Source organism: Emys orbicularis, chromosome 1, assembly GCF_028017835.1.
Source record: "Emys orbicularis isolate rEmyOrb1 chromosome 1, rEmyOrb1.hap1, whole genome shotgun sequence".
Taxonomy (NCBI): Eukaryota; Metazoa; Chordata; order Testudines; family Emydidae; genus Emys; species Emys orbicularis.
In genome coordinates, this window is record NC_088683.1 from 212308690 (window position 1) to 212380778 (window position 72089).

Sequence of the window (72089 nt, forward strand, 5' to 3'; positions counted from 1 at the left end):
CAGAAAATAGCATGTGGGGAAGACTTGCTCTGAAAAAGGAGGTGACCTATTGTTTAAAATGTAAGAAATGGTCAAAAATTCCTAGGAATATTTCAACTATTTATATTCATTATTTTATTATATTCTTTATTATTTATTAATATGTATTTATTTATTTTTATTATGGCTGTGTTTAGAGGGTCCTACTGATATCAGGGCTGTATTTTGCACGTGGTAAGAGAGATTTCTTGCCCCCAAATGCTTACAGTATAAATAGACAAGACACACAAGGGGCTCAGGAGAAAGCGAGGCACAGAGAGGTGAAATGACTTGCACAAGGTCACACAGAGCAGGTCGGTGGCAAAGCTGGAGAAGGTCTCATGAGTCTCCATCATGTTGGATTTACCAGACTATGATTAACGGACCAAATTATTTTCTTCTCTTACATAGTCAGAAGCAATGGAGCTGCCTGGGTACGAGTGAAGGCAGAATGGGGTCAGAAGGAACATTTGTTTCACGTAAATACAACCTATTAACATTTGAGTTGTTATAAAGCTGCGTATGGAAATGCACCACATGGATACAATACTGGTTTTACATACATAACATTCAGTAGTTCAGTGTTTCATATAGTTTGAAAAGAAACACATGTGCCATGAATGCGGATGATATGCTCAACCAGGGCCGGCCCACAACATTTTGGCACCTGAGGCGGGGAGCTCAAATGATGCCTCCATGCCCCCTCACTTGGGCCAAAACTTTGAAAGGTCTCAATTTTGCCTTCTTCCTGTTCTACTCCTCTCATGGTACTGCTCTGCTACCTACCCCAATAAAGGAGAACTAACAACTTAAAATGCCTTGTTCAAAAATTTTAAGTAACACTTAACTTTCAAACTCCTGAACAGCAAATGTAACTTTTCTTGTCTGCATAGTAAACACTGGCATTTTTATCTGTTTGAATAATCAAAGTGGTGCTTTCAGTGCCTTCTCGGTTGCAAAGATTTGAACTGCTTCCTGAAGGTCCACAGTCTGGGCCAGCTCATGCTCTATTGAGATGATTGCAAGGCCGACAGCCTCTCCTGTGTCATTGTGGAGTGTAGATGTGTTTTTATTAACTTCAGCTTGAAGAAGCTGTGTTCTCCACTGGCAACTGTTACAGGAAGTGTTAGAAGTATGCGCAGAGCAACAAAAGCATTTGGAAAGAGGGTGGTCATCTTATTTGTGCACATATATTCCAGAACAGCCTTTGGAGCTGATCCTGCTGAAATGTATCTGGAAAGGGCTTTCAGTTCATAACCTAAATCACTCACATCAATATCACGCATGTCATCATGTGTCAACACTGACTCTAGTGCCCTGCACTGCTGGTGTAGGTCTTCTTCAGGTATAGTGAGGAGTTTTGGAATATCATACAACATCCCAAATATACTGCTGTATTCCTTGAGCTGCATGAAACGTTCTTCAGCTGACTGTATTGCACAATCTAGCACCTGGTTAAAGAATTCAACTTTGAATTGTTGTTTGGGGTCTCTTGTGGGATTATCCCGTGCCTCGTAATCAAAATGTCGTCTTCTTCGGTGACTCTTGTATTCTTGAATGGGTGGGAAAATAGCTTCAGTGTGAAGTTCCTCCACCAACTTCTGTGCACTCTTCAGAACGTTTTGAAATCCCTCATCTGACCGGTAAGACTGTAGGTATGACTTTGCTTTGTCCAGTTATTCCATTGCTCCAGATATATCAAGGTGAACGCCTTGGAGTCTCTTGCTTACAAAATTTATTTCAAACAGTGTGTCATGCCACAACACTAAGCCACACAGAAATGTGAAGTTATGTATGTTTCTGGTGATTCCATTTCCCTCTGCCACTGTTCTCCCACGAACAGTTCCTGTCATAGCATTATCCTCCATAATAGCAACTATGGCATCATCTATCTTCCCAATTTGGTGTTTGATAGGCTTTATCACCTCCACTCAACTTTCCCATCGTGTGGCATTCACTGGTTTCAGTGTCAGAGAGGATGTTCCCAGATGTTGCTTCAAAATTTGCCATTGATGAGTTGATGCAGAGAAAAATACATAGATGTTTTGAATTACATTAAAAAATTCAGCAGCCTCACTAGAAGCTGATGCTGCATCACTGACCACCAAGTTCAATGAATGAGAACTGTATGGGACAAAAAAAGCTCGAGGGTTTAACTCTTGGATCCGTGTCTGCACTTCTCTGTTCTTTCCTCTCATGTTGGCAGCATTATTGTAGCCCTGACCTCACATGTCAGCTATCGCAATTCCCGTATCTTCCAGCTTTTTAAGAAGCACATTTGTCATACCAGCTCCTGTAGTATCATCAATGTCAATAAATTCTAGAAAATGCTCTCTGACAGTCACCATTGCAGGGACATTTTCACTAGGTTCTGTTGTTGTTACAAAACACACCATTAAAGTCATTTGTTCCATATGGCTGATGTCAGGTGTGCAGTCCAGAATAACAGAGTAATATCTTGCTAACTTCAGATCTGCCACAATCTTCTGTTTGACTTTTGTTGCCTGTAACTATATGATCTCATTTTGAATTGTTTTTCCAAGGTAGTGATGTGTGTACATTTATTGGGTGGTGACTCTTTTTAGATGCTCCTGGAGTACAGCATCAAACTCAGCCATCAGCTCCACAGTTTTAAGGAAGTTTCCATTGTTTGGCACATACAGCTGATCTGAAGTGCCACACAGTGCTAGGTTTTGGGTAGCAAGCATTCTCACAATGGCAATGAGCCTTTTCAGAACATTTTGCTAGTAAAGAGACTCTGATGCAATCTTCTCTTGATGCTGATCATCTATGGTGGCCTTTAACCTTAGTCTCATCTCAAGCTCTTTCCACCTAAGGAATGCTCTCTGGTGATTTGCTGCCTTCTCATGGCATGCCAGATTTCTAGCCAGATTTTTCCAGTCCTTTGTTCCTGGAGAACCCAATGTGGCTGGAACATTAGGAAGAGTTTGCAACAAAAACAGTATGCAGCATTCTGGGTTTTTGAGTACATAAGCCATGGCCTCTCCACTTTGTCACCATTGGGGATTTCACGCCAGTAATGTGTTGGATGGAAACTTCTATTTTCATTGTCTTTGGGGAACATGAAGTTTTTCACTTGCTGTGGCCCATGCAGTACAAGGAAGTCCCTCAGGCTACTGCTCAAGTGGGTCCACAGTCCTGGATCATCTAGACTTAAGGAACTAAACTCAGCAGCAGCTATTTCTTGCGCCTCCACCACACTCTTCTCTGATCTACACTTTTCTTCAGGAATGTGCATGGTTACATCCATTTGAGATGGAGATATGGATGCTGCAGTAGCTGCTGGGTCACCTGCACTCTGACTAACTGGAAGATCAGGCATCTCCTCACCACTCACATTGTCACTGGAGCCGGAAGGCTCACCGTGAACATTTGCGTCTATGTAGCTCAGGAGAGCTCCTTCCTGCTTAGATAGAAAAGCTTCCTTTGCTTTCTTTCTTTTTCTGAATGCTGCCCCAGAGGGGCGTTTTCTTCTTTCACTCATGACTGCTGTTCTGTGCCAGCTATAGTGGCTCGCAACACTCAATTGAAGGGGACAAATAAGCAGGCTGGTAGCAGGGCCTGAATGAGGGAAGATGTCAGCGTCTTAAGGGCCTAATTGGCTCCTACTACTTCAGTTGACTGCCTGTTCTCCTCAAGTGGGTTCAGGGAAGCAGCAGGAAACAGGAAGCTCCCTGAGAAGTTGGTGTTAATCAGTCCTGGCTCCTGGGGTGCTAGAGAGGTATATAAGAGGCTCCTCCTCCTCTCTCTCCCTGCAGCTCCTGCTGCTTTCTGTTATTCCCTCTCACTTTTTCTCCTACCTCTGTTATGTCTCTTGTGCCCTCCTTCCTCCAGCACAGCACTCCACCATCTCTGGGCATCTAGAGCACAGAGAATACATATGCACCAGCAGCAGACACAATTTTCTAAACTCTGGGTCCTAGTGCCCCCCCCCCCAGTCTGGCACCTGAGGCGGCTGCCTCAGTTCGCCTCATGGTAAGGCCAGCCCTGTGCTCAACTGAGCCAATGAATGCCATAAAAATGTATGTCCATCAAGAACAGACCTGAGATCATCAACACATTTCACACAGGCCCCCAAATAGTTAAGAAATGGTTATGACTTTCAAGCATTATACCCTTGGGTTGGATTACAGCCAGCTCTTTAACCCAGTATCAAACCCCAGAGGCAGCCTGTCCCGCTACCAAAGTGTTACTTAAATATTTCATTTTTATTTAAACATCAACATGTAAGTCAAGGAGACACTGTCAGTGGGCATGTCACTGAATAGTCTTCATTGTTTTCATCAGCTCTTTCCATTGAAGTGTAGGAAAAATTGCCCTAGATGCTATAATACAGTAGAATAGAGGCCTGCACGGGACTATTTTGTTAATCGCGCTTCCAACCTGCCCCGCAATTCCCACCCACTCCCACATTGTTTCTTGCATTTTTATCCCGCTCCCACACACAAAACCTTAGATCTTGCAAATCCCGCAAGAGAGACAGATGCCTCCATGTTACTTAAAAAAAAAAAAACCCAGTCAGTAAGTATATATATATATATATATATATATATATATATATATATATATATATATATGAATGAATTCAGACACAATTTTTACCACTTAAAGAATAAAACAAATCTTGCTTTAGCCATGTAAAAATACATTAACTCATCATAATAGACATCAGTTCTCTTTCTATCCCCTGCTTAAATTTAAGTATTAAAAACTTTATTTATAAAAAAAGAAACATTTGCTTTATCTTGCTGAAATTCTATTTAAGAGAAACTGACGAGAGCTTTAGTGTTTTCCCGCAAATTATTACAGTCTGGTGTTTTTTGCCCTATCCCACCTGCAACAAAATACATTTTACCAGCTCTCGCGCTCATGGCAGTGGGTCCTGCAGGTTCCCCGGGATCCCAGTCCTGCTGCAGGGCTGTACAGGAGAACTCTGTTTTGTATCGCATCAGTAGAAGGATAACTAATTAATAACAATCCATTCCTGAGAAACCAATTAACGAGCCTTCTCAAGGTTGAGGGGAAGCTGGAACATCTCTGCATGTTTTGTAAATTATGCTAGTAAAGACACCTGTAAACCTATCCGGAGAGTGAGAATGAAGGCCATTCTCCACCTTGTTGGTCATAATTATCCCAAGCTGCCAAAGTTACATCTTTAAAACAAATTCCTAAAACATGCAGAGGGCTGATTCTGTTCTTAGGATTAATTCCCCTGAAGCAAGTGGAGTTAGACCAGTATAAAAGCTGGGTAAATGAGAAGAGAAACTGGCCCATAGTTTTAGAGAAAGCAGAGTAAACCAAACATTGGCCAGAGACAGAACAAAGGCATAAGTAAAAGTCCACTGAAGTCAATGGATGACTTTCCGTGCATTTCAATTGCCTTTGAATCAACCACTTAGAGAGAGAGCCTGTAAGAACCTGGCACCCAATCCTAGAAACCCTTATTCGTCTGCTTAATGTTAATTATATGAGAAGTCCAGTTTCGAACTGGGACAAGGAGGAGAACTAGGCTCCTGTGGACCACTAACAAGTACTCAGCAGACCTTGGTTTGTGAATAGTTGATTTAAGGTGGCAGTGGCTTATTTTAAATTTATGATTTTTTACTTGATAGTGGCCCTTTAAAAAAATACCTCCAAATGCTTCTATAAGTGCCACAAAATTAATAGTAGAATAATTCCAATAATTGACCTTTCAGTTGTGTTATGTAGTGTGCCGTCAGTGAGGATATGCTGGTGTTGTACAGTGTACCTTCTCTGATGGAAGACATTTCTGTGCTATACATAGGGCCCTACCAAATTCACGGTCCATTTTGGTCAATTTCATGGTCATAGGATTTTAAAAATCATAACTTTCATGATTTCAGCTATTTAAATATGAAATTTCAGTGTTGTAATTATAGGAGTTGTGGGGGGGGGTCGCAAGGTTATTGTAGGGGAGGTTGCGGTACTGCTACCCTTACTTCTGCGCTGCTGCTGGTGGTGATGCTGCCTTCAGAGCTGGGCAGCTGGAGAGCGGTGGCTACTGATCCGGAGCCCAGTTCTGAAGGCAGAACCACTGCCAGCAGCACAGAAGTAAGGATGGCATGGTATGGTATTGCCACCCTTACTTCTGCACTGTTGCCTGCAGAGCTAGGTCATTAGTCAGCAGCCGCCACTGTCCAGCAGCCCAGCTCTGAAGGCAGCAGCACAGAAGTAAGGGTGGCATGGTATGGTATTGCCACCCTTACTTCTGCGCTGCTGCTGGCTGGGCACCCGGCCAACAGCCGCCACTCTCCGGCTGCCCAGCTCTGAAGGCAGCGCAGAAGTAAGGGTGACAATACCGCAACCCTCCCTAAAATAAATTTGCGACACCCCTGCAACTCCCTTTTAGGTCAGGACCCCCACTTTGAGAAATGCTGGTATCCCCCCATGAAATCAGGGTAAAAGCACACAAAAGACCAGATTTCACAGGGCGGGGGGGGGAGACCAGATTTTACGGTCCGTGACATGTTTTTTTTATGGCCATGAATTTGGTAGGGCCCTAGCTATATAGTGTACCTGCTCTGTGGGAGGATATCTCTGGACTATATAGCATATCTGCTCTGTGGGAGGGCATGTCAGTGCTATATAGAATATTTGCTCTGACGGAGGATATGTCTATGCTGCATCGCACACCTGTAGGCGGCAGTGTCTGTGCTATTTAGTACACCTGCTGTGAGGATATGTAGCTGTCTCTGAGCCCTTCAGTCTCCAGAGCTGTCATGCTGGAAGCTTTAGCCACTCTTAAAATCTTTCATTCTTTCTTTCATTATTTTGTAAAGACCCTGGGAAGATTTTTACACACTGTGTTTTATTAACTTCTTGTCCTCAAATATTTTAATAATAACAACTGGGATTTTCAAAGGGACCTGAGGAAGATAGCTACCCAATTCCCATTGAATTTCACTGAGATTTAGGCTCTAAATCCCTTTGGTCATCAATGTCATTTCATTTTAGATGAGTAGACCCTTGTTTTTACAAAGAGTGACGCATTTGTCTGACCTATGCCAAGAAAGAGTTTGAGTGAATAAATGTCAACTTCATTTGCTTAGAAACTTTATTTCATTGAACTTTAATATTAACTCTGTGTGTGGGCTGGTAAACACAATTTCCACACAGCAAATGAAAAGCTGTTAAAGAAATAATGGAGCCAGGGAGTGGCTATGCAGCAGAATACACAACTTTCAGGTGATTAGGTTTGTCAAGTGGATCTGCAAGTCCTGTGTTCTGATACCATTAGTCGCTGCACCTTGGATGTAGTTTAATGGTAAGGGGGGGGGGGGGGGGAAATCTAAGCATATTCATAATGCACTAAGGCAGTCCTGTCAGCTGTCATGCTGTTGGCTTTCAATTTGCATGGCTCTAAGTTGTAAGAAAACACTTTTCACAGCAGTGGTGCACTTAGCAGAAATGACATTATAATTTTAGATGTGGAAGTTAACACTGCAGAGCTGAAGCATTCAAATGTCCCAATGGATTTTACAGTTGTTATTCTAAACACTTGAAATGCATGATCATGCTTAAACAAAATCAAGTGTGACAGCTATTCTTGCTTATGCTTCCCAGTTCAGTCCAGAGGATAATGAAAATATTAAACTAAAATAGAAAGCATGTTATTTCCTACACATTTCTTTAATAAGTAGCACAGAGCAGAAGCTGGGCGAATCCCAGTTTTGTAAGAGGTGGTGTACTCAAGCAGAAATGTCTTTCTGTTCCTGTAACTCAAACATGACATCAGAAGAACTCCTCCCCCACAGGAGGGTGCACTTAATACACATGAAGTGCCTGATGCTCACTTCCATTCTGGCTGTTTTACATTGCTCCAGTGGCGTAAAGCAGCTAGAAAGGTGGCTTAATTGTCTACAGGTGGATTCCTCTGATGTAAGGGGAATCCTTGAGTGGCATAGAGATGGCACAGCAGCTTTTGAGCTGCTCTAGCTTGCACCAGAGACCAGCTGGTCCCAGAACTCAAAGGTTGCAAAAGTAGTGTACAGCTACCCTTTCCCTCCTCGATTTATCCAGGCTGTACTGAGTGCACCTTGGACTAGGGTGACCAGACAGCAAATGTGAAAAACTGGGACAAGGGGTGGGGGGTAATAGGAGCCTATATAAGAAAAAGACCCAAAAATCGGGACTGTCCCTATAAAATCGGGGCATCTGGTCACCCTACCTTGGACCCAGCTCTGATTTAGGGCCTGAGATGCCAGTCTAGCTCTCCTGCTTCCAACAATTTGCTGCTTTGCACCTACAGTTTCTGTTTGTTCTAATTTTATAGGTAGATATTTTGGATACGCAGGAAGGCTGTGAGAACTAGCTCCCCAAGAGTCAGCAGGGAGGGGGGTCACTGTCCTGGTCACCTGAGCTCTCAGCCTTGCTGGGGTTTTGTGAGTGAGCTGTTGAGATGATATTGTCAATTAGCCAGGACATGGTACTTTTATTTCCGTGTTAGACTCTGCTGTGCTACGTTTTTATAAAGAAGTGGGTCTGCAAGAACTGTTTAGTCACAGCTGCTGTAGCCGTGACTAGCATACAAAGAACAGGCTCGTTTGAATTCTAGATGCTGCCTTTTATTATTCAGCTGGACAGCACAGGTTTAGTCAACATTTTTGACCAAGCTGACTATGCCTGAGCTATAATCCAAGGAAATAGGTCCCAAGATGAGGGTCTGACCGTCCAGGTCCAAGCCCTAGCCATAGCAATCATTAAATCCATTGCTTCACTTTCAATACTATTTTGAATGGAAGCCACTATAACACATGATGAGTGAATCAGCTGGGGTCACCGTCTGTATTTTAAGAAAATAAAGGACACCTGCATGAGAACTACAGGCCAAAGCTTATATTTAAGGGAGAGCATTCCACATGCTTTATGCTTGATAAAAATAATATAAAATGCAAAATTATACATCTGCGTGCCAGTGTAGTGTCATTTGCATGCTTACTGCTGGAATACTAGACAGAGTGCATCCCATAGCACCAAATAAGGGAATCCTATTAAAACAGAGGATGGGCGGTCATTTTAAGACATGGATGACTTTTTCAATGACTCAGTAAATTGCAGGTGTACCCTGCTTGAAACTACCTGTCGGTATCGTCATGTTCTCTTACTCATTAATAAAAAACTCCAGCTTTTGATGACCTTTTTCTCTTACTCTGCCTGTGTTAGATGGGGGTGGGAAAACATGAAGTAGAACAGAAACTAAAAGAGCGAAGTGCTATGAATAACAGCAGAATGGCGAATACAACCAAAGGCAGGAAAACCAAGATAAATAGTGTAAAGTTGAGGAACTGTGTGAAAAAAAAAATTACAGGGGTCACATTTATGTGCCCTTCCTATTTTCCACTAAATTGAAACTTGGCTTTTGCAGGCAGAAGACAATAATTTTTGCATCAATTATTTACAAAGCCAAAGCTAGTCATTCTGTACAGCTGAACAGAGGAGAAACGGGGGGGGGAGGGGGGGGAGAGGAATGCCACCACAAAACCAAAGTTGATTCCTGTTTCCCTCACTTGTATATTTTGGCTGCTGTTATACAGCTTTATTTACTTTGTCCTCTCCTCCAGGATCCAGGTAATGGAAAATGACAGCAGCAACAGAAATACTCCAACCCACACACACCTTATTTTTGGCATGGTTTCCTGGCTACAGAACAACACTTACATGGTAGTGGCTCGAGCATAGGAATCAGGAGCCTTGAGCTCTGGCCTTTGGTCTGCCACGAACCGGCTGGGTGATTTAGCTCAAGTCACTCCATCTCTCTCTGCCCTTTGTTTCTTCTTTCTAAATTTGGGTATGTCTACACTGCAGGCAGAGGGGTGATTGCAGCACGTGTGGCCGTATGTGAGCTAGCGGTGATCTAGCTAGCACAAGTACCAATAGCAGTGAAGCTGGAGTAGCATGGACTTCAATGTGGGATAGCCACCCGCATAAGTATCCAGGGTCATGGGTGGGTTTGTATGATCCGCACTGAAGCCCATGCTGAAGTTGCTTCTCTGCTATTGGTACTCATGCTACCTAGATTAAACCTAGTTCAGGTGTGTCTGCATGTGTTGCAATCACACCTCTGAAGTACAGACCTACCCATTGTCTGTCTTGCCTATTTGAAAGCTCTCCAGGGCAGGGACTGTTTCTCACAATGTGTTCATACAGTGCTGAGGTCAATGGGGCTCTGAAGTCAATGGGTTTATGAGAAGGATGAATTTGACCCTGTGACGTTGCACCCCTGTAGTGAGGCGGCCTGGCTACCAGCCGCCCCTGCGAGGGACGAGCCAGAACAGCCGCCAGAGTGGGCGGAGTCACCGCCGCCTGTCCCCGCCCCCCGGAAGTCAAGGGGCGGGACAGGAAGTATAAAGGCCCGGCCCCAGCGTTCAGTTGGTCGCCGGTCGCGGGAGAGGACAGACGCTGGTGCCCGAGCTCCTGCTGGGCCGAGCCTGCCCCGAGCCCGGTATCCTGAGGAGGACGGGCCGAGCCGGCCCCAAGCCCGGTATCCTGAGGAGGACGGGCCGAGCCGGCCCCGAGCCCGGTATCCTGAGGAGGACGGGCCGAGCCGGCCCCGAGCCCGGTATCCTGAGGAGGACGGGCCGAGCCTGCCCCGAGCCCAGTATCCTGAGGAGGACCGGCCGAGCCGGCCCCGAGCCCGGTATCCCGAGGAGCGGCCTGAGCTTCCCCTCACCGAGGGTCCGGAGGAGCCGCCCAACCTACCCAGCGCTCGGTGCCCTGAGGAGCCCATGGTCTGGGACACGGTGGAGGAGGCTGAGGACGTGCAGGTACCCATGGAGGGGGAGATTGGAAGTGGCCCGGGGATAGCAGACCCCGAGCCCATGTCAGTGTGTTGCGGTCAGGATCCCCACTGACCCAGCAGCAGACGGACTGCTGCTGATAGGGCCCCGGGCTGGGACACAGTGGAGTGGGTGGGCCTGTGTCCCCCCTGCCACCCCACCCTGGGTGGCAGTCTCTCCCACCCCCTAACCGTCACGCCAACGCTCAGGTGTAGGAGCCTGAGCCCTGAAGTACTGGGTGTTTGCTCAGCCCCTGTCTGAGGGCCTGAGCCCTGAGGTACTGTGGGTCTGCTCAGCCCCTGCCTGAGCCCTGAACTACTGGTTGCTTGCTGCCCCGCCCCGACCTAGGGCTTGGACTTGCGAGACTGAACTGTCTCCCAGCCTCGTGCCGTGAGGCGACTTGGCTACCAGCCGCCCCTGCGAGGGACGAGCCCCACCCCGGACGACTACAACCCCATAATGCTCTATGGAAATATTCTTATGAATGTATATATGACATAATTGGAATATGCTATATGCTACATATGCCATGTAACATATCTCTGCAAAGATTATGATCTACTGAATGTATTCATCCTATTTGTATGCATGTATCATTTTTGTATTCAAAGTTATGAATATTGGCTGTGTACTTGTTTGATTTTAAGTAGCCTTAGTAAGGCATTTGGTCAGCTTCTTACGAAAGGAATTTGCAAGTTAACTGCCCACTCAAGAAACACTTAACAGACAAGTTTCAGAGTAGCAGCCGTGTTAGTCTGTATCCGCAAAAAGAACAGGAGTGCTTGTGGCACCTTAGAGACTAACAAATTTATTAGAGCATAAGCTTTTGTGGGCTACAGCCCAACTTCTTCGGATGCATCCGAAGAAGTGGGCTGTAGCCCACGAAAGCTTATGCTCTAATAAATTTGTTAGTCTCTAAGGTGCCACAAGCACTCCTGTTCTTTTAACAGACAAGGGAACCTTGGAAGACTCCAGTCCACATAAGGAGTCTACCTGGGGATGTTCAAGGTAGCATGTGAGCAATGGCTGCCACCTGTAAAGTTCTGAGTCATGCATGGACATGTGACTTGCCCATGTGACTCCAAAACTCCATCTTGTAGCTGGGTTTCTACACAGGGGGAGGGGTGTCCACCCACAAGTGAGGAACTATATAAAGTCCTGGGCGACCCCTCCATTTTTGTCTTCAGCTGGCTCTCCACCCCCAAAGGATACCTGAAAGAAACTGGAACAAAGGACAGTGACTACGGTAGTGTGAGTGATTGCTGGACCCAGACTAGAAGGAGGCTAGTCTGTAAAAGAGGCTTATTGGAACATCTCTGTGGGTGAGATTTTATCTGTATTCAGCTTCTTATCGTATTAGGTGTAGACTTGTGTGTTTTGTTTTATTTTGGTTGGTAATTCACTTTGTTCTGTCTGTTATTACTTCGAGCCACTTAAATCCTACTTTTTGTATTAAATAAAATCACTTTTTACTTATTAATTAACCCAGAGTATGTATTAATACCTGGGGGAGGGGGCGGAAAAAGCTGTGCATATCTCTCTTTAAGTGTAAGTTTTATACAGGGTAAAATGGATTTATTTGGGGTTTGGACCCCATTGGGAACTGGGAATCTGGGTGTTGGAGACAGGAACACTCCTTAAACTGTTTTCAGTTAAGCCTGCAGCTTTTGGGGGACGTAGTTCTGATCTGGGTCTGTGTTTGTAGCAGGCAAGCATGTCTGGCTCAAACCAGGCAGGGCACTGAAGTCCCAAGCTGGCAGGGGAAACAGGCTCAGAGGTAGTCTAAGCACATCAGGTGGCAGTCCAAAAGGGGGTTTCTGTGATCCAACCCATCACAGACCCTTTGGGAAGTGACTAGGAAAGTGAAATCAGAAGTTAGAGAGCACAGCCTGGAAAACATTAATAAAGTTTAGAAAGAATAATAAATAAAAATATTTAAAGAAGTAGTTAACAAGATGCTAATAAGTAATTCAATAAGTTTGTTTATCAGTCTATAGTATTTGGGGTGAACTTGGCCATATGTCTTTATTGTGCAATGGAAATTAAACAATATAAGATGGATGTGATGATTTGTGGGATCTATGTTCAGTTTATGACTTCTGTTTGAGATTATGAATGCTCTGTATATGTCTTTATGAAGCTGCAAACTCCAATTTGATTGTAAGGCTGGTCTTTGCTTTCCTGCATCCTTTACATTCATATTGGACTAAAATGCCAAGGGTTGGTGGCACAGGGCTAACAATGGAAGGTCATTCAACTTTGATGATCATCCATTAAATGGAGTATCTTTGGACAAAAAGAGCTGGCTGCCATGCAGGGAAAAGCAACTTTTCAAGTCTCAAGTTAACTCTAGGGGTGGTGACTAAGCAACAGGTCTCCTGGTAGGGGATTTTGATGACCTGATGAGGCTGATCAGGGAGTCAGATGACAAGGGGGCTGGTAGTTATAACCAGCCATTTTACTTTTTACAAAAAGCTTGAACAGGCAAGAGATGGAGGAAAGACCAGAGAGATGCCATGTTCTGGAGGAGATGCCATGTGCAGGAGAGCAGGAAGGCTCCTGAACGCTTTAGAGAACTCAGAGTGAAGCCCAAAGAATACGTCAGAATGGTGAGAAAACTGAGGCAGGGAAATGCATGTAGATGTTTTTATGATGTTTGTCTGGCTCCGTGTATCTTCTGTGCTATCCGAGGAAAGAGTAATGTGTTTAGAAACCTTTGTAAAGCTTATAGGTGTCTGCTTGCTTCACATATCATGTGTCCCTGAAGAGTTAAACTGTAAACCCAGAGTATCCATAATGTTGGAGCTGTGGGACAGGGTGTGCTTAAGCCACTGGGGAATCTAAGGGGTCAGCACAGGTCCAGGGGATTGTGGGGCTCTGCTTCTGTGAAGGGGTTACAGACAGTACATGCTTAGGAAATGTGGCAGAGAGCTCAAGGAGAGAGACACAATGCTGCAGCCTACTCAGACCCAGGGAAGCTAATGAGCACGTGGGTCTAGTGAATTGGGACCCAAACACAGCAGCCTGGTGAGTGTCAAGCAGAGGACTGTGTGTGACAGGTGGCTATCCCTTGTACAAGGGTGCTGTTTGCCCCTCCAGGCTTTAATTAGGACTGAATTTGAATTAACATCTGTCAGGTGCAACCCAACACAGGTTCAGACCTCAACCCCAACACAGGTTCAGACCTCTGAGCACAGGTTATTTTGTAATCTCTGAACCCTTTATGCAAACTAACAAGTGAAGGATAGAGCAATAGCTTGGAACTTGGAAGCCATAGGTCCCAGGCTGTGCCACAAACTGCCTGTGAGACTTCAGGAAAGTCACTTCGTCTCTTGGGGCCTCAATGCCCCTCCTGTAAAATGGGGCTAAGAGCCCTTTCCTACTCCACAGGGGTGTTGTGAGGATAAATACATTAAAGATTGTGAGGATCTCAGGTCCTATGGTTATGGTATCTGAGATAGACAATAAAAGAGATGTTAGGGGTCTGGACATTTTGACTACTTTTCTTTGTTATTTTATTTCATTGATAATGTGTAGCTTTTTCTTCTCGCATTTGTTCCCTCAATCCGTGCTTGCTCTGATCTCTGTTTTACTTCAACACATCAAATATCAGTCTTTCCCCTTGATTTCCATCCCCCATACTTTTAAATGGGATTTTAACCTTAACTGCTCCCTCTTTGGAGATTTTATTTCCCCCTTTTCTCTTAGTCTCTCCTTCACTAGCCCTTATTTTCCTGTGGTGAGCCCATAGCATTCCCCGCCTTTACAAGAGTCCGGGGGCTTGTTCCATCATCTTCCACAGGGGGCTGGACCGTGTGGTATGTAGTCCGAGCTAAGTGATGATGCAGAGACACTTGGCCTTGCCGACTGAGTCAGCTCAGTCTTCTACAAAGACAAACCTCACGCCGGCCATTCTGAGGGGCCTAGCGTCAGGCTTAGTGCAGTCACTCCATGCTGGTAACTTGATACTGTACTTGTCCTTACAGACAGCACACCGTGGAACCATCTGTGAGGATAACTGTTGAGTGTTTCCTTGGGCTTTCCCAGCGGGTTAGAACGTTGTCTCCTTTCTTTTAATCAGGAGATTATGTCCCTGGAGAACTACAGGTCACTCCTGTTACCCGTGCATTCCCCAATTCAGTACAATAACCACCTCATTCCACCCCCTCCTTGTTGCAGCACTTCCTGGGCCAGGGAGCGTTCTGGGGTGGCCTGAGGGAAAGGCATTGGAGGGAGCATGGTGTTCTGAGGCTCTGCACTAGCAATGGGGTGCAAAGTAGGACAGCTCTGAGGCTGCTGTAGTCTGTGCTGGGCGACCACATTAGCACCTGGCAGTCCCTGACTAGAGGAGGCACAATCCATTTCCCTTCTGTTGTAGTACTGATGCTTGCATTAGAGCAGGGATGAATCTGGCTCAATCTGTCCAGGGGTTTGGGCCTGCAAGATGCTGAGCACTGCAGCTAAATCCAGTGCAGACCTTAAGCACATGCTTAACTTTAAGCATCCATTGACTTCATAGCCTTAAAGTCAAGCATGTGCTTAGGTACGTTACTGAAATGGGCCAGGATGCTCAGCGAGAGCACCCTGGTGTGGGGATAGTTGCACAGGTGGGCCAGTGCAAGGAAGCGTGTGTTACTACTGCTTGCCTGTGCTTATCTACTCCTCTTGGCAAACTGACAGCCCTGGAGAGTGAGGGCCTTTTTTGACACATCTTTCATGAGCGCTAAAGTCATGTGTCAAAATAGCAACAAGACATAACTGAATATGCACGGCCAACTTCTGATAAAAGGCTCTCAGTGGAAGCAAGTGCTTCCACTTTTGTTTTAACAGTAGTGCTTGTAACGATGGGAATGGCTCAATTTGAGCCCAGGCAGAGATGATAAACTCCATCCTATTCTATCTTAAAACTGGGTTCAGAATATAATAATATTAAAAACCAAATGTTTAAATAGTAAAGTTGTTCTGATCGTCAAAAGGGTATTTTACCAGTTTCCCTTCTGCTTCATAATCTCTGCCCCAACCACAACTGCTGTCCTTTTTCAGCAGCAGCATGGTGCCTCAAGGCAGCAGGAGATTCTAAAATGCCAATTTTAATCAAACACTTTTATTTCAAATACCATTTACAGTCTCCACGGGAGTGAGGAGCACTTTTCACTGTGCTGTTTTGGAGCACTCACTGGGCGATGTTAAATTATTCAGGACAGGTTCCACTGAATTATTCCATCACTGAAGTACGTTGCAAGCATCGCCTGTGTTTAGCTGGAAAAACTAGAAAAGAAAAATGTCCACCACTAATAATACTGGTGTCTCTTTGCTTTAGTCCCACTTTAGCTATGGGTATAGTTGGGTTATTTCCCTTCACTTCCAGTATGTGCATAAAAGCGGTCTTAAAAGCAAAATGTAGAAATCAATTTCAAATCAACACACACAGATGCCCTATATACACAAACCAGCGAATGTATTTGAGTGGATAGATATATAATGTATTAAGTCAGTGAAATATTCAACCCCTGGTGCAACAGTTACAGCAGATCAGGGGTGCTTTAAGTTATGCCTGTCTGCAGCAGCTCACAGGGCCATTCCTGCAGCCAGGGATTGCCAGAGTGCGGCACCACTCAGGCCCTATTCCCTTCCCCTGGCCGTGCCCCTGACATATTGCCCCTGTGAGGTGTGGTGGCATAGGATTTCTCTGCTGCTTCTGTACTACCTCTGCATTGCTGGAGGATTCCCCAGTGCATGGGAATCCTCAGCTGGCCACTGCTGGAGTGGTGTAAAGAAGACTTACCCATGTCTGGCAAATAACATGGGTAGCTGCTGTTCTTCCTTCATCGAACTAAGCAGAACTGAATTCCCAAATGCTCCATTTTAAAATACTTTCTGCAAGGAGACTGCCACAAACTCCCTTTGAATAAGAGTTTGGCACTGCCACTGAGAACATAAGAACAGCCATACTGGGTCAGACCAAAGGTCCATCTAGCTCAGTATCCTGTCTTCCGACAGTGGCCAATGTCAAGTGCCCCGGAGGGAATGAACAGAACAGGTAATCATCGAGTGAACCATCCCCTGCCACCCATTCCCAGCTTCTGGCAAACAGAGGCTAGGGACATCACCCCTGCCCACCCTGGCTAATAGCCATTGATGGACCTATCCTCCATGAACTTATCTAGTTCTTTTTTTTGAGTGTATTAAAAATCCAACATTTCCAAGGGGCTTCCTTGCTGGTATTATTGTGTCCTTCCCCAACAACTAAATTCAAGAGAGAGAATGTGTGCACGCGCCAAATGGATAGGGAAGTTGAAGATGAAAACTCTCCAGATCACCTTATAAATAGTTGGCTGGCTTCTGAGAAAATGGTGCAGCTTGGATGATTCTCATGCAATGGGTTTGAGTGAAGAGGTAAATAGTTTGGTGCTCTCTGCTGGAGAGAGTACCTTTCTGACTGTGGTAGTTGTGATCATCTGAGTGCTGGCACTAACAGTGCCCACTTTTTATTGGAAGGGGACTGGTAACAAGCTGTCTCTTTGGAAGTAGCTTCCTGCCTTAGTTCACCAGAGCCTACACTGAGTTTACTCCAGGATGAACTACATTCATGTGTTCTCTAAGGGTTGGGAGAGAGGCCACATGGGTTGAGAAGACTTCTCTTTCTGTGTCTGGTGATTAAGATCAATTGGATGTGTTTTGGCTTTATTGTATGTGATGTACCGAGAGCTTTAACATAGGTGCAGATGGCAAAGTCTAAAATAAGTAGAACACTGGGCAAACTCACAAAAATGATGCAAGTGAAAGAATCTGAAGAAGGCTTTACAAAATGGATCCTTTTATCAAGATTTGAGGAATATTGAAAGGCACATTTCACTACTGTTGAATTACAATGGAATTCCTGGACATACATACAATATCCACATTCTTAAAAGCAGTTCATAACAATGGCACATTTTGAAATGCACATATTCCATTTCAGTTAATAACAGTGATTATTTGGTTAATACTTTTGGAAAACACACCACACCAACTATAGCCCAGCACCTGCAGAAAACAAGTTGTAAACACAGAATTAATTTAATCAGTGGACGCACTCCGGCTTCTCTGAGCTCATCATTTAGCACGAGAGAACTGCAGAAAGCAGCTGAGTGGTTTTATGCATCCCAGGATAGAAGACAGCCTTGATTCAGTTTTGCCGAGAGGTGCAGATTCATGTTCATTCAGGGCCTGCATCTGCTCCCCTGGAGATCAATGGCTTCCATGCTGTCAGGATCAGGCCTTAAGCACTATTAAATCATTCTGTTTGTACTCTACATTAACATGCTGAAAAGTGTTTATTTGGCAAACAAACACTCTAAAGTTCCAAGTGCAAGAAGCATTCTTGGAATGTAGCAATAAATGCCTCCTGTACAACAGTGGGACAGGCAGAAGCATCCAATTAATGGCATTTACAAGGCAGTAATTCCAGCCCCACATGTATTTCCCCTGAAAGTAAGAAGGCAGTACAGATTATATGTGAAGGGAAACAGCAAATTAACAGGGAGACAGGAAACTGCTAACATTCTGGAAATAATGTCTTTAGCATCCTAGGTCAGTTGGTCTATAACTTCGCTAATTCACCACTGTCAATTTTAATAGTAGGCCAAGCAGCATTACATGTGTACGGGACAGAAGGTGACAGATCCATAATGTGTCCACATTATCCATAGCAAATGGACAATGGAGATACAGATCTCCACTGTTAGACAAGTGTGGCCATTTGTTCAATAACATACAGTCAAAAAGTTCACCTGCATTCCTTTTTTCTGCCTATATTGAACTAGTGGGGCCAGGATGCTAATTATCTTTATTCATTCAGCTCATGGCTAAGTTCTGTATCTCTAGCTAATAATCAAATATGTTTTTATTTTTTTGCTACTGTAAATCAGATTGGCTTGTCAGTCTTGTGCACAGCAGGGATTTTACAGAAGAGCCCTCTAACCTACTCGGCCTCTGCACAGAGATGGATTTAAAACAAATATATATATTAATTTCACTTAAAAAAAAACATCAAATGGAAGAAAATATATTATCCAAAGGCATCTTGCCCTTTGCCAAGTTTCTGCTCTGGATTGTCCCCTCCAGATGTTAGGAAATATATGTAATTGATTTTATGCTGTCAATCAAGACAAATTAATGTAGAAGGAAACTAGAAATGCCACTTCTTTCACCACAATTGATCTTTTTGTTGTTGAACTGACCCTGGTTTGAATGGTTTTGGTGTGTTAATGCAGGTGTTCAAAAGAACGTCTAAAGAAGGTCTCTTGCCCTTTCCAGCCTTCCATGTGACTCCTCTTCAAAGATAACCCTTGGACTGGGAAGGGGAAAGCAGCAAGTGTGCAATTTCCCATGGACACTCTTTAGTTTTGAGCTAGCAGCCCCTTTTTGTAGGCAAACAGCCCAACGGCAGCCACTGAAGTGAAGAAAGTGGAAAATCCAACGAGCTTCAGCAGTCCTGGTACAGATGGCAAGTTTCTCTCCCAAAAGGTAGTAGTGATTGGCCAGGCTGGGACATCCTGGAGGAGCAAACATTCAGTATTAGTGTAGGGTCACCTCTGCCATGAGAGGGGAGTACAGAGCTCACTGATGTATTATATACATCATAGGCTTCTCTTTCTTTCTAACCAAATGGGGGGTCCCAATATACCTTCTGTTGTAATTTGGTCACAATATGGAAAAGGCTGAGAACCACTGATGTAAATCAGACAACAGGCTAGGCAAGAAGGGTGGTCTTGTGGTTAAGGACCTGGACTGGGAGTCAGCAGAATCAGGTTCATTTCCTGGCTATTCCAAGACTCCCAGTAGTACCCTGGGCACTTAAATCATTCTCTGTGGGCCTTAGTTACCCATGTGCAAAATAGCGAACAATATTTTCCTCCCTCACAGGGGTATTGGGAAGATGAATTCATTCATAATGTTAGGTGATCCGAAGCACTCATATGGCTATAAGAACTTAGCTAGGGCTAGCAACCAGAATACTGTGTTTAGCTATTGCTCTACAAATACATAGGCGATAAAGCTTGCCTCCGACTCTGGTTCAGGCATCCAGATTTCATCCTTTGAGATCTTTCCCATCTCGTACAATATCTGGAAGAAAAATGAGACCACATGAACATTCATGTTTTGCTTAATAAGCACAGGCTGGTAACATTAAGTAACATGAAGAAAATTAAAAACTTTTTTTTTTCATAAGCTAAACGTCAGAGAGACTTGTGCAGCTTTCCCACTTGAGAGAGTTGTCATACGTTTCATCCCACCAGGCACAGGTGAAAAGGTTCCCTGACAATCTATTACCCAGCCTGAGGAATATTAAAGTAAGTTTAATCTTGCGTCACTCATGAGATTGAAAATCTATTGGCAGTGATGCTGGCTGGATTGCCGATCACAGGGACAGGGGTGTAAATTTGTACCTCTGAAGGTTCTCGATTGTGGAGTTATCCCTTGGCTTTTGGGGGAATATAAAAATCAGTGTTTTTAAAACAAACAAAAAACCAAAGTGCTGTAACAAGGGCAGAGGTTTGCAAGGGCATAAAGCGTCTGCAGCACAAATAGGTAAATGTCTTTGTAGCCACCACAGTTAAGGTGTGTAGAGGGAAAGAGAAGGAGGGGTGATCTGAAACACTTATGATTATTAAAATAATATACTAACACATCAAATGGAAGCCATGGACCCGATTCTCAGTCCCACTACGCCTCCTTTACACTGCTCTGCCAGAGTAAAGGAACAGTGCGGATAAAATATAATCTGTGCCCACTTTCAGGTCCTTTTATCCTGGGTATGTCCACACTGCTGCTGTAAGCCAGCCTTCCAGTCTGGGGAGACAGACTCATGCTAGCTCTGCTCTAGCAATCACACTAAAAATAGCAGTGAGGATGTTGCGACAAGGATGGTGGCCTGGACTCGCTAGCTGAGTCCAGACCCAGGGGGTCAGGCGGACTGGGGACTCGAGTGGCTAGTCCGTGCTGCCACCCATGCTGCAGGGTCCGCACTGCTATAGTTAGTGTGTTAGCTCAAGCAGAGTTAGCGGGAGTCCGTCTATCTGGGCTGGGAGGCTTGCTCCCAGCTGCCGTGCAGATATACCCGGTCTGACTGAGAAGCAAGCCCTGGATGTGCTATTTGTTTGCTTGTTTTTTTTTTTTTTTTTTTTTAAACCCAGACTGTTCGTTGCCCACGATGGATCAACAGAACTTAGCTAAGTGTTCCCTGTCAGAGAGAAGGAGAAGGGAGTGATCACTTGTACTAAAAAAGGTCAGATTTTAAGGGTCTATACCTGGAAATAATAGCTAGTGCAACAAATACATAATGAGCTAAACCAAATAATGGACTCTGCTGGAAGTTGCATGGGTATATCTGAGGGCAGAGTTGGGCTTGAGGTATTTATTTTTAGGCAGAAGACAGATTGCACAGGCTTGGATTTAATACTTCAGTGATGAATTTGGTAACATTCTGATTTGTCTGAGACTTCAACTTGTAATGCCTCAAAGGATTTCATAATATACAGAATATAGTTAAACTTTGGCTCATGGTGTTTTGGAATCTTGCCACTGTTCATTCTAGGAGCCCTCTTTCATTAGTACAGTTACCGTAGCTAACGTTCCCAGGGTATGTCTACACTTTGAGCTGGGCATATGATTTCCAACTCAAGGAGACCCACTTGTGCTAGCTCTCAGTGAGGGAGTAGGCTAAAAATCAAAAGTAGCTGCAGCAGCGTGAGTGGTGGGAGGGGCTGCTAGCCCTGAGTACGTACCTAGGGTCTCTGACAGGCATGTACTTGGGGCGGCCCTGTCACTCACGCCAGGACAGTTACACTCTATTTTTAGTGCATTAGCCTCATGATGGCTAGCGTGGATATGTCTCCTCCAGCTGGGAATCTCAGCCCCAGCTCCAAATGCAGACATACTCCAAGTCTGATATTAAGATTGAAACTTCCATGAAACATCTGGCCTCTTTTGGTCTTCAATAGCCACGATCAAGGAAAAGTGGCTATCCGTACCTCTCTTGCTGCTCTCTCTCCCGCCTGCACAGCCCCCTCCATGTACCCGCTCCATTGAGTAGCGGTCTCCGTGCCAGCAAAGTAGATCCTGCCGAGGGGCTGGCGAATGGTCCTTTAAAACAAATGTAAAATGTCAAAGGCCACTAACAGAAGGCTGACAATCATTTTAAAAGCAATTATTGCTCTTGACACTAGAGCTTGTCAAGTTTCTCAAGAATTCCTAAAGGGCTGGTATGGAGAGGGAAAGAAATACATTAGGTTTTCCCTAGAATAGCATCTTACCTGCTGCTATGTACAACATGTTAACATTAGTCAAGACAGAGAAAGTCCAAGACATAAACTGATCTCTCAGAAGATGTCTCCTTTTAGTGCTTGAATAGGGAACAATCCTAAGAGGCTCCAGAAATGCACTGTGGTTAAATGGATTTATTTCCCCTGTATGGCTGCTTTGCTTTTATTCTTCCATAACAACTGGGTATGAATGATGCCTTTGCAGGGATGGGTTGCTCTTACATTTTGAGATTCAGCAGCCCTTTCCCATTTGTAGGGCTGCATGCTAAAGGGAGAGAGAGAGAGAGAGAGAGAGAGATGCCTCTGTATGCAGAAGGGAAAGCTGCATCTCCCCCTTCAGGACCCTGCGCTACTATAGTTCAGATGCTAGCTGCACAAACTCCATAAGCTTTTTGGGCAACACAGCCACAGGAATTGCACTCCCTTTTCATAGAGGGAGAGTCTCTAGTGGTCACAGAGAAAACACTGGGTTAGACTTTAAACAGCTGCCGGAGACTAGCTCAGACTGTGGGCAAAGCCGTAAACCTCCCCCATCACTCCATGGCACTCAGGCTAATAAAATATAGCACCCACATGCTCAGGGGATCCCCAGCACCCTGAAACATGGACAGGGTATTCCCCAGACGACTGGCAGCCAGTTTGAGAAAAATCTTAAAAGGGCCACAGAGTGCCCCTGCCAAGGATGTATGGGTTGGGTTGTTCCCATTATGTGCAGGAAGGAGTATCATGTTCGCAGCAAGTACTTCAGTAATAGAACTAGACTTTTAATCACTAGTAGCTGAAGTGGACCATATGGAACAAAGCAATTTTCCTGTGCTCCTAGTTAGGTGTAAGAACTGTATGTCGTTGTTTGTGGGGTTATATATAAGAATTTTACTTATATCCCTATTTGTTTCTTCCCTGTCACTAATTGAATTAGCTCTGCCTGAGCCTGACCTTGCAGGTATTGAGTTAATGGCAACTTTCCCATTGATTTCAGTGGTCACAGCATCACTCTTTTAGAAAGAACTGAAGGAACATATTAAACATTTTAAGCAGCAAAAACTGGGCAGTGACCTAGTGAGAAGAAGTCTTGTATTGCTGACATAGGTCCATTAGCCTGTGTGTTCTGTTTCACTGAAGATTGTGGGTGAAATCCTGCTTCCACTGTTGTCAACAGCAAAATTCACGTTGACTTCAGTGGGGCCAGGATTTCACACACATGCTGTATGTTCAATGTGTTTTGTATGGAAAGAATATTGTAACAATTACAAAGAAGTTACCAAAAAAAAAAAAAAAAAAAAAAAAGCACGTTATCTAGTTTACCTTCCATATTGAGACATGATGCCTGGTGGGAAGTAGGCTGTATAACATCCCCCTGAATACTGTTCTTCACTCCAGTTCTTTTCTTCATAATGCACTGGCTGTAATAGTTAACAAGACATGAAAGAAAGAACAAGCCCTTGGCTAGGATATTGGAAATAAAATAAGTAAATATTTGGCATTTAGGAAACAAAACTAGAATTATTATTTTTTTACAATGCTGATACAGGACTGACACCGCATTCTGTTAATACTATCCAACAGCACAAAATGAGCAGGTTTCTACTTCTCTGGAGCATTGCTCTCCCATATAACATAGACAACTTTGACAATTCTTATCCTCTTTTCTGGTATAGAGAAAGAGTTCTTGTCTCTCTCTAGTGTTTGGGGTTCACCAGCAGCTGGGGAAGTGGGTATCATATGGCATAACCTGCATTGCTTTTGAGAACTAAAATGTAAATGTTGTCCTTGCTTCACCATTCAGAAGAAACAAGTAGTACTACCACCATGTAAATAAAAGAACAGGCAGTGGTTTCTCACATATAAAGCCTCTTCTGAGCCCATCACTTTGGCATACAGTTCACAGATTTTTCTCTTCCTAAACACAAATATAAACAGTGATCAGAAAACAAGTGAAAGAACCTCATTCTTTGCTACTGTTCTTAACATTAAAATCTGTTTCAATACACGTTAAAGTTATTTTTGTATGTGCAACAGATTCCAAGTTCATACTCTTAGGCCAAATTTTCAAACACCGATGCCTAAGTGTTAAATCCTGATATCACATTTGGGAGGCTCATGCTGGACTGCATGCCATTAAACGAATGTTTGTACAGTTATCTGAGGATGCAGAGTCAAATTATACTCAGGTTCACTGGTATAAGTCTGGAATAGCTCCAATGAAGTCAATGGAATCACTCCAGATTTACAACAGGGTAGCTGAGAGCAGATTTTGACCTGTAAAATACTCAATGGTATTTTATTTATTATGAATAACAAAATAGGCTTCAAACTGGACTCTTCTTTCATATATGGTTGTGGAAACAGTACTGTTGTAGACACGGATGTTTATACATGTATGTAAATAATAATAAATGTTAGAATATTTCTGTCTGGCGTGTAGGGGAAGGACACCAAACGTTATGTACCTCAGTACTCCCTTCATTTCACTAATGGACCAGCTATGTGAAAATGGTCAGGAAGGAAGGAAGCATTTTGGAATCTTTGCAGTAACCAGCAGTTGTCACAGACAAAAACAGTGCCCCAAGACTATCTATGAAAGATAATGTGCTAGTGATAACATGAAAAAACAGATAGCATGTGGACACTTTAAAATATCCTTAAACTGGATTCACTGGGGGCTGTGCCTGCTTACGCAAGCTGAGTTTGGACCTCGGAGTTTGGGGAATACTATCTGTAGTTACTCTATGTGTATATAAAATTACTCGGTGAAGCATCCTAAAGAACAACTCTTTGAAATTTGTAAGTTCTTACCTCTCTTCTTTGCTGACATGTGCAAGTCTATAGGCCTTTCTTGTAAGGATAAAACTAAAGAAAAAGAGGACATAAATATTGTGCAGTGTCAATACACAGACTGATTTACAAAGCAAGGGCATAAAGTCTTTGCTTAAAAAGACTTTACAATGAGTGAGACAAACACACTACTGGTAAGTCTAATTCTTTTATCATATAAAAAGCTTAATTATCACAGAATACATTTATCCATATTCAATAGCTTCTTGCATTATATCCGGAAACGATCAGCTTGTACAAAGAGCGCAGGAGTAAAGTGCTCCTTGCAGGAAGCTAACAAAACTGATTACCATGTGCTGTGCTAGCTGAAGCTTCCTAATGAGTTGTAGGTGTAACCCCGGGTACAGCAACTCAATCTTAAGGTGATGGAGGCATGGACTACTGCCAAGGGAAAGTCTGGGGGAGATCTCAGAAAGGGGCCGAGCCCTTTAAAAGCAACTTCATCTACCCCTGTTAGGATCTGCACAGGGGTCAATAGTACCCTATGGTAACTGGTATCAAAGAGCGCTCACAGTTCTAGAACAATCAATAGACACCCCTGTGGTGGAATTTTCACAATTGCTTTGCATTGGCCAAATTCTCCTCCCACTGCAGTGAGCAGGACAATGCCCATTGACTTCAGGGGAACGGAATTAGGCAACACCCTGATCCTTATCCAGTGTGAGGAGAGAATCAACCAACACAACCCGTGCAGCCTCTCTTTCCATATCGAGATCTAAATCCGAATTGGCTAAGATCGAGACCTGAGTTTCCTTGAACTGGGCTTTAGTTTTCTTGTCCCTCTAAATTCCCAGGTAGCTGCCCCTCCCACAAAGCCAATATAATTTATTTTATTAAAAGATCCATGATTAGGTCAGCTACAGGGCAATTGCAGGGGAGTGAGGCTACAGTATACACAACATATATTTTATGACAAGCAGTTTAGAAGGCTACAGTCACATTCCTATCAGTAATTGCTCTAAGATGTTTTCAGCTAGAGTCAAAATTGATTCCTGGAATAATTCCATTGACTTCCATGGAGATGCACCTCGGGTGAATTTGGCTCCTGGAATCCTTTATAAAGTTGTGCATACTAGCAAAGAGATGATCCCAACATTGATTTTAGTAGTAAGAAAAAATATTTACATTCCTGTTGTTGGCAGTAACTTGAGAGGAATGTTAGGGGGTTTCATGGTGTCCAGAACAAGGACATTTTAAAACTTTGTGTCCATAATGTTACACAATTCAAGAGGAGTGTTAGGCTCTCCCTGTATGGTACTGTACATGCAATTATTTGGTGTATATATACACAAGTGTTTTTTCAGCTTGTTTGGAAGGTTCGTCTTGGATTTAAAATGGAAACATTTTGTAAAGTTTTTTAAAATTTATATTCACTTAATTCACTCTTTTCAAAAGCCACTAAATGCTGTTACACATTTTCCAGCTCTCCTTCCAAAATGAAATGCTAAATATTTGGCAGTTTCTCCAGAATTCTAAATCTGTCACTGAACAGCTGTGCTTTGACCGAATTACAAGATGCTGTGAGGAACAGTTCTTCATCTCTTCAATGCATTGCAGATTCAAAACAAACAATGGCTTGTCAACTGCATTTTCAGTATTCAGCATGGCCAAAAGAGAAGGCCCAGTATAGCTGTAATAAGATGCTTGGTAAATCTGAGTAAGAGAGGTTTAATTTCTATGGGCCCAATTCTGCAAAACCCTTAAATGTGTGCTTAACTTCAACCACGGGAATAGGCACATTGGACAATGTATCTCCCTTCCCACCAGCCTCCTCGGCACTGGCCTACTTACAGCTGGTGCAAAGCCTCGCTCCAAGGAATGCAGAGGCTTGAAGGGGCTGCATAGCTACTTTATCCCACACAAGAGGATGCCCAAAGACTGCAGCTGGCCCAGAGTGCCTTGTATGCATCCTCATAATGGGTGAATATCACCTATAGTGATTTGCATGCTTCCCAATCCCCTCTGCAAGTCCTTTCCCAAGCATCTATAAATCTAGGAACATGGACTAGGGGTGCCTTACCCTATAATGGCAGGCACAGATCCATCAGGTTTGGAATCATCTAAGGTTATTGAAATTGGAGCTTCTTCGTCCTCAATAAGCATGCAGGCACAGTAATCTGACAGGAGAAAGGAAACAGATATAACAACTGCTGAGTGCTATTTACTAGTAGTAATGAAAAAACTTCAATAAAAAGTAAATGCATAGCTGTTCTTCATTCACTGATAATACCTAGAAATCTGGAACCTTCTTCTAGCATTCTCTCTCCCCCTGTCAGTACAGTTTCCCAAACTGCGTGTAGACACACATCCTAATTTGTTTTTAAATGGGGACTTTGTTGCTTTGTATGAATTTATTTGTGACTCACAGAAAGTTATGGAGACTTACTCTTATCAAATAACAGAAACTGCAAAAAAAAAAAAAAATTCAGACTCTAATAAAAAAGTAGCTTGCCCAAAACAACACCAGAACCCTATTCTTGGCAAGTCTACTCAGTGGAGACTCAATCTTGTACTCCTTGTGGAATTCTCAATGGGGATTACACAGAAGTAGAGTAGAAACAGAAGGGTAGGACATAACATAGGAATTGCCATAGTGGATTGGACCCCTGGTCCACCCAGTCTAGTATCTTGCCTCTGACAGTGATCAGATGCTTCACAGGTAGGTGCAAGAAACCCTGTGGTGGACAATAGTGGAATAACTTAGTGGCTAGTTGAAGAGATATAAATCCTCATAACATTAAAAAAATCCACCTGTTTAATGCAACAGTGGCTGTTCTGATGTTGGAAATGAAGCATCCTCACACACAAAGTTTTGGAAACAATTTTTTTTTGCCCATTCTCCAACACTTAAAGATGATAAACCCATGACTTTAAAGTTAGTGTAGCACTAAACTCCCAAGTTCTTCATTTCCCCCCATAGTTGATACCCACGTACCCATCTTCTTCCAGAAGGCCTCTTTATAGTACATCATACATTTAATGACAGAACCCATAGGAAGACGATGAATTAACTGGTTTCTCTCTGATGGTAGTTCTGGGTTGAAATGGATCTTTGTAGTCAGGCCTGGGGGGATGGCACTAATCACATAACTGCCCTGAAACATAAGGCACTGATATATAACACACACACAACTGCAATCTTAGGTATGAACAGAAATATTATTTTCCTTTATTTAAGATGACCTTTGTGGGTGCTATAATATAAAATAACACAATAAAACAAAGCAGAGAGAAGGTAGACTAATGTCAGGAGCCAATTAACAATATACTAATATGAGACCCAGTCATAAATAAATCAGTAAAGTAGATTCAAAGACTTTCAGGGGAATTTGAGAAGCAGAGACACACAAATGTGTGGTGCTGATTACATCTGGCTAAGAGCTGCAGTGGACATTTCCCCCCCCCACACACACACACACTAAATGCAAACTACTATTATTTTTATTGAATTACCTCATATATCTCATGGTTTAGAGTCTCCACGATGACATTATCACCTGACTGATCAATGCGAACTACAGGCCTCTCCTGTTTAACTCTGCCTTTGAGGCGGTCCTTTATCCTTTCTGTAATCTGACCAGAACCCCCAACAAACTTCCGCTCCTGGAAACAAAAAACCCCACCAAGAAATCATCATTAGAGTAGAGTCTATAATAAATTCTGTTAACACACGAGAAGATCAGGGTCAGATTTTCAAGTGCACAGAGCCCACAAAAAAGGCCAGATTTTCAAGAGTTGTTTTGAGTTAACTAATCAAGTTATCCAAGTACACTTTTTACTACACTTATATTTAGTTTGAAGTACACTTGCTTTGTATGCTTGAAAGACGCTCATACATTCAATGATAAGTGACCATGGAAACCAAAATGGCAGATATTACAACAGCAGCAAAAAAAAAAGAACGATGTTGAAGAGATGTGGGGAGGGAAGTTAAATAAATTGTCCTGATTTAACTTGAGGCCTAGATTGATTAGATGCCACATTGTACAGAGCTCCCATAGATGATAATTTGACACCTTCAAACACATATTGAACTCTTGCACCGTGTAAACTGATTATTCATCTTTTCATTAACTGCAGAGAATGTGTTAAGTTTGTGCAATGGAAAGGGAACACCACACTTGTTCATTATGGTCTCAAGAAAGGAAACATGTATGACATTCTGTACCTGCCCCCCATTGGTTACGGAAAATATCCTGGTTGTCCCCCCACACAGCTTCAAGTACCACAGGAACCAGAGAGCAGAGACCTCATGTGGCTCAGAGGTAACATTGATGTTCACAAAGAGAGTAGCAAACTCTCTGGCAGTTCTGTATGCAAAATAAAAGCAAAGACAACAGGGTTAGGAAGTAGATATTAGAGCTGGGTAAAAGTTTTTGGATAATTAGTACATTCACCAAAAATGCATTTTTCAGGACCCTGAACCAAATCACAAATTCAGGTTGAACTTAATAGTTTCAGCTGAAAAAAAAAACAAAATTTTTTTTTGCAAATGTCAAAATGTTTTGGTTTTGACATTTTGTTTTGGAACTACACTTTCAAAATGAAATATGATTTCAAAACAATATTTAAAATATTTAATTGCACCTGAACAAAATGTCTGCGTTTTTTTTTGTTTTGGTGAGAAAAACCATAACAATTCTGTTTTGGTTCAAAACAGGTTTTGTTGTTTTTGTTAGCCATTGAACTTAAATTCAATTATTCACTAAACTCTAATAAATATTACTTTGCTGTTGGCTATTATTAGTTTTTCATTATTATCTTTAAACAAGGTTATTACCCAAAAGCGCACAGATCATTTTTGCTCAATTCAATTTTTGGCCTGTAGAAAGGACTATTTGAATATGTTTATATGAACCTCCCTACCATTTACCCATTCTTATTTACCCTGCTTCTTAACTAGTTTCCCAGTTGCCACTATTGCCACAAAACAAATATTTTTCTCAACAGGAGATGCATTTGATAGCCAGTTAGTGGAGGTCTTCTTCCTTTCTCCTCCATGGGGAGCTCATCAAGTACACCACTCCCACGGTTTGATACGTCCCTGGTAGTTTAAGGAGTACATTTCCAAGGCCACTCCTTACTCTCCCACATGTCACTGCAATAAATTTTATTGCCTAGTCAAATTTAAGTTCTGCAATGTACAGCAACGGCAGCAATCATAGTAAATATATATACACAGGGACAAATTCTCTGCTGGTGCAACACCACTGAACACAACATTCACCTGTATTTCACTTGTGATTTGTTAATTAGTATATACTAAGTTAGATCATTTATGAAAGACAGTCAAAGTGCTTCCAGATAAAGTTTCATTAACAGAGAGAATCTCTATTGATTTGCTGAGGTAACCAACTTAGCAAGCTATCTCTGATGGAATATGTAACTTTTGAACTTTTACAGCCTTTTCTTCCTTTGGTTCTGAGGGTAGATTTATTTTCTTAGGCATGCACTTTACTTGCCTTTACAAGTTATTGGTGTGGATCTGAAAGCACCCAGCATGCAGAAAGATCAGTTTCCTACTTATAATACTACCATTCTGAACAGCAGCTAGGAAACTTTGATTGGTTTGAAGGGAATAAAGTAGAGAGAGTTTTGAGTTTTTGAACATATCTCAGCTCAACATCCCTATTAAGATTACAAGAATCAGCAATAGAATCAGTTTTGTTCACATTGCACAGAAGCACCGTAGCATACAGATTATTATAAATCTAGTACTGCTTATACATCTGTGAGTTATTGACTTAGAAGCAAGTCCATTTGGTGTAGAAAGGGTTGCTCAGAATTACTTGTATAGGCTACAACAGTGGTTCTCAACCCATTATGGGCTGCATAAGCAGCTCTCTGTGGGTTATATGGGCCACATCCACACATGTGTGTGTATATATATATATATATATATATATATATATATATATATATATATATATATATATACACACACACACACACACTACCTGTATGGCCCTGGGGATGTCACATGGGCCGCAGCTGTGTGCTGATTGGGCTGCGGGTTGAGAACCACTGGACACCATGCATGGGCAGACAAGTGGCTTATAAAATTAACTGTATGGAAAATATCATGCAATAACGATCAGGACAGAAACCTAGTGGCCATATTCTGTAAGACTTAGAGCAGGAGAAGGATTCGGAGAAGCACAATACCTTGAGGGAGAAAGTAGTCTGAAATCTTTGATATAGTACTAAAAAGTAGTAAGAAAGAAAAGGCAAACAGTGCTGAGCTGCCTAAATAAAAGGTACTGTACTAAATATAGAGGAGGAAGCTATTCTAGTACAATGTAAGGGAATGGCACAACAAGGTGGGATATGTTTAATACAGTCTACCTGGTTCTGTTTGCTTTATTATAGTGAGGATTCTATGAAATGGGGAAGGAAGAGCAGACCACAACTGGAGGTGTTGACTCCACATCCATGCAGTGGTGTTTTTATTCACATAGCACCTGGAATGTGCATAGCATTTTATAGACAAGGAAAAGACAATGCCCATTCCCACAAAAGCTTACACTCTAAGATGGTGCTGCCAGGTGCCGAACACCCTCAACTCCCATTGGGTGCTCAGTTCTCACAGGAGACGCTCAGCTCCTTGCATGTTCAACTCTCTTAACCTGCCCTCATAGACCATCTGCTGTAAAACCCATATATCATTTTTATTTATGATGTTTGGGCTTGCTCTAATTTGTCAATTTTTTTATATACCACACCGCCAAAAACTACCCTAGTTGTGGCCTCACTAATGCTGAACAAAAAGAAACAATCATTTAACTTGTTTTACATGGGGACTTCTGTTGAGACAATCTAGTATCACATTTGCTGCCTTTGTGACGGCACAGCACTGTTAATGCGTTCAATTTATCATCCACTATACCTTTACAACCTTCCCTCTTCCTACTGTCTACCCAATTATCCTCTATTCTTTGCTTGAGCATTCAATTATTTCTTCATAGATTAGCCACCTTGCCTTTGTCCTTACTGAATCTCATTTCAGTGATTTCAGAAACTTCTAATTTGTCAGGCTCATTCTATATTTTTAACTCTCTCCTCTTAAGAGATTACAATCCCTTTTCCCTTTGTGTCATCTGCAAAACTGCAGTCTGACCTGACCCACTTGAAGTCAATAGGAGTATGATCAAGACCTCCGTAGGTGCACTTTACACCCCATCATATCATGTGCCAAGGAAGCTAGAGGATTTTAAAGTAAAATGTTATCTACTTGGTCCAGCAAATTTTGTCAGTCAGCTCTTTCATTGTCATTTTGTCCCATTCTGCAGCATGTGGGGCCGCCCAGGGTGCATCAGCAGGGATCTACAAATGAAGTCAAAATATTAAACTTAGTGCATAGTATATTACTACCTAGTCATATTTAGTTTGCAGCCCCAGGCCTGCTAATATAGTGGGTCAAATTTGCTCCCACTGACTGGTACACTGGTGTAAATCTGGACTCTCTCTCTGTTTCCTCAATAGATACACTCTTGCAAACCCAGAGTATAACTGAGGGCAGAATGTGGCCTTTTATGAACACTGTAAAACTGAACAACACATTTAATGATGATCTGCTGCCTACAAGTCTCAACACAGGAATGCACTACTGTTTATTTGAATCTTGTCAAAAGAAAGGTATTATCAGAGATTTCTGGGAGAAAGCATGCAGTATAGGTACATCATAATGCATGTACCTGATCCTGCAAAACCTTACACATGTGAGTAACTTGTCCTTGTGTTAGGAAAGTTATAGATGTGTGTAAGTCTTTGCCAGATTGGCCCCCCGTTCAATAGTAGGGTTATGGAACAGTTGACAGATATTTGAAAGTTTGGAATCCTCTGCAGGGATTTTTTTGCACAGTGGATGGTCAAGAATTTTAAAAGTTCCATTTCTGAAGCATTTACAAATTTTGATTTTAAAAATATCACCGCTCTGAACTAGCCATCTTACGCAGCTGCCCATGAACATCAATATAATCATAACAGGTATTTCTAGGGAGAGATAGTAAGCCTCCACGCCCCTTCCCCCCCGCCCCCAACTCCTGGCATGGCCTTCCTGGACCTTCAGTAGGGGTAAGCAGGTGCTAAGCACATCTGCTGCTTTGCCCCATCCTTGAGCACATGGGCAGAGTCTTGACTTTGCCTCTTTCCCAATACATTGGACAGCACAGCTGTGCCACCACAGGAGGTAGTACTCCCCTACTGGTCTGGATTAGTAACATATTGCTATTCTCCCCAAGCCAGGCAGGAATCTTACCTCTGTGACGTACAGTGCTTTTCCTGGGGCCCTGCAGCTATACCCTTTATAAAGGGTAGACTGTTTAAACACAGTCTAGTCCTCCATGGTCCAGGGTTTGACATTTTTAAAAGTCCTTTAGTAAAATAGCACATTTCAGCCTCCAATCTTTAGCCATAAAATCACTTCTACCCTTTCAGTGTACGTGCCCTGATATTGTTCAGTGTTTGTGGTTGTTGTCTGACATGCCATATGGGAATTCTGAAAGGGTTTTTCTGAACCTATTCCCTATGACACCAAGACCGATGGTGTAATCTCATAATAGATATATATGCAGTCCGCATTTATATCATACCTCTTTCCCCATTTCATCCATTGTCCTCCACAGATTGTTATAATCCAGGTAAATTATGGGATTCCATACTGGAGGGAATGCACCCCGGAATGGGTAGGACTTCCCCTGAAATGCACAAATAAAGGTAACCAACTGAGATACAACACAGAAAATGGATCAAGGCTTCGCGGCAGCACAAATTAAACAGAAATTGCAATTACCAAAGCAATATTATAATTAACTTTCAACCCAAAAATTCTTTGTAAATGAATCCTGGGCAAATTTCTGCTGTGAGAAATGCTGATCAACAAGTAGGCCAGGTGACAAACAAGAAAACCAAGTTGTCTTAATTGGATCCCAAAATTCAGTTTTTGTAGCATCTGGTTTCAGATAATAGAGCAGATTTCAGCCATGCCTGAGGGCTTGTCTACACATAGAAATAATCTGGAATAAAGTTGGGTGTGACTTTAAAATAGATTAGCGATTCCTGATTAACTCCATGTATGGATGCTCTTATTCCAGAATAAGAATGTCTTAATGCACAAAATAGCCACACACAGGAAATAGCTATTCTGGAATAACTCCTCAGGAAGACAAGTCCTAAATGTTAAGTATTCCTTGCTGCTAAGCCTGTTACTGATGGTTGAAACTGAGACGATTTGGGGTTCACACTGAGCAAGCAACCAAAAGTTTGGATAAACTCTAAGCTTCAGAACTATCTGAATATCTTTGACTGCAGTCACCAATCATCAGTCACTAGGCTTAGAAACTTGGCCATATTCCTTTGTGATATGATGCATCCTGAGACAACACTAGCATCAAAAAAATTCTATACCAAAAACAAACCAATAAAAAAAAACAACCCACAAAAAACCACCTCCAGATGTTTTTGGCTTCAGAAAATAATTCTTGTTATGAATACATACAAAAATGGATATGCCAGGAAACGGCTGCAGTTATACAGGCTACTTCAGATGACCCCGAGAAATAATTAAAATGAAAGTACATACAAGAAATGACATACATTTGAACAGCTGGTTCTCTTGACAGCTCTTATCTGGAGCTGGATCAACAGCCAACATTTTTTCCTTACCAAATCATTTTGAACCTGCTCCTGCTCCTATTGAAATCAATGGCAAAATTCCCACTGACTTTGTGTTGTATGGGTATGCCCCCTCCTAATACCAAAACCCTACAAAAGGCCATTTCACCATCCGAGTTGGTGAGACTAGTAAAGAAGCCAAACCTCAAGATTTAGGGTCAAATTATGGCTGTCCTAATGTAGATGTACTGAGATGGGAGGGTACAGGAGGCAGCTATAGTACTGCACAGGGAGGGTGGGGTGGGCTCTCCTGGCATAGCCAGTAGCATTTTATCCCTCAGTAAGGTGTAGCCATGATCCTCCTATCTCCACACAATGACTTGAGGCCAAAGGGCTGCTCTGGGATGGGATGGGGAATGTGGGCTATACCTTTGTCCCAATTGTAGCAAGAGCTGGTTAGTGAATGTGCTGTCACAGCAAATCTAGGTGGTACAGTGCCAGCTCCTGGCCCAGGTAGGTATAATGCCTAGAGCCACTGTCACCTCCTCCCACTCTCAGTGCTGCTCAGGCTCCAAAAGTCCTTAAGGTTTTGATTTTTTTTTCAAATTATGTTGGGCAATTGAAAGAGGACTCACTCCCTCTGGGTACTGATATGAAACTTGTTTAGCTCAGAGTTCTTTTGTACACATTCTCAACCATCTGGGCCACAATTTCTCCCCCATCTTTTTTAGGAGCGAATGGGGTGGGAATTGCTGCCCATAATCTCTTCTCCACATCCCTCCAATGTGGCTGCAGTATGTGCACTTGCTGCTACTAGAATAGAATGAATGCTCCCATGAACCAGCTGCAAGGTAGTTATTCGGATCAAGACAAACTGCTTCCTCCTTCTCTTTGGGCAGCAGCTCTGAAGTGGAATTTGGAAGAGAACAAGCTGTGCTGTAGGATGGAGCAGATACAAATGGATGGAAGCTGAATCATGATGTACTGGCTAGTACAGCAGACGTCCTAGCTTGGTAAACTGATACTATTCATAATGGATAAATGCTATAGGAAGTATAACCACAGTTATTTGGTTTTTTTAAAATCTTTCTTACTGCTTTGTTTAAAACAAAAGTTATCATACTCTGTATTTGTGGAGCTTAACTATTATTAATCAGGACTCTAGATGCCTCTCACACACACTCTCTCACCATAAAACAAAGTGAATGCAACTGAGAGGCAAAGGGCAAGGTATAAGTTCACTATCTCATTGCCTTTAAGATTAATTATTACTGAGGCTACAAAGCCAGGTATTGCAACGCAGAGGTCACAGCGAGGGAACGGGCAGAAATAAACTCTCCCTTCAGAATGAATGACAATATGAAAACTTCCCACAGCTCTATCTGCTGCACGAATAGAAGGTGGAACAAACCTTACCCAACTCTTAGCTACAGAAAGCCAAGATAGAGACAAGAAGGAGGTACTTTCTCTTTGAAAGAAGCTCGGTTTCTGTTTACTGTGTAATAAAGACCCCTTTTCACACAACCTGGCAATGTGGGTACTGAACTTCCATTGGGAATGGACTAGCTAACATACAACACCTCACATTTTAAGCCTATTTTACTCAATCCCAGAAAGTTTTTTTTTTTTTTTTAAGTTTTAGAGTCACTTTTGTGAAAGTAGTTTCAAAATAAATCCCTCCCATCCCTTATTTAAACCAAGGCACTCCTTTATCAGTGTCCACTGCAAGAGCCAGAGAATACTAGTTCACAGTAACTCTAGTATAGGCCTTTTCCCAAAGCAGCTCTGCCAATGTTAGCTGTTGATTCAATTGAATTAGGCAGCAAAATGCTCAGATACTCCAAAAACCTCTGCTCTGATTTACTGCAGTTAACTCTGAATGTGCCAGAGAGAATCTCCACGCTCTCTAGCCATACTGGCTGCATCTACACTAGTGTTCTCCTGCACATTTCCCACGGCTGCACTAGCCCCAGTTCAGCTCCACTGGTAGGCACACTGGTGCTAGAGCTAGTGCTGACCGGCTGCCAGTATTTTAACCACCATGTAATGTAAGCCTGCTCAGAGCAAGTCTAGAAATGTTTAGCATTATTTCTGACACTCATTTCTTCTTTTATTATCTACTATTATTGGTATTGCAGGATAGTGCCTAGGAGCCGCAGTCTCAGACCAGGACCTCATTGTGCTAGGTGCTGTACAAACACAGAACAAAAGGATAGTCCCTGCCTCACAGAGCTTACAATCCAAACACTGAAATTATTGTGCTTTTATTTATTTTCTGTTGCTAAACTGAGGCAATAGCACTGGCTTGATATTGAACAGCTTTTGGTAACTGATTGGAATTTTAATGGTATTTGGGGGGCCAAATCCTGGGCCCTACAAAGTCAATGACAACATTTCTATTGACATTGGTGGGCCGAGGATTAGACTTTGGGTGAGGTGTTTGATCAGCAGCTCTGAAGACTAACTTCTTCTGCTGACCTACAGCATTGAAAGCCTGAGCAGGGAGGACCAGCTGCACCAGCACAACGAACACCTATGGTGTGTGTGACTTGCCTTTGAATCCCAACAGAGCTCTGGCACAGAAGGAATGCTTCCATGCCCTACCCTGGATGTGACAAACTGGCTCTCTAAAGAAAGTAGCAGAAAGGATCACTGGGGTCCTTTAGTTACTTCCTTTCACCTGCTAAACTCTAGCGATTCTAATCACAGGGGCTGGATCTTTCCCTCAGAATTACTCCATTGTTCCCCACAAAGAAAGGTAGAGGTGTGGCTGGGTAGGTGTGGTGCTGGTGACTTCTACAGCAATAACCTTCCTGGTCGGCCTGGACCCTGTGGAGAGACCTCAGGGAAGTCTGGGATCTGTAGATGGCGAAATGATGTGCTGTGTTCAGGAGGGGGGGAAGAGTCAAGCGGGATGCACCTATTACTCCCCTCAAACCAATGAATTAGAATAGTGGACAATTAATACAGTGTGAGGCTGTGTTCTTCTGTGCCAGGGAAAGCAACTTCAGGAGGAGTTAGATCCTGGAGGAAGCAGCAGCTGGGGAAGTCCTTGACTACATGGCTCCAATGGAGCCACACTGCCAGGGAGATGGTGGGGCTGGGATTAGAGATCCCTAAATCTGGCATGTAGACACAGGACCTCCGTGCAGAGGGGAGGGATAGCTCAGTGGTTTGAGCATTGGCCTGCTAAATCCAGGGTTGTGAGTTCAATCCTTGAGGGGGCCATTTAGGGATCTGGGGCAAAAATCTGTCTGGGGATTGGTCCTGCTTTGAGCAGGGGGTTGGACTAGATGACCTCCTAAGGTCCCTTCCAACTCTGAGATTCTAGGATTCTACTGGAGACCTCAGGAGCTCTGTGGAGCATGCGGGACAGGGGGGAGGGAAGCTGCTACTTCAACCCAAAGGACCAATACTAGGAAATCTCCAAGGGGGAAATCATTGATCTATCTATGCAGATGCTTATCCTGGTGCCCATCACTGTAGTTTCTGAACATCTTCCATCCCCATGCCACCTTCTTGGAAGGGGGGAATCCAGGCCAAGTGGTTATTGGCCCAAGAGTTTACATAACTGCTTTTAAAATTTGCCACATCCCAAGCAAGGCATCAGTGGAGTCTTTGTTCTTTACAGAAAGGTTCATTGCAGTGAGCAAGGGTTGAAATTCTCATTTTTATACTAGTTATAATGTTCTGGGTGGATTACCTTGAACTACTGTTTCCTTAACTGAAAAGCAAATAACCTACTGGCTTGGCTCCCGAGCTAACAGTCTGGCTGCCTGACTAACCCACAGAGTTTATTTAATTTTTCTTTCCCTAGGGTGTTGAGCACTTTCCTACTGACTTTTAATCCTGCTGCCTGCCTGCCTGAATTACCTCACACCAAACAAAAGAAAACAATCTGATGCTCCACAGCTCAGTGCTTAACAAAAGCAATTTGGAGAGAAGGTCTCTGTTAGAGCTGCACTGTGCACATACAGGGCTAAACGGTGGCATTTAGCCCTGGGTAGGATGCACTTTGGAGCCATCCCACCCCAAGCAAAGTTCAGGGAAATGCAATCCCACCCTGAGCTTCAAGATGTGTAAGGGAAGTGCATAGCTGCACCCACCTTGAGGATGGCACGGCCTACTCCTGTCTGCTGATCTTGGGGGGGGGGGAGGGGCGGCGGGCAGAGGTGTGTGTGTGTTTTGAAACCTGTCTCCTCCCCCACGCCTCCTTTGGGGCAATGTGCACCCCGGTGGTACCTAGAAGGAGCAGCCCCTGTGCTCCCCTGAATGCAGGGACTGACAGTGTCCTTGGGCCTTGCACAATGCACACAGGTGGGGCTGGAGGGGTGGCTCCTTACGCCATCATGCCCTTCTTCCCAAGTGCTCGTGCATAAGGGACAAGGACATTCAGATTTAGAATGTCTGTCGTTCCCCTTATTGGATCTGATTCTGCAGTTCACAAATCTCTACACAGACTTGCTCACACCCTCACTGGCTGCACTTTCATCATTTATTCTTAGGATACATCCACACTGGTAGCATACTTGCCCGTGTATGGAAACAGACATGCTAGTTCTGCTTGAGCTAGTGCACTAAAAAGTAGCTAGGGGCAGTTTGGGCCGCGATTTGGGCTAGCTACCAAAGGATGTACCCAAAAGGTCTGCGAGGGTTTGTATTCAGGCAGCGAGCCTGAGCTGCCACCCATGCTACCCCCAGCTACACCGCTATTTTTAATGTGATAGCTTGAGCAGAGCTAATGTGTGTCTGCGTACCCGAGCTGGGAAGCATGCTCCCAGCTGCAGTATAGACGTATCCTTAGTGTGGAGGAAGCAGCTCTATGTAAGACACCATGCTTTACATACAAACGATTGCCATTTGCCAGAAGTTCATATGCCTTGAAAATGCTGAGTAAATGCAGCACAACCAAATTAAAAAAACCCAAAACCCCTGATTTTGTATATCAGTGTGAATGCTGCAGACAGACACAAATAGGTTGCACATTTTGTAAGAGGAGCTTCATTTAACACCACAGCAAGGCACCAACTGTTACGATTTCTAGAGGCTCCTGTTCTACTGACATGAAAGTGAAAATAGAGGATAATGGGACTTTCAAGGAAAGTAACAGATATCAGACCAAAAAAAAAAAAAAAAAAAAAAGAACACTGTCAACTAAATCTGTGAAGGAAGAAGTCCCCCTATTCCCCCTCATTCCTAAAACACTCTTAATGGCCATAGGGGACAATAAATAAAGAACAGTCTTGCTGGAAAGATAGCCTAGTAGCTAAGCAAAATCTACGTACCAAAGCCAAATATATTTAGCATTTCAGGATATGAACTAGCTTTTGACTCATGTTGGTTGACATGGTAACAAGTGGCGTTCTTTCTATAGAAAAAGGGAGAACAAAAAATGGGAAAAGGACAGACAGACAGCAGGTTTGGATTTGGATTTTTCAGGTACACCGTGGCTGCAAAGGAAATCCATCTACCAGTGAAAGCTCATGGTTCTTTAAAAGTGCAATTAGTATAATACACTTTAAAAATTCCTCCCCCAGAAAGAAGTTCACAGAATGTCTTGGAGTACTTTAAATCCCTTTAGTTGCTTCCTAGCTAAATTCCCTTGCTTCTAAATTAAATGATTCCAAGCGATATCCTAGAGCAAAGCCTCCTGACTCATGTGGGAAATTGCCGAATAAAAAAATCTCTGAATCTGTGGTGGGGCATGAATGGTTGAAACTGTCACAGCAAAGTCTAAAGCTGGCTTGGGCTTCTTGAACAATCTGTCCATTCCCCTCTCTGATCTCAGCACAGTTGGAATGTGAACTTCAGAGACAAGCACTTGGGAATGGAGCTCCCTGTTTAACCACAACTAAACAAACAGTGTGACAACCCTTAGCTGATAGAGATACTATATTACAGTTAAAGAGAAATGTTTTCAATCTTTCCTCTGAGTGCTTTCCGTTCAAATGTGGAACTTGGTAGCAAACCCACAACTGACAATTAATTAACCTGGTAATTTACATAGCAAATATTTTCCAGATGAATAAAGGAATTTCATGCCCATAATTCTATGTATCAAATAGTCTGCTGACCAACTCCACATTATCTGGGATTTAGATTCCAGTAGTACCTACAATGTGCTAGGTGCTGTCCACACCCATGAAGACACAGCCCCTGCCCTGAAGAGCTCATAATTTAAGAAGCCAAGAAACATATGAATGGGAGGGAGAGGGATAAAACATAAAAGCAATATATATATTAGGGTGACCAGACAGCAAGTGTGAAAAAACAGGACAGGGTGTGGGGGTAGGGGGTAATAGGAGCCTATATAAGAAAAAGACCCCCAAATCGGGACTGTCCCTATAAAACCGGGACATCTGGTCACCCTAATATATATTGCCTTGAAAGCCCCTCAACCTAGTCAATATTAGGTAGCTAACTTCTTGTACGCATCACAGGAGAAATGGATTTTGAGAATGGATTCAAAGGGAGATAGTGTAGTTGCCATTTGACAATGTGATATAACACAAAATCCCAAGGGAATAAAGAAAGAGAGTAATGGATATCCCAGGGGGAAAAAGCAAGCAGTTGAGGGCTGGAATTGCGGGGAGGGAGAGAGAAATAGACCAAGCTGTCAGGTTCTGTCCTAGTGTTTATGTGCCTCCCACAAAGACAAGGGGGATATCTGAGATTGATATGTCTACTCTTGGAGCTTGGGGTATGATTCCCAGCTCAAGGAGACATACTTGCACTAGCAGTCATTGAGCTAGTGCACTAAAAATAGAATGCAACCACCGCAGTGCAAGTGGCAGGAGGGGCTAGCCACCCTGATTACGTGCCTGTCAGAGACTCATGGTATGTACTTGGGGTAACTAGCCCATCTTGCCACTCTCACAGCCACAGCTACATTCTATTGTTAGCATGCTAGCTCGATGAGAGCTAGCACCAATATGTCTCCTTGAGCTGGGAATCACATTCCCAGCTCCAAGTGTAGATGAACCCAAGGTTACATGAGACAACCAGTTATGGGTGGGATCTTTGTGCTACAGTGCAACACTGAATGATGATACACTGAAGGAGGACGAGGAGGAAGGGGAACCACTGATAGAGAAAGTTCTGATTGTTCTTCTTTCCAGCCCCTGGAATAGCAATCCTACTGGAGAAAGGGAGGCTTTATTTATTTAGCACCTAAGGCAGTCGGCATGTTAAGAACTTAATCTGCTTTCTGTTGCTCTGTTCTGAGATTTCAGGAGCCCCACATATAGAAGAAAGGTAGCTCAGCAGGATTGCAAGGCCAAATCCAGGACTAGCCCACAGCATGTAGGATAGTTGACAAGCTTGTAATTCTGCTTCTTATTCAGGAACACACTTCTACAACAAAGAAAGCTTATGGGAGAAGCATGGCCATTAGCTAAAGCACGCATAATGAAACCTGGGACAAAGAAACCTGGATCTACAGTGTCAAAATGGATTTAAGGTATGAATTCATGTATCCTATTAGAGGCTCTTAGCACACAGAGGACAGGCAGAGCCATTTAAGAAGCAAAGGGGCCCATATTTGAGTTTAAATTAAACACAGTAGGCTAGATGGTCAAATAGTGCAATCAGCATAGCTTGACTGAAGTCAATGGAGCTATACCAATTTACAGAGGCTGAAAATCTGGTCCAATTTATTTTGTAAGCATTGTAACAAACGTGGAGCTGCTATGTAATAACCTAAGAATATTGAGATGTAATAATGCTATAAATACTGTAGGAACTGATATGTAATAATCTAAGAATATTGAGATGACAATTTTAGGAACACTGTATGTGAGCTGCTCAGTGAGGGGAAGTTATTGTGCAATTGGGTTAAGACTTTCCTGTATGAATGTACTGAGCTAACTTAAGTGGGAACTGGGGGGAAAAATAAATAGGACGAAGACAATGGCCCAGATATGGACACTCCAGCACACACTTGCAAGGCAATGGGCAAAGCTATCTACTTCAAGGACTTTGAATCCTTCTCCAACAAAGTTGCAAGCCTTTTTCTGCCAAGACTAGGAATTAATAGATCAAAGAGCTACAAACAGTTAAAAGATGACTTGGTCTCTGGGACGCGGGGTGATCACAAAGACTAAGCAGCTTTTAAAGGAGACTCTCCATGAAGCAGGGGGAAAGAAATGGATTGAGAGTTAAGGGAACAAATTATGCAAACCCTAGAAGTCTCAGGAGACCTTTAGAAAGCTTAGAAACACCAGCATCCCCTTGTGAAAGATGGTAAATGCCTGGTAGGCTAGACATATACGTAGTATGTTTTATAGTTTTTAAGATCTGTTTTTTCTTAAATGCTTTGGTTCTAAATAGGTAATATTTTGCTTTAAGGAAGCTGCCTGGTCATTGTTTACTACTGTCACTGCTCCCAGAGGGAACAGAAATGCAGGGTGTGAGCCTAAGTCAGGCCTGCTGAATTAATCATCGTGGATCACTGGGGACTGCAGCTAAGGCCTGATCTGAGAATGAAGAAATCACGTGATTCCACCCCAAGAGAGAGGTGATGGCTAGAGGCTTGAGACCTGAGAGGAGGTGAGCTCAAAGAGATCAGAAGGGGTCAGAAATGCAGTTAGCCTTGTGTCATAACTATAAAGGGAAGGGTAACAGCCCTCCTGTGTACAATACTATAAAATCCCTCCTGGCCAGAGACTCCAAAATCCTTTTACCTGTAAAGGGTTAAGAAGCTCAGGTAACCTGGCTGACACCTGACCCAAAGCACCAATAAGGGGACAAGATACTTTCAAATCTTGGTGGGGGGAAGGCTTTTGTTTGTGCGCTTTGTTTTGGGGGGAGTTCGCTCTTGGGACTAAGAGGGACCAGACATCAATCCATGCTCTCCAAATCTTTCTGAACAAGTCTCTCATATTTCAAACTTGTAAGTACAGCCAGGCAAGGCGTGTTAGTTTTATCTTTGTTTTCTCAACTTGTAAATGTACTTTTTGCTAGGGTGTTTACCTCTGTTTGCTGTAACTTTGAACTTAAGGCTAGAGGGGGTTCCTCTGGGCTCTTTAAGTTTGATTACCCTGTAAAGTTATTTTCCATCCTGATTTTACAGAGATGATTTTTACCTTTTTCTTTAATTAAAAGCCTTCTTTTTAAGAACCTGATTGATTTTTCCTTGTTTTTAGATCCAAGGGGGTTGGATCTGGATCCACCAGGGAGTTGGTGGAAGAGTCTCTCAAGGCTACCCAGGGAAGGGAGTTAGCCCATTTGGGAGTGGTGGCAGTGGACCAGATCTAAGCTGGTAGTTAAGCTTAGAAGTTTTCATGCAGGCCCCCACATCTGTACCCTAAAGTTCAGAGTGGGGAAGGAGCCTTGACATGGTGGCAGAGCGGTGGGATAATTTTAAACCAAAAGCCAGTAAGATTTTTTTTTCTCCTTTCTAGCTGCTTAGAAAGCAGAGCTGAAGGTAGATGCATATCTTATCTCTCCTTGCCTGAATGCAGAGGTGTTAAGTTTTTTTAACAAGGGTCTTTGTTAAGAGAAGGGTTCAAGCAGTGAGCAAACAGCTGGCAAAAGGAATTTACAAGCTGAATTGTTTTTTTCTTTCTACCTCTCGGGTATAGCTAGTTAGAAAGTCTCTGTTAACTAAGCAGCCCTGAGCTGAGTGCATCCCAGTTTCAGTGAACTGCAGAGGGGTGTGGCCCAGCACAAGAAAGCAGGAAAATGAGTACCAGTGAAGCAGCAAACAAACTAGAACTGGCTAGACTGGAAGCAACAGAGAAAGAAAATGAACATAAGAGATGGCTAGAACTAAAACAATTAGAAATTAATGCAGAAAAAGCCAGGGAAGAAACTGCTCACAAGAGAGCTATGGAGCAAAAAGAAAAAGAGATGGAGGAGAGAGAAAGAGAGAGGAAGCATGAACTGGAATTAGCAAGGGCTAGGCCGGATATACCAGCCAACCCTAGCAACCCTTCTCCAGGTACCACTTCCCATCCCAGAAAATTCCCCACCTACAAGGCAGGCGATGATACTGAGGCCTTCTTAGAAAATTTTGAAAGGGCCTGCCTTGGGTACAGCATCACTACAGACCAGTACATGGTAGAGCTGAGGCCGTAGCTCAGTGGACCCTTAGCAGAGGTGGCGGCTGAAATGCCTAAGGAACACATGAACAGTTATGAACTTTTTAAAACCAAGGCCAGAATCAGAATGGGGCTAACACCTGAGCATGCCCGTCGGCGGTTCAGAGCCCTAAGGTGGAAACCAGACGTGTCATTTACCCGACATGCCTACCACATTGGGAAAAATTGGGATGCCTGGATATCAGGAGCAAGTGTTAAATCTACAGAAGAGTTGCCCTTCCTAATGCAAATGGAGCAGTTTTTAGAGGGTGTTCCTGAGGAAATAGAAAGGTACATCCTAGATGGGAAGCCCAAAACTGTAACCGAGGCGGGGGAGATTGGAACCAAATGAGTGGAGGTGGCAGAAAAGAAAAAAAACTAGTAGCAGTTGGAGCGAATATCAGAAGGGGCAACCCGAAACAAAACCTTACCACCGGGGACAACCCAAGGCCCCACCTACATCCCAAGGGAAACCCCAGACGCCTTCTCACCCCACCACACCTGTCTCCACCAATGTTTACATTTAAAACATCGCCCCGGTGATACCTTAGCAGGGAGATGTTTTAAATGTAATGAACTGGGACATATAAAGAACCCCAAGAAGCCCCAAGAACCCCAACCGATTACAGTTCATTACACCACAATCACACCAAAGATCCCCAGGCCCAGATGCCTCTCAAATACCCTCGGAGCGAAGGGAAACCTTGAGAGTGGGCGGAAAGAAGGTTATCACGTGGAGGGACACTGGGGCACAAGTGTTGACTATCCACCAATCCCTAGTGGACCCCAAACTCATCAACCCGGAGGCTCCGGTGACAATTCAACCCTTCATGTCACACTCTGTAACCTTGCCTACAGCCAAGTTACATGTCCATACAAGGGCTGGTCAGGAATGTGGACTTTTGCAGTCTATGACAATTATCCCATCTCCATGCTGCTGGGGGAAGACTTGGCCAACCTTGTGAAGCTAGGCAAGAGGGTGGGAATGGTCACCTGCAGCCAGGCTAAGCAAGCTTTCACACCCATCCCTGTTCCTGAGCCGTCCACCAGGGCCCCGTCTGCGTTACCAGAGACCCAGACAGAAGTGGTGGAACCGGATCCCCTGCCAACGATTGCAACAGCCGTAGTAGATCCAGTCCCAGAGACCCAGCCAAAGCCAGTCCCAGAACCGGAACTGGCAACACAACCAGCACCAGAACCACTGCCAGCACTGAGTACAGCGTTTGCAAACCCGTCTACAACTCCAACGCCAGAGGGCACCAGCGAGCCTGAACTGGCAGAAACAGTAGTTAACTCTACCCAAGAGGCTCAGCCAGAGCCTGAAATACCACATAGTGCACCAGCGGACAGCAGTTCACAGTCAACGGAAACAGCCCCAGCACCTGCATCGCTTCCAGAGGGACCAAGCCCAAGTCAACAGACCAAGGAGGAACTGATGTCTCCAGCATCAAGGGAACAGTTCCAGGCCGAGCAGGAAGCAGATGACAGCCTTCAGAAAGCTTGGGCGGCGGCACGGAGCACCCCACCGCCTCTCAGCTCTTCTAACCGATCCCGGTTTGTTGTAGAACAAGGACTTTTATACAAGGAGACTCTTTCTGGTGGGCACCAGGAAGACTGGCATCCTCAAAGACAGTTGGTAGTTCCCACTAAGTATCGGGTAAAGCTCTTGAGCTTAGCCCATGATCATCCCAGTGGACATTCTGGAGTGAACAGAACCAAAGACCGGTTGGGGAAGTCCTTCCACTGGGAGGGAATGGGCAAGGACGTTGCTAATTATGTCCGGTCTTGTGAGGTGTGCCAACAAGTGGGAAAGCCCCAAGACCAGGTCAAAGCCCCGCTCCAGCCACTACCCATAATTGAGGTCCCATTTCAGCGAGTAGCTGTGGATATTCTGGGTCCTTTCCCAAAGAAAACACCCAGAGGAAAGCAGTACATACTGACTTTCATGGATTTTGCTACCCGATGGCCGGAAGCAGTACCCTTAAGCAACACCAGGGCTAAAAGTGTGTGCCAGGCATTAGCAGACATTTTTGCCAGGGTAGGTTGGCCCTCCGACATCCTTACAGATTCGGGAACTAATTTCCTGGCAGGGACCATGAAAAACCTGTGGGAAGCTCATGGGGTGAATCACTTGGTTGCCACCCCTTACCACCATCAAACCAATGGCCTGGTGGAGAGGTTTAATGGAACTTTGGGGGCCATGATACGTAAATTCGTAAATGAACACTCCAATGATTGGGACCTAGTGTTACAGCAGTTGCTTTTTGCCTACAGGGCTGTACCACATCCCAGTTTAGGGTTTTCACCATTTGAACTTGTGTATGGCCGCGAGGTTAAGGGGCCATTACAGTTGGTGAAGCAGCAATGGGAGGGGTTTACGCCTTCTCCAGGAACTAACATTCTAGACTTTGTAAGCAACCTACAAAGCACCCTCCGACACTCTTTAGCCCTTGCTAAAGAAAACCTAAAGGATGCTCAGGAAGAGCAAAAGGCCTGGTATGATAAACATTCCAGAGAACGGTCCTTCAAAGTAGGAGACCAAGTCATGGTCTTAAAGGTGGTCCAGGCCCATAAAATGGAAGCGTCGTGGGAAGGACCATTCACGGTCCAGGAGCGCCTAGGAGGTGTTAACTATCTCATAGCATCCCCCACCTCTAACACAAAAGCCTAAGGTATACCATGTTAATTCTCTTAAGCCCTTTTATTCCAGAGAATTAAACGTTTTCCAGTTTACAGCCCAGGAAACAGATGACGCTGAGTGGCCTGAAGGTGTCTACTACGAAGGAAAAAGTGACGGTGGTGTGGAAGAGGTGAACCTCTCCGCGACCCTTGGACATCTGCAGTGACAGCAGATCAAGGAGCTGTGCACTAGCTTTGCGCCCATGTTCTCAGCCACCCCAGGACGGACCGAACGGGCATACCACTCCATTGACACAGGTAATGCTCACCCAATTAGAACCCCACCCTACCGGGAGTCACCTCATGCCCAAACTGCTATAAAACGGGAGATCCAGGACATGCTACAGATGGGTATAATCCGCCCCTCTAACAGTGCATGGGCATCTCCAGTGGTTCTAGTTCCCAAACCAGATGGGGAAATACGCTTTTGCATGGACTACCATAAGCTAAATGCTGTAACTCGTCCTGACAACTATCCAATGCCACGCACAGATGAGCTATTGGAGAAATTGGGACATGCCCAATTCATCTCTACCTTAGACTTAACCAAGGGATACTGGCACGTACCACTAGATGAACCCGCCAAGGAAAGGTCAGCCTTCGTCACTCAGGCAGGGGTGTATGAATTTAATGTGCTCCCTTTCGGGTTGCGAAATGCACCCGCCACCTTCCAAAGACTTGTAGATGGTCTCCTAGCGGGATTGGGAGAATCTGCAGTTGCCTACCTCGATGATGTGGCCATTTTTTCTGATTCATGGGCAGAACACCTGGAGCACCTGGAAAAAGTCTTCGAGCGCATCAGGCAGGCAGGACTAACTGTTAAGGCTAAAAAGTGTCAAATAGGCCAAAACAGAGTGACTTACTTGGGGCACCAGGTGGATCAAGGAACTATAAATCCCTACAGGCCAAAGTGGATGCTATCCAAAAGTGGCCGGTTCCAAAGTCAAAGAAACAGGTCCAATCCTTCTTAGGCTTGGCCGGATATTATAGGCGATTTGTACCACACTACAGCCAAATCGCCGCCCCACTGACAGACCTAACCAGAAAGAAATAGCCAAATGCAGTTCAGTGGACCGATGAGTGTCAAAAGGCCTTTAACCAGCTTAAGGCGACACTCATGTCTGACCCTGTGCTAAGGGCCCCAGACTTTGACAAACCGTTCCTAGTAACCACAGATGCGTCTGAGCGGGGTGTGGGAGCAGTTTTAATGCAGGAAGGACAGGATCAAGAATTCCATCCTGTCGTGTTTCTCAGCAAGAAACTGTCTGAGAGGGAAAGCCACTGGTCAATCAGCGAAAAGGAATGCTACACCATTGTGTACGCGCTGGAAAAGCTACGCCCATACTTTTGGAGACGGCGTTTCCAACTACAAACCGACCATGCTGCGCTAACGTGGCTTCATACCGCCAAGGGGAATAACAAAAAACTTCTTCGGTGGAGTTTAGCTCTCCAAGATTTTGATTTTGAAATACAACACATTTCAGGAGCTTCTAACAAAGTGGCTGATGCACTCTCCCGGGAAAGTTTCCCAGAATCAACTGGTTAAAAATTGTTCTTGGAATGTGGGACATATTGTTAGTTTTTATATAATCAGTAGTAGGTCTAAAGGTGCATGTGTCTTATTAACTCTGTTTTCTCCTAGAGCTCCAGGAAGAAATCACAGCCAGTGTGGAACCGGCTGTCCAACACTATCTGTGATTTGGGGGGCGTGTCATAACTATAAAGGGAAGGGTAACAACCCTCCTGTGTACAATACTATAAAATCCCTCCTGGCCAGAGACTCCAAAATCCTTTTACCTGTAAAGGGTTAAGAAGCTCTGGTAACCTGGCTGACACCTGACCCAAAGCACCAATAAGGGGACAAGATACTTTCAAATCTTGGTGGGGGGAAGGCTTTTGTTTGTGCGCTTTGTTTTGGGGGGAGTTCGCTCTTGGGACTAAGAGGGACCAGACATCAATCCATGCTCTCCAAATCTTTTTGAACAAGTCTCTCATATTTCAAATTTGTAAGTACAGCCAGGCAACGCGTGTTAGTTTTATCTTTGTTTTCTCAACTTGTAAATGTACTTTTTGCTAGGGTGTTTACCTCTGTTTGCTGTAACTTTGAACCTAAGGCTAGAGGGGGTTCCTCTGGGCTCTTTAAGTTTGATTACCCTGTAAAGTTATTTTCCATCCTGATTTTACAGAGATGATTTTTACCTTTTTCTTTAATTAAAAGTCTTCTTTTTAAGAACCTGATTGATTTTCCTTGTTTTTAGATCCAAGGGGGTTGGATCTGGATCCACCAGGAGTTGGTGGGAGAAAGGAGGGGGGATGGTTAATTTCTCCTTGTTTTAAGATCCAAGGGGTTGGATCTGTGTTCACCAGGGAGTTGGTGGAAGAGTCTCTCAAGGCTACCCAGGGAAGGGAGTTAGCCCATTTGGGAGTGGTGGCAGCGGACCAGATCTAAGCTGGTAATTAAGCTTAGAAGTTTTCATGCAGGCCCCCACATCTGTACCCTAAAGTTCAGAGTGGGGAAGGAGCCTTGACACCTTATTACTGTGACAAGTATGTTATATCTGGTATTATCCTACATGTTCTTTATAGGATTTTATTTATATAACAATGTTAGGCAAATCATTTACATGTAAGTATTTTCATAAATGGCATATTTTGAGTGTCATTAGAAAAATAAAATGTGTTTTAAAAATAATTTAAAACATGAAACTGTTTTTGTGCTTCCATGACTGGGTCTTCCAGGCATTTCATATCAGAAACTCTGTTTCTCAAGGCCCACTTCCAATTTTCAGCTGTTCTGTGTTTTTCTTCAGCGAGGAAGAAATAACATTCCATAAAACTGCTGTTTGTTCAATGAAAATGGCCACTTGCCCAAGCAGCAGGCAACTTGCAGAACGGATCAGCCATTATCTTGGTGTCACTTCATTTAAAGGGAAGAATTTATGCAGAAGTTCAAGGAAATAAAAAAGTAGGTAGTGTGGCCAAGCAGGCATGGGAACTGTCATTTTGTTTAGATGTGGACATAGCTAAAAATGTAAACTGTTGTCAGAGAAGTAGCTCTTTGTTTGGCATTTACTCTTTGTAGGGCTCTTTGGGGCTCAAAACCTATATGGGCGTTTCCCCCCCCTCACTTTACAAGGTTATATCAGAAAATAAAAAAATTAAAGAGCAAAGAACTTTCACATAATGCTGCTTACAGATGCTATAAATTCTGATTAGATTCACAAGAGTTTCTGAAAGCAGGATGCAAAAGATTGGACAGCCATCCAGAAATATTGAAGCGCTACAAAGCATATTTTCAAAAATAATTAAGTACCAAATGTGTCCTGTCTTAAAATTGCAACAGTCTGACTGAATCATGGGTGCTGGAAGGACGTCAAAAGTGGGGAGGAAACATGGGGTAGAAATGCCACTCAAATTTGGCATGGCCATCCCTCTATCATGACAATAGAGGAGGGGTGCCGCCGTTACTACACCCATCTCCAGTCAGGAGCCAAAAGGGGTTGGTGGAGCCCCTGAGCCCTTGCTGAGGTCAGGTTCTCAAAAGTGTGTGTGGGAGGCATGGTTCCCCTTGTTTAAAGGGGGGAGGGTGGCAATGGCCATTTGCTCCCCCCCAGCACCTGTGGACTGAATATATTTTACACACATTAAGAACATAAGTGATCTCTCTCCTGCCATCCATCTCCACCCTCTGACAAACAGAGACTAGGGACACCATTCCTTACCCATCCTGGCTAATAGCCATTAATGGACTTAACCTCCATGAATTTATCTAGTTCTCTTTTAAACGCTGTTATAGTCCTAGCCTTCACAACCTCCTCAGGCAAGGAGTTCCACAGGTTGACTATGCACTGTGTGAAGAAGAACTTCCTTTTATTTGTTTTAAACCTGCTGCCCATTAATTTCATTTGGTGGCCCCTAGTTCTTATATTATGGGAACAAGTAAATAACTTTTCCTTATTCACTTTCTCCACACCACTCATGATTTTATATACCTTTATCATATCCCCCCTTAGTCTCCTCTTTTTCAAGCTGAAAAGTCCTAGCCTCTTTAATCTCTCCTCATATGGGACCCATTCCAAACCCCTAATCATTTTAGTTGTCCTTCTCTGAACCTTTTCTAATGCCAGTATAGCTTTTTTGAGATGAGGAGACCACATCTGTACGCAGTATTTAAGATGTGGGCGTACCATGGATTTATATAAGGGCAATAAGATATTCTCTGTCTTATTCTCTATCCCTTTTTTAATGATTCCTAACATCCTGTTTGCTTTTTTGACTGTCGCTGCACATTGCGTGGACGTCTTCAGAGAACTATCCACGATGACTTCAAGATCTCTTTCCTGATTAGTTGTAGCTAAATTAGCCCCCATCATATTGTATGTATAGTTGGGGTTATTTTTTCCAATGTGCATTTCTTTACATTTATCCACATTAAATTTCATTTGCCATTTTGTTGCTCAATTATTTAGTTTTGTGAGTTCTTTTTGAAGTTCTTCATAGTTTGCTTTGGTCTTAACTATCTTCAGCAGTTTAGTATCATCTGCAAACTTTGCCACCTCACTGTTTACCCCTTTCTCCAGATCATTTATGAATACGTTGAATAGGATTGGTCCTAGTACTGACCCTTTGGGAACACCACTAGTTACCCCTCTCCATTCTGACAATTTACCATTTATTCCTACCCTTTGTTCCCTGTCTTTTAACCAGTTCTCAATCCATGAAAGGATCTTCCCTCTTATCCCATGACAACTTAATTTACGTAAGAGCCTTTGGTGAGGGACCTTGTTAAAGGCTTTCTGGAAATCTAAGTACACTATGTCCACTGGATCCCCCTTGTCCACATGTTTGTTGACCCCTTCAAAGAACTCTAATAGATTAGTAAGACATGGTTTCCCTTTATAGAAACCATGTTGACTTTTGCCCAACAATTTATTTTCTTCTGTGTGTCTGACAATTTTATTCTTTACTATTATTTCAACGAATTTGCCTGGTACTGATGTTAGACTTACCTGTCTGTAATTGCCGGGATCACCTCTAGAGCCCTTTTAAAATATTGGCGTTACATTAGCTATCTTCCAGTCATTGGGTATTGAGGCTGATTTAAAGGACAGGTTACAAACCATGGTTAATAGTTCCGCAATTTCACATTTGAGTTCTTTCAGAACTCTTGGGTGAATGCCATCTGGTCCCAGTGACTTGTTACTGTTAAGTTTTTCAATTAATTCCAAAACCTCCTCTAGAGACACCTCAATCTGTGACAATTCCTCAGATTTGTCACCTACAAAGGACGGCTCAGGTTTGGGAATCTCCCTAACATCCTCAGCCGTGAAGACTGAAGCAAATAAATTCATTTAGATTCTCCACAATGAATTTATCATCTTTAAGTGCTCCTTTTGTATCTCGATCGTCCAGGGGCCCCACTGGTTGCTTAGCAGGCTTCCTGCTTCCTGCTTCTGATGTACTTTTGCTATTACCTTCTGAGTTTTTGGCTAGCTGTTCTTCAAACTCCTTTTTGGCTTTTCTTATTACATTTTTACACTTAAATAAGAAAATCTTTGTTTCAATTGCCAATAAATCAAAATAGAAAAGCAATATCTACTACAGATAAATGCATACTGAACTACCAAAGAGGCATTTTAGACAGGACTCTTTTTACAAATGACAGTACTTTTCAAAGTTCAACATTCTCATTAGCTGTGTGCAGAAAAGAAGATTTAAATCTTACCTTCACATAATGGATAAGACGCTCTGCTACATTGACTTTATACGTCTCTATACCCAGTTCCTTGGCCAGTCGGAGGATCCGGTTTTGTGTAGGTCCTATATACGCTCCACCAACGTCTACATAGTTAACGTGCTTGTTCTGTCAAAAGAAAAATGGCAAGAATTAGAAAGGCTAGAGGATGGCCTGCAACAGAAAGCTCTAGGAACTGGAAGGTGGTCTTAGATATTGCAAAATCTCCTCAATGACCTCTGTCCTGCACCCGTTGTGGTCAATGACAAAACTCCATTGACTCAAACAGGTACAGGATTGAGTCAACAACAGAATTCAAGAGGCCCTATTGTCTCACTGTTCATTTCCTGCCAGAGCAAAGAAAGTTAGCGCCTGATTCTCCACTGCGGTCTACATTATGTAGTTATTTACACTTGTGCAATGGTGCAAAGTGAGTGTCAAACACTGCTAAATTAGAATTCTCCACGCCTTAACACAGTCGTGCCCAAATGTCAATGAGTAGACAAGGTGCAAAGCAGTGGAGAACCAAGCACATAGTTCTGATGAGGAGGGTTATGAGACACATAGAGGACTATTACACAGTGACGAACTGTGAGCTCATGGTAATCCTGTCATGACAGTTTGATAATTATTGTTTTCAGTATTTCAATATAGTTTTCCCTATTGTCTTTTTAATAATTTGAGGTTCTTAGCATACAAGATGCAATGTTAAAATCTAAATAAATGGCCATTAAAAAAAATTTATCCCTACCTTTTCAGAATCCATATTGTACTGTGTTTCTGTACTGAAAAAGAGGCTCCCCCAATCCTTGCAGAAGGTTTCCTCTATTAATACTGAAACTGAAAATCGATCTGGTAGCAAAGCTTGCCGTCTCTATCTAGATACTTACACGGCCCCTAGCTCTGTTGCATCTGAGCACCTCACTAGGAGTATTTGAAAACAATAATTCCTTCTCCAGCACCATAGGACTGGGATATAATACAGTGTGAACATGTAACACCGCTGCATTAGTGACTGGCAGTGAAGGAGCTCCAGGCAGAACTTTGATCATCATCAGATACACTTGGGAAGAAAGCAAAAAGTAAGAGAGACATACTATTGTTAGCAGGCTGATTTCCCAAGACAATAATTCTGTTCGATTTTGTTTATAGCAAGTGTTTTAAATCAAGTATTTTTAATGTCATAGAAGAAGGATGTAGTTTATGTGCTTGGGTTTCTAGTACAATGGTTGCTATTGAATACTAATATTTATCCCCAGTTACCACACAGCAGTGTCTGACATACTTAAGCATCTCTCTATATTTAGATTAATAGCTGCAATATTTGTACATCACAGTGTGGTATCTCAGGTAAATGCTTATTTTGTTAATGGCAACCAATGTAGTTGGGAAACAAAGTGCAGTACATTTCTGTAATAGTTTTGTTCCAGACAACCTTATAGGGAAATGGCATTAAAAGAAACCTCTGAGCTGTAATGAAGAGCCTTATGTCACATTAATATTCCAGAGCCTTGATTGTTTCTTGTCACAGACCTGTGAAAGTTTTCATCTTCTATTGGATTGTACCCATGTAGAAAGAGTGCCCATTTGCCCTAAAACAACACCTTTGGTTCTTCCAAACATACATCTTTCTACAATATGATCCTGGCTGCGTACGGCATCTATAGCAACTCTGTATTTTCTGACATCATAACAATACCCAATGAGAACTAGCTATTATTGTATTGGCCTGGCAACTTCCTTCCACCGGCACATGTATATAAAGTAATAATGATTTGACTCTCCTCTGCAATGGACAGAAGTCTAACTTGTATGTGAAGGAGGAAGGGAATATTTTCAAATTCAGTGTCTGATATATGTTAAGCACATTGGCAACCACTGTACATGCCACGTAATCCAAATGAGATGTAGTGTTTAATAAGCAACCTTTACATTTATACCCATTTTGAAGATCCACATTATTCAGAACCTCCTCCTATCCTTAGCCCATTCTTGGCAATGGCAGAAGTGGCACTATGTGCCCACAAAATCAAGTGTTACTGCTGTCAAAAAGCACTTACCTTAACCGTGAAAGTCCTTCCTCCAACTCTGTTACGGGCCTCTAGAACCACAACACTAAGCCCAGATTCAGCCAGCAGCTTGGCTGCTGACATACCTACAGGAAAAAAAGAGACATCATCATTTTAAAGTATAAGACCTATACAGAGCAAGAAGAGCTTTTTAAAAATAACAAAACTGTGTGGTCAGAACTTTCCATACGGTCTCTAGAAGCCTTGAAAAGGCCTGCAAGCTTTAGCACCCTATTAAATGTGAAATGCATTTTCACTACAGAATCATCTGGTTAACATTAACTTTGAGTGCTCTGTGTAAAAAACACTGAGAGAGATAAAATCCCAAAGACTCAAGCTTCATTCTCCAAGGTTTTAAAAACTTATTAAGATTTTAGACAACAAGATATCAGCTATTCAGTGCAGGTACTGTTTCCTTCTATGTGTTTGTACAGTGCCTAAAGAGATAGGCCCCCAGTGTTGGTTGTAGCCACTAGGTGCTACAAATAATATATAATAATGATATATAGAATGACATCTCAGGAAAACAGCCTTTCCTATTTCTTCTCTCTCCCATCAACTCTCTGTCTCACTCCCGGCCACTACCTCCCATCCATAGTCAGAAGTAAACAGTATATTTGATGTAGGGATTTATTTTAATGCAGCAGGTTTTGGCCCTGGCAATCGAATTGGCTGAATGTGGATGCTTTGCAAGATAAATTATTTTCTCTTCCAGGTGATCTAATTATGAGAGCACATGATGGAGATCAGAGACACAGAAAAACCAATAGGACAGCAATCCTCTTTACTTTTATGAATGTGAACCAAGATTGTAAAAAACAATCACAAGTTTGTCAAACCAGATTATCCCACTGTTCCTTAGGCCAATTTGGCATAGAGCTTCTTTTTTTTTTGAAATATCGGAAAGACAGTCTTAGCTTTCCAAAAAGATACCCTGCAGTAAGGAACAGTAATTTAATATTCATGCTGGTCATACTCCTTAGAGATGTGATTAAAAAAACCACTGCTTATACACACACACACACACACACACACATACACACCCCTACCTCAAAAGGCCAGATCTCTCTCTCTCTCACACACACTCTCACACACACTCTCTCTCTCCAAAAGGCCAGATCATACATCATTCTAAGGCTGTGGACAGCATAACTGTGTGTTTGCATTTGTTCTGAAGACAAAATGGAATAATTCCTATAGCCCTTGTGCAGATGATCCTTTATTACATAGGTAGGAAAAACATTCATAAGAAAAAAAACATCAATCATTCTCAGAAACTGAGAAAGTTAAAATGCCCTGTTGTTGCATATATGAAATACGAGATTACTACAATTTCTTTCTTTCATAAGAATTGTTGGATTACTAGCAGATCATAGGGTGCAGTTAATTCTTCCATTCTCTTTCTATTCAATACTTAAAGTTTTTGAATGTAAGACGTATGCTAGAGGAACAAACATCTTCCAGACCTACCTCATTTCTCTCAACATTTGATTTTTTTTTTATAAACCACGTACAGCTTTTCTGCATGTCAGAGATTTCAAAGAACATTTTCATTTTTATTAGGAGCTCCATATTTTAAGTGCAAAAGGCTTTCTTCCTCCCCAACAGAGATACAGAAAGCACAGTGTAGTGTTGGAAACATAAACTGAATCTTCCTCTGTGTAAATATTTTTTGTATCAAGGGAGAGAGCTGTTCAGTTAAATAGATAATGGCTTCTGGGTTATCAGAAGTGGATTTTTTACATTCATGAAAGAGAAGAGGGAATTAACCTATACACAATGACATTAAAGAATCAAGACATTAAAGAATCAAAAAAGTATCAATAATTCTTTTTTGGAGATTTATCCTGTAGTCATAGTTCTGAGAAGAAAAAAATGTGCTGTGTTCTTATGTTACTCTATGACATAATAGTACTCAAACACTTGGTATTCGAAGTATTGTGCACCCATCATGTACTTAAAAGTTGTAATAGTTACACATTTATGCCTACAAAGACTTGAAATATTAGGACTTTCTATGTGGTTACGTGGTATGTACAGGATAAAAGCAATTGCTAGTTAGGAAGAATTATAGTTAGAGTGGGTTGGCTGCTGTAATTTTGTGGGCTAATTGCGTGACAGGTGCAAATCAATAAGGAGTACAAATATTAACCCTCTGTTCAGCAGGGAAGATGGGTAAGTGTGGCTGAGGAACTGTAACTCATTTAATCTTGTTTAATGTTACGCCTTTGCGCTACAGTCTTATATATAAGTTTCACTATTTTTAAAGCATGTGTCTATGTATATTTGAGTCCATTAGATGGTTTCATGAGGCGGTATGGGCTGCCCTGTGTCCATGTTTCATGGAAACAGTGACATAGATGAGAGCTAACTGGCTGAGACAAAATTCAGATAAAGCCAAGGCAATGCCGATAGGGCATAGGAAGAAGTTGGATAAACAGCAGAGTTTATAGCAGCAGCCAGGGGTTCCCCAAGAGTGGAGGAGGCCCCCGCTTGGCCCCTGACCAGAGCTGGATATTTGGCCTGGCTGCCTCTTCATCATGACAGAGGTGTAGCCAGATGGCACTACAACCCCGTGTACAAGGTCGCAACACCGCTCATTCAGATTTGACCTGGCTGCCCCTCCAACAGGACAGGGGGAAGGGGAGTAGCTGGGCCAAATTTGGGTGACACTGTGACCCCATGCACCTGCTTCCCTCCCCCCCCAAAAAAATCTTTGCAGTTCTTCCGGTGCCCATGGGCACTGGGCATCCCCAGTCCCCAGGGACAAGCAGAGCAGGGGACACTGGGAACCCCCAGTCACAGGAGGGTGGGGTGACTAGATATGGGCTTTTGGTGCTTCATGGGGAAGCAGAAATAGGATGGGGTCTGGGGCTCCCAGAACTGCCTGGCCCCTGGTGATTCCTAGATTCAAAGGCCAGAAGGTACCATTTGGATCATCTAGCTTTATCTCCTGTATAGCACAGGCCACAGAATGTCACCAAAATAATTCCTAGAGCAGATCTTTCAGAAAAACATCCAATCTTGGTGGTGGGGATAGTGCTCTTCAGCCTGACCACCTCGCTGGGTAACCGCTCCGGAGTAGTTGTGGAGTAGGGACAGAGAGGAGAGCTCAGACCTGGTGCAGGGGAAGAGCATGGGGTTGGGTGTGGGATGGGGAGATCGTGGGGCTGGGCGCAATGGGGAAAGCTTGGAGCTGGGCGGGTGGCAGCAGGGGTGTGGGGGGAGTGTGTGTGCAGCTGGGTGCAGAGGAGAGTGTGGGTCTGGGTGCAAAGGTAGTGTGAGCGCTCAGGACTGGATATGGGGAGCAGTAGGTGGAGAGCTCAGGGCTGAGTGTGGGGAAAGCAGCGGAGGTAGTGTGAGGCTGGGAGCATGTGGAGAATGCAGGGGAGAGAGCTTGTGGCTGAGTGCAGGACAGAGGATAGAGAGCTTTGGGCCTCCTCCTTAAGAAAATTCTGGTGGCACCCCGGTAGCAGACATGATTGCATGGGTCTATGCCCATCTTTGGTTACTGAGATTCACAAACGAGGGATTTTTGGATGCCCAGCTGTTTCTGGATATTCAAGTAGCAGCGGTTGCCAAGAGTCCTTTATATTATTGGTGCTGGACTACTAGGTTGCATCCTTTCCTTTTGGGTTTGGGGAGCCCTGCCGTTGTCACCTAGAGGTGAGCCAAACACCTCTAAGGAGTTCCATACTGCTTCCATGTTCTCTTTTTCAAGTTAGTCGGAGACAATCCCATCCCACCTTCTCCTTCCACTCCCCAGTCCTGCAGCATGCCTCAGTCAGACAGCTGGCAGAAACTGGGCAAGGGCCAGAGACCCTCTGGGTCAGGGCTGGCTCACTGACGATGGGCAGAGAGCCCACTGGTGGAACAGAGACAATGCCAAGAATTTCAAGTTTACAAATATTTAACACCTAATGAGAGAGTGAGCAGAGATGACCGATTTAAGCTCCCTCTTGAAGTTTGGGTGAAGATCCTTCGTGTCATGTAAACAGGGGTGCAACCCGAGGTTTCCTAAGGAGGGAATTCAGGTTACCTGCCAAGTAGCAGAAGTCACCCCAAAAAGGTGTGCAGGAGGTGGACAGTGGCCCAGGGGAGCTGAGTCCCAGAAGAAAGAGAAGGCTGGGGGTGGAGAGAGACATGGGGAGGCAGGGGTGGGGGGTAGGGTGCTGTGGTGCAGTGGTGCAGTGGGGGGAAACTGGGAGACAATAGGGGCAGTGTGAGGAGTCCTAGGGGAGCAGGAGGTGACTCCCCACAGAGGCTGTGCCAGTCTCACCTCCCCACAACTTGTGCCCAGTTCCTGCTACCCATGGGAGGCACCGTTATTCAGGAGTCTCTGCTGTCTAGCTCCCAGCATCACCTGACTCTGGCTCTGCCCTGGCTCCTGGTGGCTCCAAGCCCTGAACTCTCAACTGCACTGATCCACCGTTGAGCACTCCCACCCAGGCCTGGCACTTGCCAACTCAGAGGAAGCCCCTCCCGTTCAGGCCTAGCACTACTACTGGGCACTGGCACTGGGACCCCCAGGCAGCAGCCTATTGGGGAGGAGGTTGCCTTGGCCCCATCCCTTTATAGTCCCATGTTTGCCCCACTCTGGGCTTGTGCCTCAGAAGCTCGGGGAGCAAAGGGCACCCCCAGCTGCAGAGGTCAGGGCGCAAAGTGCACAGGAATACGTAGTGTCTATGGCCAAGGGTGGGGGCATCTGGGCACTCTGCCTTCCCCTCCCCCTTCATTGTGCCTTTGCATATAACCACAGCATGGGAAATAAAGAGGAATATCCTACAACTTCAAGCAGCAGATTGGTGGATGATTGCCTTCCTGAATGGGTCAAAAATAGACACCCCCCCTCCTCCATTTGCACTTCTTCTCCTCCTCTTCTGCCCATTTCTTTCTCTTCCCCCGTCCCTTGACATATACTATAGGGTTATACGTTCTCAGCTTAGGGCTCCATGTCTGTGCATGGAGGGGAAATGAATTCTCCCCCTGCAGCCTGCCCCTCCCTTCCCACACTCTACTCTATTGCAGCCCCACCACGCACAGTACAGTTAGAAATCAATTGGGCTTCTCTAGCTTTTTCCCAACATGCAGGGGAAAGCGGCAAAAGTGAATACAGCCTCAGTGTTAATTTCAGACAGTTTAAAGAGACATGGTTTCTTTTCACAATATGCAATGGACCTGTAAAGAAAATAAAATAAAAGAAAAGCAATCCCCCTTTAAAATATAAGTCAGGGAGAAGACAGCAAAATACTAAACCCAGCTCCTTAGGTCAGCTCCTGGTGCAAATCTGGGGTGCATTAGACAAGAGCGTTATGTAATTCTGCCTTAAATATTCTGCAATATTAGGAAGTGCACTTTTTTTTATTTATGGGGATAATAATCAAAAGGGATTGAAAAATTTCCCACTATCTTTTCTGTAACTTGAATTTCTCATTTTTTTCTAATATCCTGCATTGAAAATTGGAGAGCTCATTTATTTCTATTTTATTACTCTGCACACTGAGAATGAGAGAGAGGTGTCATAAAATGAGATCTTTTTCTTCCAATGTTTCTCACTTTATCTTGAATTGTTCTATTTCTCAAACCAGTCACTGAGCGTCTCACCTTCACTCATCTATTTCTCAAGGGCCAAATTCAAGCTAGGGGCTGTGCATAGGTGCATGCCTTAGAAACCACTTGAGGGATGGGGAACAACTTTTGTGCCTTGCCTCCAACTCCCCACTTAACTGTGTGGTTCACACTCCAGAGAGCCCATTTTAGAGAAAACTCTGAAATTGGCCCTGTGTATTTTTTTAGCCTTATGTCTCAAATGCTTCCCTGAGCTTGCCAGGGATATAGCTTTGAGTGGTGCAGCATCACACACATTGTGTTAGAGTTGTGCAGCTGTGCTGGTAGAAGACTTGAAATACTATATAGAAAAAAAATTGTTAGTGAGAAGCTTGCAAAAGTGTCTAACTGTTTTGGAGGCTAACTTGGGTGTCTCCAGTTTTTCTTTTTATATTCCACTTTCCATTGTCACCACACAGTTTCTCATTACTGCTCATAATTTGGCTCATTTGAGAAAATTATGAGAAATGCTAGCCCATTAAAGAGGATACATTTGAGCAACAACAACATTTATTGCATAAGGAAAGTGGTGATATCTAGTTAAGGAGGAGAAAGAATATTCCCTTCTGGTGCTTCCAATGTATTGTCTCTAAATATCAGCTGTGAGGTTCATTGACACATGTTGTTCCTCACTCCCCTGGTCAGTGTCAGAATTATGCCAGTTTAGCTCAGTATAAAGGGAAAGAAAAAGGGGAGACCCTACATAGGTGGCAGCTGAATAAAAGGTTTCAAAGTGGTAGCCGTGTTAGTCTGTATCAGCAAAAACAATGAGGAGTCCTTGTGACACCTTAGAGACTAACAAATTTATTTGGGCATAAGCTTTCATGGGCTAGAACCCACTTCATCAGATGCATGGAATGGAAAATATAGGAGCAGGTATAAATACATGAAAAGATGTGAGTTGCCTTACCAAGTGTGAGGTCAGTCTAACGAGACAATTCAATTGACAGCAGGATACCAAGGGAGGAAAAATAACTTTTGTAGTGGTAATGAGAGTGGCCCATTTCAGACAGTTGACAAGAAGGTGCGAGTAACAGTAGGAGGAAATTAGTCCCCAATACTGTTGTTGTTTTAGCTGAATAAAAGGTATCATAGAACTAAACTGTGCCTTTAATGCACAGCTCTGCAACGGAGGCAGCACAGAGACACTGCCTCACAGGGAGCACTAAGAAAGGGATCTCAGAGATACAGATGTCTCCTTGATCAGCCTGGAGTATGCCTACTGCTAATACCCCTTAACCTGGCATAGCACACTCTGCACTAGAGACCTTTGGGGTGCTGTGCTTGGCCCTGTATGTAAATTGTGTGTAATCTGTCCCATAATGAAAATCCAACAAGACTGGGCGCAGAATAGGGAAATGGAACACACTGTTTCCAAGTCTGATTCTCCAAGCCTTACTCATGCTGAGTAGCACCTTCCTTGCACACAAACAGCCTCATAGACTTCAGTGGAAGCACTCCTGTGACTAAGGTACTAGTCTTGCTTCCTTTTGCGCCCTGTAGTGGCTGGTGGCCAGCACAGTGGGGAGCACATGCTGCACCTTTTCCAGGAGGATAGTAGCTGCTGCATCAGTGTGTTCCCCCACCACCCTTGCAGGGATTCTCTCTACTTCTCTCCGCCACAAACAGAACGCCTCCAGCAGCTGGTGCTGGAGCAGTGCACCACTGCATCCTCTACCCCCACTAAAGACAGCTGAGAGTGTAAAAGCCACCACAGAGACCATAATTTGGACCATATTTTTCTATATGCCACTTTTTGGGGGGTGCCAAGTTTAGAAATTAGCGGTGCATTAGCTGGTCTAATGAGCCTGCCAAGAACATGCCTTGTTTATTGTCTCAAGCTGTAGAAGTCCACTTGTTATTAAATCAGGATAAACAAGGCAAGACAATTTGTACAGCCTCCACAGGGGTTTCCATGGCAACCTGAAATCAAGCTCCATCCATTTGAAGACACTAAAAGACAACTGTATTCCAGTTGATTTTTGTAGTGCTACTGGAGGCCCTAAATGACTCCTGTTATTGCCTTCATTTCAGAAGAAATAGCAATATCAGCCAAAGCAGTCATCATATGTAAAACACAAGATGTACAGTGAGTACATTGTGCACTAAACAGTAAAACTAGATAAGAGGAAGAGAAATTAACATCAGACTGCAGAACACAAACCAAGTCTAATTGCCAAAAAATACAGCTGCTTAGAAAGTATACAGCTGTCAAGTAACACTGTATTTGGCTTGCAGATAGAAGTCCAGAAAAAGCTATTTGCAAGCACAATCAAATTAACCAGGCCTTTTCGCTCATAGGGTAGGAAGAATGATCTAGTAGATAGGGCATAAGACTCAGACTCAAGAGATCTGAGTTCAATCCTGGCTTAGTCACAGACTCCCTGTGTGAGTTTGGGCAAATTGCTTAGTGCCCTTTGTGCTTCCACTCCCTGTCTGTAAAATGGAGGTAATACTTTCCTACCTCACAGGACTGTTGTGATGATAAAAATTCATTAATGACTGCAAAGTGCTCAGATGCTATTGTGATGAGGTCCATGTAAGTAGACTATTCAGTGTAGCTCTGTACGGAAGTATTCATTTTATCTGAAATTTTATTAGACTGTCGAAATCAGTATATGTTGTGGACATTCCTTTAATACCTTCAGAGTTGCTGGTGCATCAAAGCATCAAGAGTTATGCCATAACCAGAAGGAATAATTATTATTTTACATACAGACAGCACTTTTCGCCCCGAGAGACCCAAAGCACATCCAAATGATATACACAGAGGACCACGAGAATGCAGCCACAGCAAGAACAGACAGCAGCATCCTGGTGGACTATTAGCACACAGCACACTGCAAAAGTTTGAGGAACAGTGGGGGGCAGAGGTAACTATATTTCTAGCTCTGATATCACAGCACCAGGCAAAGAATATGTCTGAAACCATACTATCAGATCCAGAATTATTGGAGGAAATCCTGACCCTACTGAAATCAATAGGAGTTTTGCCATTGACATGAATGGGGCCAGAATTTCACCCAGTGTTTTCAAGGTTATTTACATCAGGAACAACTGTAAGCCTGGTGACCAGCTATCTGAAGTTAAAGACCTTTAACCTGAAAGAGCAGGTGTTGCAAGTGCCTTGCCTCATTGCTAATACGCCAGGAGTGGCCAAACTTACTGGCCTTCCGAGCCACATAGGACAATCTTCAGAAGTTAGAGAGCTCGGGCACACCTGCCAGGAGCCAGGTCTTGGGGCTTCAGCCCCACTCCTGCTGGAGCCTTGAGCCCCAGCAAGTGAGCCCTGCAGGGCTGAAGCCCCGAGTCTCCCTCCTGCTGGAAAGAAGCCCCTACCCCACTACCCCACTGCAAGGTAGAGGTCCGGAGCCCTTCCCCACCCAGTCTGGTAGGTCGAGAAGGGTGGGCACGTGGGGGGCTTGCAAGCTGCACTTTAATGGTAAAAGAGCCGCATGTGGCTCGCGAGCCACAGTTTACCTACCCCTGTAATAGGCTGAGAAGCAAAGTCTTGTCTCAGTCTTGAATCTCTTTCTTTCCAATGGCAGTGCAATAGCCTATTGCTGTACATCCCCGTGTCAGACTATTCTCAGCCTAGCTTCTCTGCAACCACTGTGACTGTGAGCTTACATCATTGGAAATCTTTTTTTAAATGTTAAGGCAAGGCAAGAAGTTAAACTACTGTATTTGGGTGGGAAGGGGCATATGGTTATGGATGTAAATTTTCAAAGAGTACTAATGATTTTAGGTGCCAAACTTGAGGAACTTTAAACAAGTGAGGTTTTCAGAAAATGCTGAGCACCCACCCTCCCAAATCAGGCCCCTTTAAGGTTTTCCAAACTGGGCACCTAAAAATTAAGACACCCAAAATCAATAGTCACTTCTGAAAATTAAGGCTATGTTTTTGTTTTTTAAATACACAAAGCAAAATTCTTTCACCTGTCAACCTCTTTGTCTGTTCATTTGTTTACTATAGGCAACAAAGAGACCAGCTAAAAACAAACACTGAAGGCTATTACTTCTTAAAGTACTATGGCAATTCACATATTCTACTTAAAATTAGCTACTAACCCATTATAGCAGTAGCCTGGCTGAATCTGAATGAATAATCAAAGAAAAAAACAAATTCTTCAGGGGGCTGTCTCTGCAATTTTTCCTGACCTTAAGGTGTGCATATTTTTCTTTTTTTTTATTCTTCTAAGACACATCAGTTAGTAGTAAAGTAAGGCAATTATCAATAAATCTTTATTACATTAAAGTTCTACTATAACAATATGCTATTGCTGTGATTACTTTTACTGCTTCAATGATGGGAAATCTAATTATTTCCACACACAATTGAGAAATTAAATCTGGCAATGGTCACCTTAAACTCAGCTCTCATTAGTCTCACAGAAATCTTTGCCAAGTAAACGTGGATGTGCCAATATGAGCTGAAACACATTTCCACCATATCCTCAGGGAGAAACTTTCTTCCACTCTCCCCACCCCCATTTCCCTTTTAATGGAGATTTGTTAGGTACCACAAATATAAGTTTAAGCAGAGGCGGATTTATGGTAAAACACAGGGTGCCCTGGCACGGGGCGCCCCAACAATACGGGGCCCCAGGGCCGGGCAGCTGTGGGGGCAGAAGCTTGGTCCTGAGGGCTCCTGGGGCTCCTGCTGCAGACTCCGCCCCCACCAGCAGCCAAGATCCCCCCTCCCCCGCCTCCTCCTCAGAGCGTGTGGTGTTCCCGCCCTTCCTCCCCCTGCCCCGAGCTTGCCCCGCCACAGCGCGCTCAGGGGAGGAGGCGGAGAAGAGGCGGGGGCAGGGTCTTGGGGAAGGGGATGGAATCGGGGCAGGGCGGAGCAAAGGCGGGGCCCCTGCACTCCCCCTACACATACCCCTCCCCAGCCCCCTGCCATGAGCTGCTCAGGGCAGGGGGCTGGGAGCACCCCCATGACCCCAGTCCTGACTCCTGCACCCCCTCACACTCCCTCCAACCCCCTGCCCTCCCTGATTCCTGCACCCCCCCACATACCCACCTGCACCCCTCGCAGCAAATGGGAGCCATCCCAAGTAAGCGCTCCACAGCCCAACCTCCTGCCCCAACCCTGAGCCCTCTCCCGCATCCTAACTCCTGGCCAGACCCTGCACCCCAACCCCCAGCCAGCTCCTGCACCCTAACTCCCTCCCAGACCCTGTACACCCTAAGCCCTTACTCCTGCACCCGCCTCAAATGCCCCCAGCCACCTGCCCTCCCTGACTCCTTCACCCTCTCGCACATCCCCAACCCCCGCCCTCCCTGACTCCTGCACCCCTCCACATCCCCACCCCCACCCTGAGCACCAAATGGGAGTTCTTGCACCCCTCCCCACATCCCCACCTGTACCCCTCGCACCAAACAGGAGCTGCCCCAGGTAAGCGCTCCACACCCCAACCCCCTGCCCCAGCCTTGAACCCCCCCACACCCTAACTCCTGGCCAGACCCTGCACCCCAACCCCCTCCTGCACCCAAACTCCTTCCCAGACCCTGTACCCCCAGCCCTGACTCCTGCACCCCTCTCACACACCCCTAGCCCCCTGCCTTCCCTGACTCCTGCACCCCCTCACACACTCCCAGCCATGACTCCTGCACCCCCTCACACACACCCATCCCCCTGCCCTTCCTGCCTCCTGCACCCCCACACATACCCAGCCCCCCCAACCATGCCCTGACTCCTGCACCCCTCCACAACCCCCAGCCTGCTCCTGCACCCTAACTTCCTCCCAGACCCTGCACCCACAGCCTTGATCCCCCTCCCACACCCTGAGTCTTGGCCAGACCCCGCACCCCAATGTTTTTTTACCTTTTTTTTTTTTTTTAATAAAGCGCTCTTATCCAAAGCACTTTACAATAGTTAGCTAACGGTACAAACAATATTTGGAAAGATCATTAAGTGGCCTGCCAAGACCCTCAGTGATTTTCAAGTGGTCTGTCGAAAAATAAGTTAGACTACAAAAACAATCAAGGTACCTCACTTTATTTTCATTTACTTCCTATTACTTATAGAAGGAGGATGAAGAAAAAAAGAATGAAAAACAGGGGGGTGGGGGGGATAAGAGAGAATGTTCTTTTTCTTGGCTGCGTCCCAAGGAGGGGCCCCAACAATGAAGCTGAGCACAGGCCCCCACTAACTCTAAATCCGCCACTGAGTTTAAGTGTGTTGGGCCTGATGCTCTTCTCAGTTACACTGGTGTAATTTGAGAGCTACTTCACCCCAGTGAGGTTACATAGGGTATAAAGGATTGCAAATGAGAGGAGAATCAGGCCCATTTTTCTTTTCAGACTGTAAAAGGATCCATTTGAGGTCACTGGAGAAAAATAACTGAAACAAGAATGAAATGAATAAATCCATTCATTTCAATCACTAACCTTTTTTACAAGACAACAAAGAAATTTAGTAGCAAAAGAAAATAATGCTAACTACCATAACTAGGCTAAATTCATTTCCTCTTTTCAATCTCCCTTCACCCAGAATGCCACTAGCTTTCTATTTGTCTAAAACTTTACTTGTTCTTCCTTAGATGCAGTGACAGTCTTAATATTAAGGACGAGGGTTCATTCAGTTGTTTTGTAATTTTAAGATCACTGGTTTCTATGTTTGCCAGTGTTAGTTTTCTTGATCAACTCATTTCTCTCAATTAAAAAGCCCCACTCTCTAATTGGTTCAAGGCATACTTTTCAGAACAATGCAGAATAAGTGATCTCCAATTCAGGATGCACTTTAACTGGAGGCACTCTACTCCAATAAGTTTCAATAGCACTACTGTCTGAACCATTTAAATAGAGGAAGACCCTACTTTGAGTTGGGCAAAGACAGTTTCCCTATAGGCATCATTAGAAAAATCTCAATGGACAAAGGAAAAGGAGAATTCTATTCCTACAATGCCTTCTTTCTCACCTGGTCATCCACTGACATTTAAAGTCCAAATCACCCTACACTAAATACAGTATGTTCCCCTCAGCACAAAAACAAACAGAAATGAATAAACTAATATGAAACTTAGTATGGCGACACAGAGTTAAAATAAAAGTGTTATCAGCCAAAAAAGATATTGGATCTACACAATGTGGCCTGTGGGATTTTCCAGGGTATTTTGTGGATTTTTTTACAGACACTTGCTAAATGTCTTACTGAACACACAGAGTCAATCCTGCATATTAAATGATACCCTTCAGATGAGTATTTATCCAAAAACCTTCTATTGCAACATTAATGATTGAGATCTTAGTTGCAAAAAAATCACGTAAGTCAGAATCCAAACACCCAGCCTTTGACTGTATGGATTATTCTATGGTATTTGGGGAATATTTCATAAGCACTGGATACTTAATGTACTGGCTGGGATAAATAATACACAGAGGATTCCTCAGATAGTTAACAGGAATATATATTCCTATGTGGAAATTTAAATAACTTTCAACTAATACAAAGGTACAGTCCAAAATCCAGAACTCAGGGACATAACATAGGTTTGTGAAATTCTGTTAGGGACTTTGAGTCCATTAACTAATAAATCCAACTCACCCATATGCATAACTTTCATCAATCATATGACAGATCTAATGGGTGCAATAATCTTCATTTAATAAGTAATCCAAGATATTTCAAGTTACGAATGCAGGTCAGATGTATTCTCCCTTTTATGTAATTATTTTAGAACAGTGGTTCTCAACCTTTCAGGAGGCTGATTTGTCTTGAGTACCCCCAAGTTTCACCTCACTTAAAAACTACTTGCTTACAAACTCAAACATAAAAAATACAAGTGTCACAGCACACTATTACTGAAAAATTGCTTACTTTCTTATTTTTACCATATCATTATAAAATAAATTGATTGGAATATAAATATTGTACTTACATTTCAGTATGCTACTTGAACTTGTTTTTCACTTGTCTGAAGCCCGAGCCCCAGGTGGTGGGGCTGAAGCATTTAACTTAGCTTCATGAGGCCACCTGTTTATGGCCCTAAGCAATTGTCCTGTTTCCACCCCAAAATGCTGGCCCTGCACTTGCGACCCCCCCCAAACCCATCCCATGACAACCCTGGAGGCTACAACCCCCAAGTTGTGAAACACTGATCCAGATGAGTTGAGTACCACGTGGAAGACCTCTGCATACCCCATGGATATACATACCCCTAGTTGAGAACCACTGTTTTAGAACACCACATGTTAGAGAACGCAATTGCATGAAAACTGCTGTATGAAGAACATTTGGGACATTTCTTTGTCTCTTGTAGGGAAAACCATATCAATGACATTTTCACCAAGGAGTGTATTTTTCTTAACTGAGAAGCATGCCACATGTCACAAAATGCTATAACCAATTTACACTAATTAAATATTATTACTGGGCTTTGCGTAATTTGTGACTACAGCAGTTCTGAATAAGATATGAAAAATGGAATCAAATATTATTAGCGCTTCTGCCCATACTGAACATGTGCAATATGTTGGATATAGCCATTTGATTCTGCAGTTTCTGCACTGTTTTTATTTTTCCCATAATGATAATCATATTGCTAACTGAACACCATCAGAACTAATTTAGGGTGATTATCACCTCTGAACTATGGTCACTTATTTGGGTATCTAAACACAGATTTAAGTGCCTAACTTTAGGTACCTAAATTTGAAAATTTTCACCAATAACTATAAGGATCTATATTATGTTTAGTAAAGAATGATCTAGGAACATGAGATGAATTGAATAGCTACAGCAAAGCACATGTTAGATGGAAAAAAACCCACAGAAGTTGCATGCATCTGGTAATATGAGTTAAATATTATGGGCTAAATTCTATGTAAATCCAGAAGTAACTCCAAAGAAGTCAGTGAAGTTAATCCACATTTGCGCAGGTGTAACCAAGAGAAGAATTTCAACCAGTAACTGTGCATTTGACATTAGCATTGACATAAAATTCCCACCCACAGGGAGGTCTGCATACAAAGATCTGTTAAAACAGACAGACACATATACAGCATTAGTTGTGCTGCCATGATAGCATGCAGGGATGCACATACAATTCCCAACTATTCAATATTTCACACAGAGATCAAAGTTCTTGAATATGTGGTTCCATTGGAAAGTCTGGTGATCATATATATTGGAGTGGAAGCACCGTTAAGTTTCTTCTTTTCTGTAGCACATTGTGTTGAATATTAACCTAAAATATCCTTGCATGTGGGTTCATCTCTCTGATTTTTCATATTCCTTCTACAACTTCTGTCTGTATTTGTCCATCTCCGATCCATGTCCTCTGTGCAGCATGAAAATCAGCCTTTTCATAATTCTGCATATGTTCTTGTGATAGACTGGGATTCATATGTTAGATATATTTGAATTTCTGGAGAAATATGAAATTACTGAAGTGTGATACTTTTAAAGTAATGATCAAGAGAGAAACTAACGTATGGTCTAACCCTTAAGCAAGGGAAAGCATAGACTCCTAGAGAAAAGGACCATAACTATGCAAACTATCTTTAGTCTGATGTAGGTAGGCTAGCAAAGGCTGTGAATGATTAGAGGGCACCTTCACAAGTTCAAAGACCCTTTTGAAATAATAGGAGGTAGGGTTAAGTCTGTTTGTCCAGGACATCAGATACTTACTCTATGTTCGAAATTTATTGAAAATAGTATTATTCCACAACAAGAGGGCCACAATAATCTTATGTATGGTGGCGGCAATGAGTCTGTCAGAGATGCTTACCTGCTTGGCATACAAACAAGCGCAGTATTACCTTTACTTCAAAAGACTCTCAAGAATATAAAGACTGTCACTTTGTGACCAAATGCACCTGTATATTCACACCCTACTCACCACTCTAATAATCTTTGTACAAAATATGCCTTGTGGGGTATCATTTGAAAACCAATAACTTGCTGATTGCTAATATCATGGTGAAATGTACATAGCAACACTATATGTAAAGGTATGACATAAGCTGAAATTTTGACTGAAGCGTGTAGTTAAATAAGCTTGTTTTGTTCTTTAATCATAACGAATCCAGCCTGGTGTTTAAACTGAATTGTTTGGTAACTCCAATTAAAGTAGCAAACTTTTGTATATTGATCCCTTACAGGGGCAACGGACCTCTAGTATCTGAACTGTCCAGGAGGCACTTTTGGGAAAATCCGGGACTGGGAGAGTGTTGGAGTCACCTTGCAAGAGGTAACCAAGGCTGGTGGAAGCCAGAGTGTTGACTGGAGTGTTGCTGGCAGGCTGCAGCTGTACACAGACACTCAGGGTATGTCTACACCCAGCCGCTAGTTCGGCGGCTGGGAATCGAAGTTCTGGGTTCGACTTATCGCGTCTTGTCTGGACGCGATAAATCGAACCAGGAAGTGATCGCCGTCGACTGCGGTACTCCAGCTAGACGAGAGGAGTACTGCGGAGTCGACGGGGGAACCTGCCTGCCGCGTGTGGACCGAGGTAAGTTCGAACTAAGGTACTTTGAACTTCAGCTACGTTATTCACGTAGCTGAAGTTGCGTACCTTAGTTCGATTTGGGGGTTTAGTGTAGACCAAGCCTCGGGGTGTGACCTGCCTGTGGTCTCTGAGGGGCCCAGGTTGGGAGCTACAGCAGCAAAGCATTGTGAGACACCCAAGGTTGGAGGGCACCTTGCTAGTCTGGATTGCAACCTGGAATGTGACACACATGTAGGGAAGAACTCAGGGATTGGGTTTCTGAGATACATGATGATTGACAGAGACAGACTATGACAGTCGAAGAGGCCTGACAAGCTGGGCTAATGTCCAAAGTCAAGCGATCTGGGCATCTTCTTTTTCTGTTTTCTCCAGTGTTTAATTGCACGATTGAGCCATATCTAGAATAGCTATTACCCAATTAAGGCTACATATCATTTTATACCCGATCTTCTCTCACTTTTCTGATAAACTTTGTTTTAATTAATATCCTGGTAATTTGACTGTTTTCATGACACTCACACAGAATCATCCCACAAAGAGAGAAAACAAACCTTCAGCTTCTTCGGAGAATTAACAAAGGACAGAATGAAACCTAAGCCCTCCTCATCTTCCCATCAAAGACAGACTAGAAAGTCAACATCCATAACTAAGGCAGAGCTTCAATCAGTGCAATATATTGGAAAACCCAATGCACCATGGATAGGAGCCAGGTTTGATGCACACAGTTTCCTCTGTCAGAAGAGAAAAATCTTATCTTTCACATTTCTGCTCATTTAAAATTGTAACTTGAAATTTATAATAATTACTACAGTACCATTTGAATTGCAGTAGCACTCAGAAGCCCCAGTTAGAATCAGAGCCCCATTCTGCTAGTTG

At 43.5% G+C, this 72089-nt stretch overlaps 1 protein-coding gene across 1 annotated transcript; it reads right to left on the minus strand.

Annotated features, from left to right (window-relative positions):
* Positions 1–19216: 19216 nt before the first annotated feature.
* On the minus strand, positions 19217–55233 carry LOC135875153 (amine oxidase [flavin-containing] A-like). Its single transcript, XM_065400150.1, has 14 exons — positions 55141–55233; positions 53072–53209; positions 33568–33672; positions 32208–32299; positions 29145–29286; positions 28430–28579; positions 27912–28071; positions 26997–27093; positions 24938–24991; positions 23984–24041; positions 23447–23544; positions 21851–21962; positions 19881–19943; positions 19217–19372 (listed from the first exon to the last, which is right to left on the minus strand). Exons 1-14 carry the CDS (start codon positions 55231–55233, stop codon positions 19217–19219), a joined length of 1518 nt encoding a protein of 505 aa, XP_065256222.1.
* Between the last annotated feature and the right edge of the window lie 16856 nt (positions 55234–72089).

Bases quoted from the DNA above. Each gene is read 5' to 3' on its own strand.
- LOC135875153 (XM_065400150.1), bottom strand. From the start codon at position 55,233: ATGTCAGCAGCCAAGCTGCTGGCTGAATCTGGGCTTAGTGTTGTGGTT. The intron at 32,300-33,567 runs GTATGATATAAA...CTTCATTTGTAG, and splicing joins TGGATGAAATGGGGAAAGAG to ATCCCTGCTGATGCACCCTG. The intron at 24,042-24,937 runs GTAAGAACTTAC...ATTTGTGTTTAG, and splicing joins CATGTCAGCAAAGAAGAGAG to GAAGAGAAAAATCTGTGAAC.